Raw genomic sequence first — 72,089 nt, 5'->3', positions numbered from 1 at the left:
TTGAAAAAATAAGCAAAAAGTGATATATGTGGCATCTTTACTCACCAAGGATAGACAGAATCAAGAATTGTAACTCTATGTGTCTGTGTGTGTGTAAAATTTACAACTTCACTAATAATTTAGGTACACTTACATAGGCTAAAGCTAAAAGGAGGCTCCCTAACCCTTTCCCTGGTCAAATTATACAATGTGCTACCTTCCTTACTATTATCTCTCTCCTTGTGGTGACCAGCACTAATATGCAACATGAGTTAATTTTGTATTAAAATGCATTATGCAATGGGTGTTATGCAATGTGGATCACTTTGTTCTCTGTTTAGGCTAGCAAAATGAACAACACACATACAGAATGAGGTGAAATTTGATAAAAATATACACTCGTACTGAGGGACATACTTGAAAAATCTGACTGTGGTTGATCCCTTAGGAAGTATACACATTAAGCACTATAACCTAGCATGATTGGTCATCGAAACATCATAGCTGTGGCAGGCCTTGGTAGAGATATCTGAAAAATGCAGCAGTAAAGTTTGGTGTACCAGCACTAGGCAAGAAATAGTATTAGACACTAATGCATTTAATGTCATGTTACACATTTTTTAACCAATTTCACTACAAGACCGTAGGCTACAATTATGCAATAAACGTTTATAGCTGCCCCAACATGCAGCCCTTTAAAGAACAATAACACCCTATAAAGCATTAAAATGTTCAAAACATATAAACATCCAGTCATCATCCTCTTTTATTCGCTGCTCCTTGACAGATAAGTAGTTCTGTTATACCTTCTTTGTGATTATTTACAGATTAATTTTAATATATAGTTATTGGTGTGTAATGTTTTCTTCTGCCCTTCCAATTTATATTTGGGCTTGGTGAGTATTGAGCGTGTAGAATTAAAGACTTGTTTGCTTTGTTCTAATGCAATATTAGTAGTGGTTTACCTATTTTGATTTTGTCCACTTTCATCGACCGCTGGTCGAATTCATCTCCCGGAGGTCCAGAATTTCACATCTAACCTTTTATTCATCCCCTGCTTGCTCACTGTCACTGTGGTTGCTACTGCTGTTCCCAGTGCAATTGCACATTTGTTATACATTTGTCAGCAGGCCACCTTTAACTACCACTGTTGTTGTTGCACTCACGCACCTTTGTCATTTGCCCGGAGGATGTGGAAGCTGCTCCCCAACGGCTGCACCTACCAGAGGAGTTAAAAGAGGACTTCTGCCTCTGGGATTTGTTTTTTTGGAGGTTGTCTGGCAGCATCCCATCAATTGGAGCATGTTGCCAGGCAACCATGCCAATGCTGGCTTGAGTCTACAGTCCTCTCTTTCTTTCCTTTAAACTGGGCGACGCGCATGAGCAAGGCGCGTTGTTTGGCTACAGCTGATATTCAGTGAATATCTGGTAGCGGTTCTGGCAACAAAGTTTGGGCAACTTCACTTTTAACCCTCATGACATAATTGGGGAATCAGAGCCTCTTGTGGGCTCTTGCAGTACTTGAGCTTCCTCTACTGGTAGAAAGGCTTTTTAAAAAAAACTGCATATTTGGAGCTTTTCCTGCTCTATATTTATTCAATTATACCCATCCTCAAAGTGCAGTAGGAAAAGGTTCTCACTATCAAATTGAAGCATTTGCTGTTCTGATATTTATTTAAACCCATCCTTAAAGTGCAGTTTGTTTATCCTGCCTGATATATATATCTATATATATATATAGGTAGGAGCTGTAGAAAGGATTCTTGAACTGCACAAAGAAGTATTCAGACATAACTTAGATACAGTCAGAGGTTTTGAGCATCACAGTTGGTTAAAACCCAGTGCTCAACCTAGCATATATAAAGTTTGCCCCGGGCCTCTGAGGGTGAGGAAGAACTCAGAATGGTATTAAAAATTCATGTTCAGAATTTACCATACAATTAATCTCAATAGGTGTCACCAATAGTAGTAGCCAGAAAAAATCTGATGAGGTCAGGCTATGTGCTGACCTATGCTCTTTGAACAAGAATATAATTGTGAACTCTCACCCCTTCCCAAAATTCATAAACTACTAGCTAACTTGTAAAATGCAAAACATTTTTCCGTTCTAGATTTATGTTCTGCTTACCACCACATTCCTCTTACAAGAGATTCACAAAACGTACAACATTCATAACCACATTTGGAGCTTTCAAGTACTTAACGATGCCATTTGGTCTCGCTTCAGCAGCCAGCGTTTCTCAAAAACTGTTGGACAATTTTTTTCGGTGAAATGAGTGGTGTCCAATCATATCAAGATGAAATACTGAGTTTTTGCTGATAACATAGTTTATCTGCGATAATTAATATTATTATTATTATTATTATTATTATTAGTTTATTAGCTGGGTCAGGCACTTTCATTACTGCCGGCCGACAGGAGTGAACTCCACTCATAACAAAAGCAGGTTTCAACAATTGGCGGCAAGCTACTCTTAGGGCCGGACAGATGCAAATCAAGTGAACAATATCCTCTGTCACAGCATCGTACAGCCTGCATGACGTCTCACCACCATTATTCCTTGCTGGTTGGTCCACTAGAGATGGCAAGGACCCTAATCGTATGACAAGCAGCTGTCATTTCCAATACAATGAGTATGTTGCAGTCAAATACTGTGCTGGCACCAGTCTGCTGTAATTATGCATAACCATCCAGGCATGCGACCGGCCGCAAATTTACACTTATCATCCAACAAAGATTGCAACCTAGTTTCTCTGTTTAATGCACTGCAGAAGAGTGGGTATGACATGTTGGAATCCCATTAGTGTGTAGTATGTATCTCTTGCAGGGAACATAATGCAGGTATCCACTGTATGCTGACTTTGAATTTTTAGCCACGGAGTTCCATAGCGCAGCAACTAATGAGCTCGTGTTCTTTCCCCTGATTTTATACCAGGTCTTAATCAAATGAAATTTCCTTGTTAGGAGCTGCTGCTTAAGACCAAATTCTAGTCTAACTTGTGAGGGAGATGCACACTGAGGGAGACGAAAGACTCGCTTGTAAATTTTGATTTGTTGCTGGTGCAAAATAGCGGGTCTTTTCTGTATAATGCCCCGCTCCCATACATTATTGTTAGAAAAAGTTTTGCAGACATGACAGAGATTAAGGGTTTATAGGAAGACCTATTCAACTTCCTGTAAAGGGCACAGAAGGCAAATGTCAAAGCTTTGCATTTCTGTATAATATGTTGCTTGTGCACAGCAAAATTCAGTTTATTGTCTATGTTTAGGCCCAAGTATTTGTAATGACTGGCCTCTTCTAACACTGTATTACCTAATTTGAGATTGAGTGCAGGGCTGAAGGTATTCCACATAGACATGGTGTTTGACTTCCTAATATTAATTTTCAGTTTATTGGTTGTCGCAAAATTGGCCAAGGCGTTGACTAGCCGCTGTAGACCCATTCTTGTGTGGCTCAATAAAACAATTTTGTCTGCATAAGAGTGATGTGATACATGCAGAGTTCCCAGCTTTGGGGAGTGTGAATTTATCTCATCCAGCTTTGGGGAGAGGTCAGCCATGAAAAGATTGAACAAATGTGCAGCCAGGACGCACCCTGGTTTGAGACAAGTATTAGTTGGAATCTTCCTTGAAAGCTTTGTACCATCAGCTAGCTTGATCTGTACCCAGGTTTTGTCATGTAGCCTTTCTATACCTCGCAGGATTCTCTCATGCAGGCCCCAGCTTCGCAACTTTCCCCAACGGAGGGTTCTGTCCACACGATCAAAAGCGCTCTTAAAATCTATGAAGCATGAGTGCAGTTTTTTTTTTAGGCTCTTTGATTTATCACCTTTGTCGCTTAATGGTAATATATTGATCATGGTGCCGTATCCCTTCCGAAAGCCAGTTTGGTTCAAAGGGACAAGGTTGATTGAATTAGACCAATCGAACAGATCATCTAGAATCAAAGAGGCAAAGTATTTAGCTTTGGAGTCAATTAGAGCAATCAGTCAATAATTAGCCGGGTTTGATTGGTCCCCCCTTTAAATATCGGATTGATGATTGATCATCTCTAACTGTCTGGTATAGTTGAACTCTGTTCTACTTCGGTGAAGAGGATTGCAAGTGGCTTAGACCAGTATTCCGGATATACCTTAAATATATCCTGAGTGAGGGCATTTGGGCTGGGTGCACCATCACTGTACCCCTTTTTGATCACTTGGATTATTGCCTCAGTTGCACATCCTGTGGGGTTTGGGTAGTCCTGGTCATAGTTTATTTGCACCTTTGACTGGATGTTTATCTCTAGAGTCCATTGTTTGTTGGTGAACATGTTGGTCAGATGATTTACCCATTTTCCCTCAGGAATGGACAAATAGTTGATAGCTCTTGACATCCAGTCAATGCCATTAAACATTGCCCAAAAGGCCCTGGAATTTGCTAGTTTTGAATTAAAAAGAAATTTTGACCAGATGTTATCCTCTTTCTCCTTACGTTCTAACCATATCTGGGACTTGTAATTTTTCCTTAAACATTTTATTGTCTTGCACATGGTTATTGTAAATTTTTTTTAAAAAAAAATTCTGAGCTCATTTCGCAGCCTCATCCTCAGCTTTAATTTTTCTTCCGACATACTCAGAGATCCTTGTAACGTTCGTGTTGGCACAGGTCAAAGTGTAGAACTAAAGGAAGACAGTCTAGTTAAAAATATAGACCACACTTCCATTGCTGACTTGTGCAAAGATGATGTGGATTGATACACTGCTTTCGTCTTGGTGGTTACCTTCAGCAGTGAGCTAGATGACCAAGTCAAACGCTTTAAATTGATGTATCCAAGGCTACCAAAGTCTACTAGAACTGAGGTGTATCTTGCAGCATTCAGATTCAATTCTATATGCTGATATGAGTGATCACTTTGAAGGGTGGTTTTGATTTTGAACTTCCTCAACTGTGACCACAAGGAAAGAGTCGCACTGTATAGTCTATTGTTGAACCCACCTTCGCACTGTAATGAGTGTACCTTGGTGGCGTATCGTCTAGTGTCCTCCCATTAAGAACCCTAATAACCAGGTGCTCTCAAGCACAAACCAGTTCCCTGCCCATGACATCCAGTTGCTTCCGAGGTTGAGAGGCCTGTGGCAAAACTGACTATAAAGCATTTTCTGCAACCAACTGCTCATCATTGTCTGGAGTATAAATTAAATTTGTATTAAAGTCATCTGTCACTAAAATATCCCATGTTGGGTGGGCATATCTTATTTCCGAAATCTCATGCAATCATTTCTTAAAAAGTAGAACTGTCCACACCTTCAGTGGATGGGCGTAAACATTAAATATTACGAGAGGAGCTGCCTGGCAGTTGTCACCAAAATTGCGCTTGATGGCCTGCAGATCGTCGGTCGAAAACGGTAGTTGCTCTGTGGTTGCACGTAGCGCAGTCAAAACAAAAGTTGCTAGTCCTCCACTCGGTCTGCCAGATCTGTTTGGTTTTGTGGCACTAATGTGGTGTAACATGTAACCGCCTAGGTGATTTGGGTCAGTTAGCCATGTTTCTTGCAATATGATAAATTTGCAGCTGCCATTGATTGCTAATGAGAAGCCATCTGCGATAATGTTTTTAGCCCCAGCAACATTCCAGGACAGAATGTTTACAGCCTTCAGCTGTTCTACATTTTCTGCATTGTGATTTTGGAGTCCGATGTTCCTTGGTACATTTAGGGTAGATGCTGCCCACCTCCAATCGACATAAGGGGCATCCGAGGATTACAGGCCTGTAGTCACTGGGTTGCTGGCATGTTGGACCCCATAAACAGGCTTCAGCCTAATTTCCTTCTTCTCTTGCTGCTTTATCCAGGGTTCAATTGCTTGTGGTTCCTGGGAGGCTAAACGCCCCTGGAGAGCACAGCGTGGTTTGCTATCTTTGGAGCAGTAGTCATTAGGGGAAGCGGATATCGTGGTTTGGGTGGTTTTGAGAGAGCTATTCCCCATGATTCGAACTGTTGTTTAGCGTCCATGATCGATGCGGGAATCTCCAGTGATCTCCAAGTGGTAAGTGTTTGTTCCAGACCCGAATGGTCACAGCTTGGAAGAAATTTTACCAACACTAAATCTGTTGAGTCTATATTCTGAAGCAGTGGCGACTTAGCTAACAGCCTCAGGATGTTCTTTCTGTTTAAGATGTCTTTTTGGCATTGGGATGTATAGTGCGGGGTTAGTACAATTTGCTGAGATTACCCACTGTTTAGAAATTCATTATTTTGTTGAAGCTGGGAGGCCCAGGCTATACTTAAATGAACAATAGGTTTCGCCACGAATTTGGTTTCTTGCTGCTCCCCGTGAGAATCCGTAGTGGGACAGCAGACTAAACTGGTTTGTGGTGAGCAATGATGGGTAGCCACTGGAGTGATTTGTGAATTTTGAATCATCACCTTAGTTGATGCAAATCCCTGCTCATTGCTAATTGTAACTATCCTAGACTTTAAAGGTGGTTCATTTATTTTGGGCCTAGGTTGGATGATCTGATCAGTATGAGTACACTTTGGATAGGATGACAAAGCGTTGTCTTGTTGTACAGACTTTATTTGTGCTAGGCCGCGGTGTTCCTGTAATTGTGGTTTATTTTCCCACATTTCACCCAATTTAGCATCTACACATTCTGCTGTAATTAACAGAGGGTGTTTTTGTGAGGCCAGCATTGAATGTGCTAGGGCAGCCTGATCCCGTTGCCATAGCTTGCTTCCCAATGCCTCTGACTGTATGTCAACCACTAGTTCCATTGTATTAATGAAGTTAGGATCTCCTGCGCTGCTCCCTTAGTCTTCCAAACTGGCAGAGTAGGAGGCTGTGATTCCGCCATCCTATGTACTGCAATTTTTGAGTGGGAGGAGGGAATTGTCGATTGTATGTTGTTGATGTTCAACTGTATAGAGCGCTTTATTGCCCTTATCCATGAAGCTTCATGTGCCATGGACACTTGCATGTGCCCTGAAGGCGGGGAGCCCTGGGACGGAGGTTTTGATTGCACCCTGAATATAGGGTAGAAATTACTGCAACTGTCTTCACAGCAAAGTTTCTTCCTGGCCTTTCTAGCTCATTTTTTTCTGTCTTTTAGTTAATGGTTTAGGTGGAGATTTGCATAGTTCGGCTACCTGATTTATTCGAGGAAACACAGATTTAGGCCCAAATTAGAAGTTACAGGAGTATTTCAGATATCTGATGGTACTAGAGAACTACTTTGATCTTTTGAAATGCTTCTCCCCATTTGATGCTGCTGGGTCAGGATTTACTAAGAGTTGGACATTGGACAATTCACTTCCTGGTTTAGTTTGGTTGATATCTTGTTGAGTTATTATTTGATGGAGTGACTAGGTGGATGGAGTTTACTTCCATTTATTTTTAACTCAGCCACTATAATTGCTAAAATGGCAGGCAGAGTGCTCAATTTTTCTATAATTGGACCGCTTTTGCAGGCTTCTTGTTGGGGCTGATCTGTTGTAGCCTTCAGCACGAAGACCCAATTAGCTAGCTTGTCCAGTTTATGATTAATGTCGGCAATGTGCGTTGCCATAATGTTCATTAGATCAATCTGTAGATATAAGTTGTCCGATCGCATATTAAGTGCTGTGATTGAGGTGTGCAAGATCTCCAGAAAAGACCGCACCAACCAAGTAGGAGGAGGTGTCGCCATCATCTTCAAAGACTCCATCAGCGTCACCACCTCCACCGAAGACCCCCCCCTCGCCGCTGAACACCTGCATTTTCAGATTCGCACCGACCCAAGGACCACCCTCAGAGGATCCCTCGTCTACCGTCCTCCCGGACCTCGCGCCTCTTTCAGCGACGCCATCGCCGACTTCATCTCCCCGCACGCCCTCGCCTCACCGGACTACATCCTCCTAGGCGACCTCAACTTCCATCTGGAACAAAACAACGACCCCAACACCACCACCCTGCTCGACAACCTCGCCAACCTCGGCCTCAAACAACTGGTGAACACCGCCACCCACATCGCCGGACACACGCTCGACCCTATCTTCTCCGCCAGCAAACACGTCTTCTTCAGCCACACCTCTGCCCTACACTGGACCGACCACAGCTGCGTCCACTTCACATTCCGACGCGAGACCTCCCACCTCCGCACTCAACCCATCCCTCGTCGACAGTGGAACAAGATCCCTGAAGAGCAACTCTTCTCCGCTCTCGCCGCCAACCAACCCACCCTCACCACCGACCCCAACGACGCAGCTCTCAACCTCACAAACTGGATCTCCAACTGCGCTGACAACCTTGCTCCCCTCAAACGCACGCATCGACAGACCAACACCAAAAAACCTCTCTGGTTCTCTGACACCCTCAAAGAATCAAAGAAAACTTGTCGTGCCCTTGAGAAGGCCTGGCGCAAGGACCACACCGCTGACAACATGACCGCCCTCAAGAACGCTACACGCGAACACCACCACCTGATCCGCACTGCCAAAAGGAACTTTTTCACCGACAGACTAGACAAAAACAGCCACAACAGCAGAGAACTCTTCAGCATCGTCAAAGAGTTCTCCAACCCCAGCGCCAGCGCCAACGCCGTCACGCCCTCACAGGATTTGTGCGAATCCCTCGCCACTTTCTTCCATCGCAAGATCAGCGACCTCCACGACAGCTTCGGACACCAGACCCAACCATACACCACTGAACCCGCTTCCCCGGACATCACCCTCAACAACTGGACCCACATCAACACGGAAGAAACCAAATCCATCATGAACTCTATCCACTCCGGCGCCCCTTCGGACCCCTGCCCGCACTTCATCTTTAACAAAGCCGACGACATCATCGCCCCGCACCTCCAGACCGTCATCAACTCTTCTTTTTCTTCTGCTACCTTCCCCGAATGCTGGAAGCACGCTGAAGTCAACGCCCTACTAAAGAAACCTACGGCTGACCCAAGCGACCTGAAAAACTTCCGCCCCATCTCTCTTCTACCTTTCCCAGCCAAGGTAATAGAAAAGACCGTCAACAAACAGCTGACCACCTTCCTGGAAGACAACAACCTGCTCGACCCTTCACAAACCGGATTCCGAACCAACCACAGCACGGAAACCGCCCTCATCTCAGTCACAGACGACATCAGAACCCTGATGGACAACGGTGAAACAGTCGCCCTCATTCTCCTCGACCTCTCGGCTGCCTTTGACACCGTCTGTCACCGCACCCTAATCACCCGCCTACGCTCCACCGGGATCCAAGGCCAGGCCCTGGACTGGATCGCCTCCTTCCTCGCTAACCGCTCCCAAAGAGTTTACCTCCCTCCGTTTCGCTCAGAACCCACCAAGATCATCTGCGGCGTACCTCAAGGCTCATCGCTCAGCCCGACACTCTTCAATGTCTACATGAGCCCCCTCGCCGACATCGTACGCAAGCACGACATCATCATCACCTCCTACGCCGACGACACCCAACTTGTACTCTCCCTCACCAAGGACCCCGCCAGCGCCAAGACCAACCTACAAGAGGGTATGAAGGACGTCGCAGATTGGATGAGGCTCAGCCGCCTAAAGCTGAACTCTGAAAAAACGGAAGTCCTCATCCTCGGCAACACCCCGTCCGCCTGGGACGACTCCTGGTGGCCCACGGCCCTCGGCACCGCACCGACCCCCGCAGACCACGCCCGCAACCTCGGCTTCATCTTGGACCCTCTTCTCACCATGACCAAGCAAGTCAACGCCGTGTCCTCCGCCTGCTTCCTCACTCTCCGCATGCTCCGCAAGATCTTCCGCTGGATCCCCGCCGACACCAGAAAAACCGTGACCCACGCCCTTGTCACGAGTCGCCTGGACTACGGCAACACCCTCTACGCCGGGACCACCGCCAAACTCCAAAACCGCCTGCAACGCATCCAAAACGCCTCGGCCCGCCTCATCCTCGACGTACCCCGCAACAGCCACATCTCCGCACACCTGAGACACCTGCATTGGCTCCCAGTCAGCAAAAGGATCACCTTCCGTCTTCTCACCCACGCACACAAAGCCCTCCACAACAAGGGACCGGAATACCTCAACAGACGCCTCAGCTTCTACGTCCCCACCCGCCCCCTCCGCTCCGCTGGCCTCGCACTTGCTGCCGTCCCTCGCACCCGCCGCTCCACGGCGGGTGGGAGATCTTTCTCCTTCCTGGCGGCCAAGACCTGGAACTCCCTCCCCACCAGCCTCAGGACCACCCAGGACCACTCCGCTTTCCGGAGACTCCTAAAGACTTGGCTGTTCGAGCAGCGATAACCCCCCCTTTCCCCCCTAGCGCCTTGAGACCCGCACGGGTGAGTAGCGCGCTTTATAAATGTTAATGATTTGATTTGATTTGATTTAATAAAGAAGAATGCAGCCGTGAAAAATGCCCCATTTTAAGTTTGTTGAGGCAGTCTGTAGATTGTCTTTCTAAGGGGTTGTCCGGTTTCTAGTGTCTGAATGAGCCCATTTACTACTGCTATTACCTGAATGCATTGTGTTGCTATGCTCACTCACCCCCTTGATCAGCAAGACTGCGACGTATTGAAAATCGCTCAAGCCACTTGACATTTCAATTATAGGGGGTGGCACATTTAGTGGCTTTAGTGTGGTGATTGATTGTAACCATGACTGTTCTGTCTCGACAGTGATGGTTCTACTGTGGACTTTGTTACCCTCTTTAAAACCTAGGGGCATATTTATACTCTGTTTGCGCCGAATGTGGCTCAAAATGTTTGACGCACATTCGGCGCAAACCGTGCACCATATTTAAACTTTGACGCCCGAGCCCGTGGACGTCAAAATTCCTCTGTGTGCGGAATTCTTTGGATGCGGAAAACTGCCTTGCGTTAATGACATGCAAGGTAGGCGTTCCCGCCCAAAAAATGACTTTTAAGGCCTGTGCGCCTTATTTATACTCCAGCGTCATTTTGACGCACAGGAGGGGGCGGGCCTTGAAAAGCGGCACACAGCCTGATGTGCGCCATTTTTTAACGCCTGGGTCATGGCAGGCGTTAAGGGACCTGTGGGCTCACTTCCTTGGTCTCTGACCATGGAAGGAGTCCAGAGGTGCCCTTCCCTGCCCCCAGGGACACCCCCTGCCACCCTCGCCCACCCCTGGAGGACACCCATGGATGGGGGGACCCATCCCAGGTAGGTACAGGTAAGTTGAGTTAAGTATTTTTTTTTTTTAAAGTGGCATGGGGGTGCCTAATTTGGGCCCCGCTACATGCCACTGTGCCCAATGACCATGCAGGGGACAGAAGTCCATTGGGGAAGGGGGCATGACTCCTGTCTTTGCTAAGACAGGAGTCATTTCAATGGGGGTTGTGTGTCAAAAAATGGCTCAAGTCCAGTTTGAGGCATGATTTTTGCCTCAAACCTGACTTGCACCATTTTTTGACACACAACCCCCATTTTCCCCTACGCCGGCGCAGCCTGGTTTGAGTCTTTTTTTTTACTCTGACCAGTCCGCAGCGCCGGCTAATGTCATTCCTTAGATTAGGCACCCGCATGGCGCGTAGGAATGGCTTTAGCCGGCAGTAAACATTTTTACGCAAACCAGAGCTGGCTATCAAATTTTTAGAACGTGAATTTACATTAGAAGGTTCCCCAAAAATAATTGTCACTCATAATGGTACACATTTCATTTTACAACACATGCGTAAGTTCTAAAAAATCAGGTGATGTATAACATTTTAATTGGCTCTTTAATCTCCCTGTCGTCTAATGGATTGGTGGAAAGAACCAACAGATCGATAAAGGAGGGCATTCAAACAGCTACGTCTTTGGAATTGAAAGCTGAGGATTTTTTGAAAAATAAGATATGGAACTATAAGACCACACCTCAGTCAATAACAGGTGTAGCACTTTTCACATTGATAGGAGGGAGAGAAATACACACATGTGTTCCCTAATTGGTTACATCAGAAAAGCAAACTAAAGCAAGTCCTAACTGATAATAATGTGCAGTATAATGTGTTGCAAAAACAAATAACGATGAATCAATGGGTGGGTGGGAAAAAGAGGAAGGCATCAAATATAGATTCGAAAGTTGGTGAATGGTTGTTAATAAAAAATGCTAAGAGGATCCAGAAATGTTTTTCTAGATTTTCTTCACCAGTTCAGGTAATGAAAGTGAATAAAGGATCTGTACTTTTGGGAGGTAGAGGGTAGTGGATTAAAATAAATTTAGTTTGCATTAAAGTAGAACAAGAAAATATAATTAGGCATCATGATGATAGGCTTGTACAAAACTCAGATTGGATTAATTGGTTTCAACACCAATCATCAGAATTAAGTACGAGATCTGAAGCATCATCTAATGTTCACTCTAATATTTTGAGTGAAGAGTATACTCTATTCAGCGGCTCGCAATAGTGAAGAATCAGTATTATCTAAGCCATCTACTAACAGCTCAGAAAGACTTGGAAACAAATATAACTGACGTCAAAGAAAGATACTGAAAAGATTCAATGACTATGGAATATTTTAGTATCTGATTTATTGATATGTATTGTAACTGGTAACTTTTTCTTTGTTTCCATAAGGGGGAAGGTGTTGTAACATGATGTAGATTGAAACATTATGTTTTAGTTATCATTTAGTTATAGTGAGATGTTAAAATTTGGTTGTTATTTGATTTAGTTGTTTGGTTCCACGTTCTGGAATGGAATGTAAACATTGAAGCTTTCCAGCGTTGACTGAGTCAGTTGCTGTTCGCCTTTGACGCTGCCAGACCATTTCCTCTTCTGCCTGTATTTAAATAAATTTCTGCCTCAACTACAGCGCTATCATAAGGAGAATGTGCAAAACCAGGACTACAGTGTAGGTAGCCTATGTGCTACAATAGAAGATTGAGCTCCTAGCAGCACAAAAGGAAGGGGCCACCTTGATGGGTGTGCAGAGAAAGGCGGCCCATAGTGGCATGCTTGGAAAAAGTGACCTTCATGGCACAATAGATTTGCAGGACAGTTTAAATTCCTCTGTGGAAAATATAGATTATGATGGCATTGAATGGGACAAATATATGTTTGACCTGCAGGACAGTTTAGAACAGGCTTCTGCCTCTACTGAGGTAAGGGACCCCATTGGGGGAGTGACGTTTAATCCCACCTTCTTTGAACATCCACACAGTGCGAAGTGGTGGCCAATGGACCATGTTAGCAAGTATTTCAAGCTTTGAGTCAGGAAGTCCTTGGACAAAAGGATCCATAATCTACTTCGGACTGAGTGCCCATGACCCTATACTGATAAAATCTGCAGTACTCCTAACCTGAACCCAGAGTTCATAGCTTTTTTGTTTAAATTTGGGAAGGACCCTAGGAAGGTGCTTGAAAAGTGCCTGAAGCAATGACAGGACAAGGTACTTGATAATCTGGGTCCTCTCACCCGCATTCTTGACATGGCAGAGGAGGCCAGGAGCAAGAACAGCAAGGTGAATATAGATCTATTGAGGGGTTGGGCACAACGTGCCATTTGTATGCTGGGAAATACTAATGCAGAGCCTAATCACAGAAAGGCGGAAGGCAGTCCTTATGAAGATGAATCACAAGCTGGCCAATTTGTCCACTCCAGAGGACATGGGGGATTCAAAAGGGCTCCCTTTTTGGCAAGAGTTTTGTGAAGTTTTTAGAGAAGTATGTATCAACGTTTACTGCTTTCCGTAAGGCCCAGCCTAAAATACAAAGAGTCTGGGAGACACCAGTACAGGTCAGGCAGCCAAATGAATTGGCCCTGGATATAGAAAAGAAGGCTCTGATAGACACAGAGGTAGCCCAGATGCCAGAAAAAGGAGCTTAGATGTGTGTCCCAGAAGCAGAAAGGTCAGGGGGTTTTGTCAGTAAAGTTTTTCTAGTGAAGAAGAAGGACAAAGGTTGGCATCCTGCCATAAATTTAAGGGTGTTGAACAAATTTCTGGTTTATAGGCACTTCAAGATGGAAGGGATCCATCTTTTAAGACACATTGTGCATACAGATAATTGGTTAATGAAGTTAGATCTGAAGGGCTCATACTTCACTATTCCCATTGATAGGGACAGTCAGAGATATCAGCGCTTTAGATGTAGGGGTGTTCTCTACCAGTTCCTTTCAGGCTGTCCTCATCTCTGTAGTATTTCACCAAGGTGTTGCGTCCAGTGGTAGCCTTCCTCAGAGAGAGGGGCACCCAGATAATAATTTACTTGGGTGATATTTTGCCTCTGCCCCAGGACAGGCAAGAACATCTAGAACACTTGTCATTGACAATCAATCTTTTGGAGAGTTTGTGTTTCATAGTGAATGTAGAAAACTCTGCATGGTCCCAACTCATATTCTAGAATTCCTAGAATTATTGGGATTCCAGGTAGATACTCTATTGTCCCAATTGTTTCTCCCAGTGAAGAAAGTGACAAAGATCAAAAAGGAGATAATAGCAGTTTTGCCAAAGGAGGTGATCTTCTTAAGGGATCTTGCAAGAGTTTTGGGGCTTTCGTAATTGCCCACTGCCACACTGATTGGTTTAGACAATTCCACAGCAGTATCTTATATAAACCGCTTGGGTTGTTAGAAGTCAAAGACTCTGACAGACCTGGCAAAATTTTTTTGTATTTTTGTTGGACTCACAAGATTGGGTTGAGAGCAGAATTTATTCCAGGCCTACAGAATGGAAGGGCAGATTGGAATTCCAGATACCTCAGGGATTTCAGCAATTGGAAATTGAGTCCAGGGGTTTTTTGTTTGATTCAGGGGATATCGGGTCCGAGTCTCTTTGGGATGCCATTTTATTTTTCAAGTTATTTAGTTTTAGGCCAGGTAATAACCACCTTTCTCTTAAACTGATTGCCCTGAAGCTAGCTACTTTGCTTTGCTTCAATTTCATTCTGAAGGGTTTCTGGCGTTAAAGCAATAGAAATCCCAAATAGATTTTATTCTCCTGAAGGGGTATACTTTTACATTTGGAAAATAACAAAAACGATGTCTGATTCAATTCTCTACCCTTTTTTCATGAATGGGAAAAGCTATGTGTGGTGAATTGTATGAGACTGTCTGAGAACAAGATTTTAGAGTTTAGAACACATGGTGAAGATCAATTAATGATGTCTTATGTTAGACCTTATAAAGCAGTATTTACACTTATGTTAGCCAGATTAGTGTGGTCAGTTATGAGTGAAGCAGTTGTGGATTTTACCAAGTTTGATGCCCATTCTTCCAGAGGTGTAATTGCTAGTTAGATTCTCTGGGCAAGTAGTTCATTACCTGGGATTTTGAAAGCAGCAGGTTTGTCAAATGCAAACACTTTTGCAAAGTTCTACCAAGACTGATGGAGCAGGTAAGTTGTGTGGCACTAGACCGCTTTAAACATGCACAATGGTAGCTTCAGCTCTTGTAATGAAATGCATCTCCTAATAACATGCAAGGAGAATCTTGATTTCCTAAAGACAACGTCGGCTAACATTATCCAACCCTCCTCATCTTATATGGAGAGAATGGAGGAAGGAAACAAAAATAATAATAATAAAATAAATATGACAATGTTTAAGTGTTAAGGAATATAGGCCCTCATTACAACCCTGGCGGTCGGTGGAGAAGTGGCGGTAATACCGCAAACAGGCCAGTGGTAAAAAAAAAAATGAAATTACAAGCATAGCGGTGACCACCATGCCAAACCGCCACTTCTCCACTCCGACCGCCAGGGTGGTAACGACCGCTGGGCTGGAGACTTCGGTCTCCAGCCCGGCGGCCGTCACTACACCGCCGGCGGTATCACGACCCCGCATAACACCATGGATTTCGTAGGGTTCTGTACCGCCACGAAATCCATGGCGGTAGGCATTATGAGTGCCAGGGAATTCCTTCCCTGGCACTGATATGGGTCTCCCCCACCCCTCACCCCCTCCACAGAGTCCTCCCCCCAAGCCCATGACCCCTCTACCACCCCCCAAAGGTGGTAGGACCCCTCTTCCCACCCCCCCAAACATTGACACACACACACACCCCCTACAAGCACACTCACACAACTACTACACATACACGCACACATACACACAGACATACATGCACACATACACACACACATAAACGCACACATTTCCCATACACACAACACACCCCCTGCATGCATACACGCACTAACAAACCCCCTCTACACACTCACATGCACACCCCCATGCACACACACAACACAAAACACCCCCCGCCCACCCTACCCTAACGGACGATCACCTTACCTGGTCCGGTGATCCTCCGGGAGGGAACGGGATCCATGGGGGCTGCTCCGCCGCCAGCTCCCCGTCACCAGAACACCACCACACCGAATCCTGGGACGTGATTCAGTGGGCGGTGTTCTGATGATGTGGTGGTGGAGGTGGAGCAGCCTCCACTTCACCGCCGACCGCCAGTATGGCTGCTGGCGGCTCTCCGTCCGGAAAAGGGCGGAGCGCTGCCAGCAGTCATAATACGCTGTTCGGAAAACCACCTGCACTGGCGGTCTTCAGCACAGCGGTACCTCGGCGGTCTTGTGAAAAGACCGCCGAGGTCCAAATGAGGCCCATAATATTAAGATTAGACAATTTAATTATTGAAATCTATTAGAATATTTTGTTTGGTGTTTTTTACGCATCACATGTTTGAAGATTAATTTGGAGTCATTATAAGGCTTGGCAGAAGATGAAGATGTTATCCTGTTTCATCGCAGCCTAAAAGAGGATGATGATTGTGTGCACTGGATAATTATATGTTTTGAACATTCTAATGCTTTATGATGTGCTACTTTTCTTTAAAGGGCGGCAAGTTGAGGCAGCAATAAAAAGTTATTGCATAATGTTAGCCTCCATTGTCTTAAATTAAATCAATATTCTGTTTGCGTGGTATTAGGAGATTCACCATTCTCTCTTAAAGACAATCTGAAATTTAGAGCCACATCGAAAATTGCCACTTAAATATTTAACACTTTTATGAAAAACACCTCCAGGGATACTTTATTAAGACTATGAACCTACAGTGTACAACCTAGGCAAAGCTTTACATGGTTCAGATATTTGTCTGTAAGTGAATTCAGATTTCCGTAGAAAGCATTTAAGTGTCTCGAAACAAGAGCTAACCTCATCTAGATGGGGCTGGTAACAGGAATTACCAGCCTTATTGGGATTACAAGTAACGCATGGACATCACAAGTCTAGAATTTGTTTCAGGACATTTCACCTGCTCAGTGCAAGCAATGTATCTAGATGAAAATTTGGGCAAAAATAGAGAAGAAATGCAGGAATCTGTCAGGAACATTGATTTCTGAGTGTTATTCCCCACCTTTACTGGTAATGACGGTTAACCACTCCCCAGGAAGTTGAATGAAAGGCCAAGGGATCCCTGGGGCCCTCACTGTAGGAATTATTGCATAAGACATCTTGAGTAAAAGCATCATCCAAATAGAGGAAAATGGCTAGGGATTTGGTGAGGAATAGTGATGCCACAGGGTAATGGGGGTAGGAGAAGGTAAGGTAGGTGAGCAGGGGTGTCAGGGTTATACAACAGAAAGAACAATTGGGTTGTTTTACTGCACTCCTCAGAGTCAGAGTTTCCATCTTTATCCCAAGAAAAAAAGAGTATGATTAAATACTCACAAGTTTTCATTGGATTGGAAAGATAATTGAAATTCAAATGTTATTGCTAATTGCGTACAAGAAGAGACAAACGGTCTGATTACAACCTAGGCGGAGGGGATTACTCCATCACAAATGTGACGGATATCACACCCTCCGTATTAAAACTTCTATTATATCCTATGAAAGTTGTAAAACGGCAGACAGAGTATCCGTCACGTTTGGAACAGAGTAATCCCCTCGACCAAGGTCGTAATCGGGCCCAATGTTTTTAATGTATTGATTTAAAAAATAATAATATCGTACAAGCATTATACTTTAAAACAATGTAACAAAAGTATGTTTTAGATGTAGTTTGTATTTGGAAAAAGTGAGTCAAACCTTTGAAAGAACTTTTCATGCTGAAATGTTTTAATAATGTGACTGAACTAAACAACTTCAATTTAAATTTCTTTTTCATTTGTAGTATAATTAATCATTGCTTTAATCATAATTAGTAACTGAAGGCAGGGCTGTAACCCTACCACATAAATACTAAGCCTTTACAACTATTTATGTTGGTATGATAGTTAAAAACAGTGGAGGGATCAGTGTGTTCCTTAACGCTTGAAGAAATAAAAACGTTTAAGGGGTGTGCAGAATTCTAATTATGCAAATCCCTAAAGAAGATGACTAAACTAGGGGTTGGGTAGTGAGCTTCGATCTGCTTGCAGAGTTTGTGGAGTTTTTACCACTCCATGCTCTGCTTAGAGCGCAGAGTTGTGAAAAACTCTGCGCAGCGGAGCAGAGTTTTTTTCCTTATTTGCACTTGCCAATGTTAAGTTGGCGACTGCGAGCAAGGAAAATCTTACTCCAGACCACCTCCCGGTGATGCTTCTCAACGCGGGCAGTCGTGGATGGTCGCTACCACTTGCATTGAGAAACCTTCCGTTCATGATGAGGAAGCTGCCACTGGAATAGAAACTCTACTCGAGCAACAGAAAAGAAGAAGCACCCTTTTGCACTGCAGAGAATTCTCCTGCCAAAAAAGTTGGGCAGACTTTCTTTTCCACAATAACTACCATTTGGGGGATTTCTGCCACCCTTTTTAATGATGGTTAAATTTAAAAAAAAGATTGCCAACTTTTTACATATCCCTACACAAAATAGAATAGGAGGCTGTACGCATTTTTCATATTGCTCATGCATCTTCCTGCATGATTTATAATGATATTTTACACATTACAACATTTGATTAGTTTGCCTTTCTCCCAAACCTTAAGCTTAGTCTGCTAGGGTTGCCACCATGCAGCAATGAATTCTTTAAGCAAGGACATTGGGTTACCGTATCTGTACTAGAAACACCCGCCACCCCCCTTTGGAGTGATCCAGCCCAACTTGACCCATAGCACCTGACATTTCCAGTTAAATGTATTATTTCAGCACCCACATTTATAAACTGATTCTATCGCCACTCAATTTTATGTTGGCCCAAATACATAAAAGTATTCATTTTTCAGTTCAGGAAGGTGAAAAAGATTTGCTACCCACTTCATTTCTGTCCCTACCAGGTTGCTCACCATTCCTTTCAGTAAGTAAGCTTTATTTAAGTAAGTAACCATTCCTTTCAGGTCGAGCAACAAGCAAGACCAAATGTTGGTATATTTCCCAGACTTAGGGCAGGCCATGCTTTGTTAGGAATGCCCTAAAATCATTGGGAAAGACAGAGAAATCTAAATCTCGGTATTTGGACATTATGAAAAAAATCCCCAAATAAAGAACACGCTTGACATAACCCGGCTGAGGACACTACATTTTGGAGGAAAATCAAAATCATGAAATACCTTTTCCTCAAAAAAAATATACTGCTCCTGGGTTTCAAACACAGGTACAATGTTTGAATCCCAAGAACTGAGTATGAACCGCATGACCAGCATAAAACAATAAAACCTTACAATCCCTAGTAAAAGAATTGTTAGAATAAATATATTTTTGAAATACTTAAACAAAAATGAATGTGTTAGTCTCTTTTTTTTTTTAATGGTGGTGGGGGTTATTATTTTGTAGTCCCTACTAACATGGTGTGGGGACGCGGATGTAGACAGAAAGAGCAAATTGCAGTCAATGTTTTGAATGTGGTCCCATTATCCTAGGACAACCACAGGCAGAGTTATGACCAAAAATGTTTTGTAAAAGTAATGCCCTGCACATCATTATGGGTCATGGTTCCGGTCGACTAATATTTAAATATGTTGATATGACTGTAATGCTTAGACCAGCCCCTAGAAGACCCCACAATGAAAATAGCATCTGTAAGAAACACAGTCATGTAACTGTATAGTCAGCCCCCAGAGGACATAACCACACACAAAATGACAGAATGTAATGCAGTGCAACCATATATTTAGCAATTAGAGAACATAGTACATTCTACATATTCTGGGATAACAGGCCTATACTAATCAAATTACAAAAAAGCCCCTTAAAACACAACCTTGCCTCATCTATAATAAATAAATAAAAAAAAGTTCCAGTCACAAGAAAGGTTAAACAGACACTGTATGGTGGGAGATGTTATTATTTTGGGGACCCCACTAACCTAATGTGGGGACCCAAAGATGTAGACAGACATAGCACATTGTTGTGAATGTTTCAGTTATGGTCCCACTGTCCTAGGACCACCACGAGCTGAGTTGTGAGCAAAAATGTTTTGAAAAAGAATGCTTGCAAAGCATTATGGGACAAGTTTCCCAAGTGCAGTGAATATTGTAGTATTGGCTCTCCTGCTGTGCCAGGAGAGACCCTTTCACTTTGAGGATTTCTGTTTTAGTAAAGCATTCACCAATTTCAAGTGTTTTAAGGGGAGGGTCACAAGAAATTACTCTGATTAGGTAACTGTTAACAATATGATCAGCGCTCTAATACCGCCAATCAAGTTCACACTGTGGTGCCTGTTCAGGCTGTGAGCACCATGGCTGCCATGCAGCACGAAGGGGAGAGAAAAAAGAACTAGTTCTCCCATGCTGGAGTATATTGGCAATCGTGCAATAATACATGTAAGAGGGGAAGTCTGCAAGGCGTGACAAAAACAGCCTCCAGGCAGGACAAACGTAGAGCAATTACCAATGACATAAAGTGACTTTTGAAAGGCAAGCCCATGAACGAGTTAAAGTGATGGTTGTGAGGTGGATGTAGCTAAAAGCCCAAAATACTTATAACAGTCAAAGCATTTGCGCGCGACCTAAAAAAGAACGTCACAGTAAGTTGGTGGTAAAAAGAGGCTCACTTAAAGGCACCCACAGGACTTTCATAGGGGAAAAATGCTGTTATCCAGTAGAAGTTGCATGTCCAGCCCAAGCAGCCTTTCTTCCACAATTACCGCAAGGTCCAATTCATAATAATTTTCCATTCTATGTCCTAAATTCTTAAATCTACTTATCTACTAACCAGATAGGTTAAAACGCAACACATCCCCATACCCATTTATATATATTAAACAGAGCAAAAATAATGAAAACCTAAGACTACAGTTAAGGAATAAGGACATTGTACAATATGACCACTAGTGACAGACAACCATGACTAAAATGCCATAGTAACCATCCCAGTAAAACTTTCATGGAAATACGATTCAAATGTCATACATAATCCCTTAATCTCAAAGATGGATTCCTTTGAGGCACACTCTTTTGAGGCAACAACTGTTCATACCAATTGGTATGTTCACCAGTTGACATTATTTGCTGTTCTGTGCCTGTGGGTAGCTCTCCACTTGTTCACTTCTACTTCTCCTAACTGTGTTACATTTCTCACATTCCATCTCCTTACATCTTCCGCCACAATGGTATATTTTCCCATTTCCAAAACACCCACTTTGGCGATGATGATCTCAATAATCCCTTTCTCATCCCTGTGAACCAAGCTAACTCACAAAAACTTCTTCCTCTAATTCACATCTCCTTCTTGCAAATTTATCTGTTTCTCAAGCAACTTCCTTCTTAGCTTTGCCACACTTACTGGTGATACCATGTCATGTACAATCCATCCAGAAACAGCCTTTGTGGATGATTTCTGGCTCTTCAATAACACAAACGGTGATGTGTAGAAGGTGGAGTGGTTATATAGGTCCATGTTAGCTTCTAATTTCCTCTCTCCAGTCAATCCCACATTCTTTCCTGAAGCTCTCTTGAAGCGTTCCACAAGGCTGCCCTTGTGTGGTTGTTCTATTGCTGTTTTCTTGTATTCCACCTCACAATGCACCAGATATGCCTCAAATTAAATTCCTCTGATACAAACTGTGGACCATTGTCAGTGATTATTTGTTCCGAAAATCCATCCCTCCAGAATATTTCCACACAAATTTCACTCACCCCATGGGTTTACCATAATTAACTAAACGTACCCCTAGCCACTTGGAGCACCAATCCATGAGACTAATGGCATACTTTTTGCCTGTACCAGACAAGGTGAATGGGCCACACACATCCATTGCCATGTTTTGACATGCCTGTCAGGAATTGTATTGGCACTATAGAATTTTCCCTTGCCATATGAGTCTGATCAATACAAGCACAACACACACATTATCCCACAAATCTCTCTCTATATCACGATCCAACTCTGGCCATCAAATATCTTCCAGCACCCTCCTCTACATGGCAGATATTCCTCGGTGTCTTTCATGAGGTGTTGTCAATATGATTTTCTGCAATTCTAATGGTACTAACAACCTGTCACCCCACCTTAGAATTCCTCTATGTTAAGACAAATCATCTCATACCGACTTGTAATCAGTAACATCCAAAATGTCATCACACAATGACCATCATCAAGGCAACACAATGATTTTCTGCATAATTACATCATCCGATAAGACTCCATTTCCAATATCGCCTTCAAACAAACACACTCTATAATCACTACCATCCACTCATCCTCATCTACACAATCCTCCTCCTGAATGGGAAACTAAGAGAGAAAATCAGATTGACTTTATTGACAAAAGGAACATCTTTGACAGCAAAAGACAATTCTTGCAACGGTTACAACCACTTTACAATTCATGGCATCACTATGATTGCCCCTTTCGTGGGAAATAAATCTATTAGAGTTTTGTGATCTGTCCTTAACTCAAACTCTGCACCCCACACATAATTCCTGAAGTGTTGTACACCCCATCAACAGGCTAATGACTTCTTCTCTATTGTGGAGTAACTAGCTTTGGCACCTCTTAGTGTTCTAGAGTCGAAGGCAATCCACCCTTTCATGACCCCCTTTTGGCTGCATCAAAAGAGCCCTTATCATGTATACTAGAATCTGTGGCTATGATGGTGCGATCGCTTGTATCAAATAGTTTGAGTTCCCACAGTATTCACAATGCACTCTTTGATTCCATCAAATGTACTCTGGCAGTCCAATGTCCACTCATTTTTGGGACCCTTTTTCATCAATGCCCTCAAGGGTTGAACCTTATCGGCAAAATGATCTACGAACCAAGCATATTATTCTGCTAAGCTTAAGAACGTTCCAATTCATCCTTGTCTTTGGGGGTAGGGAGTTTTTTTCATAGGTTCTGTTAACTTAATCTTGGGTATTGCTCACTCTCTAGAAACAGTGTGCCACACCAAAGACGCCACAACTTCAACCATAATCTTGCATTTGTCAATTTCTGGAGTGAGTTATATGCCTTCCAAAATGTTAAGCACCTTTTCCACCAAACTGTCATGACTTTAGTCGTCCACACGCCACACCAATGTGTCATCTTGAAAAGATTTCACATTCATTAGACAATGCAATTGTCACTGTACAACTCTTCAGAAAACCGCTGCTGTGGATGTCAGCCCTTCTTGTGTAACAAATTAGATCAAATAATTGGAATCTGTGTGTAACAGCATTTGATAATATGCATTAGACAAATCACGCATAGCATAATATCATGAACCTTTTTTACTAGCCACCATCATATTAATGTTGTTTAGAGGATGTCGATCCACCCATATGTTGCTGTTAAGATCCCTAAGATCTATGCACATTCTGATTTTGCCATTTTGTTCCCAAGTTATAGCTGTAGGGCTTAATCATCCCAATGATTCTATCAGTGCAATAATGTTGCTGTTAGTCAATCCAAACATTCTTCACCTTGTCAGTTTTGTTCACTCTTTCAGGATTATCATATGAGCAAATCTTCTTAGACACTCAAGATATTGTCTAAATATCTATGCGAACTGTTGGATCCACTCCTAAATTTCATCTTGGTCCAACACAACTACCTACTTACTTCAATTGCGATTCAGCACAATACCCAGTGCCCTTTGTTTCCCCCAATCCAACAAGCTCTTCCCTTTCTTAACTAGATATATCTGGCCTAGTGCACTGCTCCCTTTAAACTGTTCCTTCATGAAATACTCTATTATGAATAGTTTAGCTCCAAAGTATCCTAGAGGTTCAACATCTGCTTCCAATAAATCCCCCAATCCTAAACTTCTCCACTTTTCCTCATCAATCAAAGTATGTGGCAAATAAGAGTCAGCCCACATTTCAGTTTTCACTCCGCATATTTCTACTATGCATTTTGAAAGAAGATGAGGCTTAACTTCTCCCTTGACATATCGCACACTACCAAAACATTCTTCTTTGACTTTTTCTACACTTTCACATTATATTCACACTACTTTCTGAATAAAACCTTCCTGCTTGCACCTTTAAACAATGTCTGAACTTCTTAAATTTAATGAATTTCATTTTTGTAACAGGACAATTACTAGAAATTGCAAATACTTTGTACTTCCACAACTACAACACATTCCTTTATTTCCTCCAGGTACATTCTTTAACTTTCCTATCCCTTTAACCTTAGGCTTTTCTTACACGTGTGAAGCAGATTGCTTTGATTCGGTTCTGGTGTTAACTACCCCCTCCTGCACTTCAGTTCCTCCACATAACATGTAGTGTTTTCAATACATTCAGCCATGGTTATAGATTTTATTTAGGATAGGCCCTTGATGCCCAGTCATTTCTCCTGCATTTTCATATTTGCAGTGTGATTAATCAATTGATCATGGATGATCTCTTTATGTAAATCCTGAAATTTGCAAGTTGGAGCCAGAGTTCGCAACACAGATGCTTACTGATCAATTGCCTCACCCTGTAATTGTGCCCATGAGAAAAATTTGTGTCTTTGTACAATTGCACTCACTTTTTTTTCCATAGTTTTCCTCTAGTGCCTACAAAGCTGACACATATTCATCATGTAACTCTTCTTCCATATCCATTTCATTGTCACCCTCTACACCATTACCTACCAATTCCAGCAACAGCTTTAAGAATGTTTTAGCATGTCCAATTTTCTTTGTACGATAAACAGGCTCTAAATATGTCTCAAAACGTCCTTACCATTCCTCCTATGGCATGATAGGTTCTCCTGGGGTGGCAAGGAATGCAGGTGGAGGACCTATGTGGAGGCACAATTGACTGCATGGTGAATACAGTTTTGATATTAATAAATAAGATGTGTACGATGGAAAGAAAATAAAACTAGTCACTGATCTTAATGATTCCAAAACACAAACTGTTGCACAGTGAGAAGCAATTGATTCCAGACCAATAAAATCTTGTTTCTCTTTGACCAATCACATTGTGGACACCTGAGCCAATGGAAATCCAACTGGCATGTCCCTTGACATATCCAGCTACCAGCCGAGTCAGCAATGTGACAGGAATCAAAGAACACGTTAAGCAGCTCACAATTCCCTCAGCTGCCTCAGTGTGGCTTTAATAGAATATTGCACTATTTTGAGCAATTGCACTCAAAAAACAAAAGTGGTCATTATGAGTTTGGCAGTCCTGCCCCGCCACGACGGCGGTGTCGGTCAGACCACCGACAGCCTGGCGGGGCAGGACCGCCCAATTATGATTGCGGCAGTGAACTAGCCAGTTTACCTCCTGTACTGCCAGGGCGGTGGGAACCGCCTGGCCGAAGGTTGACCACCTTTGACCCGGCGGTCCACCTAACACCGCCTGCTGTATTACGAGTATCCTTTCCACCAGGGATTCCGTGGCCGCAGACCCCTCACAAAATCCCTGACGGAAAGGATACTGGTGACAAGAAGTCAAATTCCTGTCACCACAACAGGACTCCCCAAACCGCCCCAATGTAGGTGGCCCCCCACGCCGACCCCATCACAAGCATCCCACCCTCAAGCAGTGAAGCCCCCCTCCTTCCTGGGCCCCGTACTGCCCACCCCACCCCCGATCCACGCACACAACATACTTACATACATACACACACATCCATGCTCACTCATTCATACACACATTCACACAGCCACGATACTACCCACTTCCACATACACACATTCACACAAGCAAACAAACACTTGCACACATGCACACAAACATACACAAGACCCTCCAACCCCCTCCATTCACACACACAAACATACCCATTCACGCACACAACACTCAACCCCTCCCCCTTGTCAGACGATCACCTTACCTGGTGGTTGCGGTGGTCGTCCGGGAGGGAACGGGTTGCATGGCGTTTGCTCCACCGCCAGCACCCATCAGCAAAACTAACACCATACCATTTACCATTTACAGTGTTGTAATAAATCAACCTCCACTATACTGCCAGTGTGGCTGCTGGTGGCTTTCAGCCCAAATTGTGGTGGAGAGCAGCCAGCAGTCATAATATGGCGGTCTTCAGACCGCCAACACTGGAGGTCATATGGAGGGTGTGACTTCGGCGGTCTACAGAATAGACCGCCGAAATCATAATGAGTGCCAAAGTCTTCTGCACCCTGATTACAATCAAGAGCAAGACCATTGCATCTCTCTAAAGGCCACTAGAGGGCGCAAGAGTCTCTCCACACATGAGCAGAGAGAAATTCTTCAACACTACACATGCAGCCTCCCTAGGCAACTGAAGGGCATTATGCACCGGTATCCATGGCAACACTCCACCACATAGTTAGTCGCTCACGTTTATGTTTATTTAATAGGTTAGAACAGGCTCACTCAAAATAGTGAAATTATGTCTGGTGCGAAAATATGCATATTTCCCTATACACAATCAGAAAGGCTGTCACACAGGAGGGAAAGAGTATAAGGCTTCTCTCTGCCCCAAAAGAACAGTAGGTTTGGGTTGGTCCTCATGTTGAGCCAGATCAGGTCCTCCATTGTCACTTAAAAGATGCTTGCTTAAAGGTATACATCTACACAATTTTGATAGTGGAAAATGCTTTATTCCAGCAAAAGCCACACAACCAGCCCAGGCATCACTCTTCCACAACTATCATGAGGTTCCCCTTCAAAATCATTCTCTATTCTATATCCTAATTGTGGGGAATTACCCCTTAAAAAATGTTTTAGAAAAAAAAAAAAAAGAGTGGGTTAAAGGACAGGAAGACAAATTAAAATGAAAAATAGCCTGACAGAAAAAGAAATTCACCAAGAAGGGTGGTGGAGTATTTAGGTATGCTCTAAATGAGGTTGACAAATCTTTTCACCCTAGCAGGTGGTAACAGTGGGTAACATCACAATCAATAGCCATTTAATTTACAGTATGACTAACTGGGATACATAATAAAAACCCAAATTGGAAATAAAGGTAAAGGTTTTTATTAAATATTTATATTCATGTGAAGGCAAACAATTCTGAAAAACAAACTATAAAGATATAATATCACCATTGGTGACCAAAACATTGGAAAAATTGAAGTCTGATTAGCATAAGACAAACTAAACACTCACTGAGTGCAATGCAAGACAATAAAAGCAAAATCTGGTGCTCCAAAAATAAATGCTTACCAATTCTTCTAAACATTTGAGCAATCTAGGGATCATCTAGATTAGCCAGCTAAATAATGGGAAACACTAAGTGATACATGCTGGACTACAACATATGGGGACAAAAAGTAAAATGGAAATAAAGGACAAAATGAAGATGGAAAAATGACATTTGGAGAAAAAAAAAGCTAACTAAGATTGGCAAGCAGTAAATAGAAAGAGAAGGTATCAGCATCTCAGAAACTCAAAAGCTCAATCAAGAGTCTTCTCATGGCTCAAGGAAAAATATGTCTTCTCATAAAGCATTTGGGAAAGTGTGGGACAAGGGTAAAGAGGTGTGTACCTCTAAAGTCCATTTGATCTCTGCTACTGTAGTTAACTGAAAATGATAAATGAATGTCCAAAGTGAATGATGATTTGTCCACTGGTAATGCCATATGGATCGAAAAATGTAAATTGTCCAATCATGGCACATCACATGACTGATATCTACAACATTTAAGTTCCCAGGACCATCATTGAACGGTATCAAGCTTTGCTCTCTTTACAGCAATTATGAATTGGGTTAGCCTTCACATTCTCTGTTTCTCCATGTGATGTCCTCAGGGATACTTTCTCAGGCTCTCTATGAATAAGACGATAGTGCATCTAGTTCCAAACTAACATTTAATGTGAACAAAATCTGAAAGAAATGGCACATTAGCAAAAGAGTTTAACTTTCCCACATTCTGGGAAGCTCAGGCCTAGCAGGCCGTAACATGACTAAACTAAAACAGAATTAGAAAGGCACTCTTTATTCATGTTAAACACATATAAACATTTGAATAATCAAATCATCATTAATCAATCTTGTCTAATTTCATGTTACAGTAACTGGCAAAAGTAAAATCACTTATTAATACGTGTATGTAAATATGATGGGGAACTACATGTTTCAACATTAGCATATAACACTTAAAGCATATATATCAAGGCATAGATTATTGTTTAAATTATAACTATTCTTTAACATCATAAGGAAACATATGAAATCAAAATAATTAATTATATCTTAGTTAATGTTTCCATTTCACACACATTAAAAAACTAGTCTACAGTGAATCACCTTAAAATAGACTTTAAGTGCACCACTTCACATTTAGCTTGTCATCAATCCACACAATATAATGCCAATTTGGTCACATATAGATTAACATTGTGACGTCCAAGGTAGCAATTAAATCTCCAATGTACCTAGGACATTCACCAAGTTAGTTTTAAACGCCTGGTGAAAGACAAGTGTGGAAAAACAAATTATCAAAACACATTCAATAAAAACATTGAACTGAACCTATTTTTTGTGGTTGGTATTACATCAAATATGCAAAAAGCCATAAATCTCATGAAGTAAACAGTTATAGTGCTCTTGTGACTGCGGTGGGGGTGAAGGGGTAATTATTTTATTGACAGCATTAGCAAGTTTTCTATGAAAATGGATGTAACCAGAGCAAGAGGAATTATGAACTTCTGTGGTAGTTTCCACAAAAGAAGGTATCCCATCTGTTAAAAAATCTGCAGATTTCAACAAACAAATTTGTAGCTCAAACGGATCAAAAGTTACTAAAGTAAGCGGCAGATATGATACTACAGAGTGAAAAGATTAAGTGATCACTACTTATTGGTTGCTGTATTCAGGTATTATTAACAAGGTGGTACTTTTGCCAGACAGTATAAACAAGTATCACAGTGACAAATAGTGAAACAATATGGATAACGGAATGTGCTGCATTATATTATGATTTCCCAGCTCTTGTTGCATAATTTTGTTAACTGTGCCACATAATTTGATTCTCCATTGCCACATAATTCCAGAGGTCCTGGGAATCACCCAGACTGTTTTTTTTATATTCATCAGGCTGTGACCACGTTCCCAGTGGCTCTTGATTCGATCACAGCGATTTATTCACCGCATGTGGCCAGACAACTTGAAATAAATAGGTTGTCAGGCTGCTTCAATTTTACTGGGCAGCACAACCGAAGCATTACACTTATCAGCAATCTAAAGCAACACTTAGTCAGAAGTCCTGAGCTTCATATGAAAACCATACCTAATTTAAAAAGCCCACAATGATAGGGAACATCCACTTGATGTTATCTACTGGATTCTGAAAATGATAATATCGACAGTGGGCCCTATCAAGGGCTTAATTTATAAATTAACCAGGATCGGTTCCCAAAACTCTTGTTAGAAGCCCGTGGCCAGTGCAATTAAATATTGGAGTGGTGAATATCAAGCCGCCTTCGTCTTTTAACCCAACTCAGGCCTCTTTAATCCACTAGCAGACACTCACAGCCCCTTTATCTGTGTTTTGCAGGTTCCTGCTTTCTTCCAGTGTGACGGTTTTTCTGCCTTTCCCCTCCTCCACCTTTCTGCTTTGTTTGTTTTTCCTGCTCCTGCTAATATTAAAAGTTTAATGCAGAAAAATAAGTGTTGGTCCGTCCCCAAAAATGAGTGTGCTGGTGGCCCCCACCGGCAACCACTAGCTTAAATTAAGGACTGGCACTGTCCTGAAATGTCTTGAGGGGAAACTCGCACTTTCTTCGGAAATTAGGTTGTATGATAGAAACTCACCTGTCGTTTGACCGAGCACCCCTAATCACCTTTCTAACCTCTTTCTTGTAATGTTTGATTGATTGTGAGCGAAAAGTCAACAGTGAAGAAAAGGGTGTTTGCTCCTATCATTGGTTCCAATTCATCTTACTCTGTTCCTTTTAGTTTGGACGGAGAAGTTTAGGAAGTGCAACAGGAATTGCTAAACCCACATGTTTTAATAATGCCAAAATTACTGCTTTCAAACCAAGAACTTTTGGAGCTCCGCGTGTCGGATTCAGGCCATAGCAACCAATTTAATGGTTGATCAATCTCTTATTAAACACTTTTGTGATCGCTAAAAAATCATTTCAGCAACACATTTGTCTTTTTGCTTAAGTCATATGTATTACAGTGATTCTTAACCTTTGGACCTGTGGAGGATAAAAAAGAAACTACAAAGATTAACGTACTAACACAAATTTAAACAAACAAGCAAACACTAACAGAACGGACTAATACACTTATGACTTTAATATTGTACGTCAGAAGTAAGCAACACATGTGATTATTCAGCCTAACCATGAACTATTGAGAATCAACGTGCATATGCACCGTAACATCACAAAGAGTGGGTCAAGGCCGTTATTCACCTAAGGCCCCCTGAAGGCCACTGAAGAAAGTAGAGCACAAATAAGGTGCATGAGCAGGTACCCACTGGTATATAATGCAGTTCTCTCACAAACCCGTGCAACAATGCATGTATGAGTGCATAACTTGTTGCAATGAATGGTGGAGTTTTTATGCTCTTCCCTCAATTCACCAAAAATTACTTCAGATGAGCACAGAGGACCAAGACATTCCTGGAAATGTAGGCCATTACATGTAGGGTTTAGGGAAAGGTGGCATAAATCACTGCTTATGTACTAATCTTCTGGTTTCTTGGTCTCTGTTCTGGATTTCCTTGTAATCTAACATGTCAGTACGGCTTTCGACCTACGGCTCCCTTGACCTATTGCCCATTGGCTGCAGCTCCCTATTATGTTACGTTCTTAATGGGTGATGGGGGGATGTAAGCCCAGCCTAGGGAGTGCTTCCATTTTTCTCCGTGAAACTAAATAAAGCTGATGAAGGTATTGTAATAATAGATATAACAAAATAAAAATTGAACAGTTGTTTAATGGAAACCTTTGATTGGCTGTGTCAGAAACAACACTCTTCAGCACTGGGGTCTGCATGCCATATGGAAGTTTTTTAAACTATTTTTTATTTAAAAATATGCTTTTAGTGCACTGCAGTGAATACAATTTGCATTAGGACTCCCGATTTTAAATACCTGCCATCCCCACCCTCTGTTACTACTGTTGTATCAAAACATATTCCATTGTGTTGTGTTTCTGTAGTATATACTGAAAAAATAATTGATTGGGAAAGCCAGTCTTTCTTCCACTTTAAAGAATTTTTAAGCCATATCCTGTCACTATTTTCTTTTCTGTTTTGCCACCACTATTATATAACTTACTCCATCAAATGTTTCACGCTACTAATGCACCATTCCCCAAAAACTCTGTTTCTTGTATTTTTTTACTCTTCTGACTCCATTTTACTTTCTTTCAAAGATCACCAAAGCCAGTTTTCCCTTTTCCCCAATAAATCACATTATGTTTCTATGAACATTTCAACACTGCAATTTGGTATATCAAAGAGCAGAGGTCAGATAAAAACAATTCTAAATCAATTTCCCCTATAAGCCATTTTGAATCACTTGTTTTTTCCCCAGTATGACTTTACCATAAAAAAGTTTAGTTTTTCATTTCCTTCTCAGCTGACATCCCTGGTCACCTCATGTTAGCTCAAATTCTGCATTTCGTCTTCTTCCGCTCTTCTCTAATTTTCCAACTCTCCCTCCTCCCTCTCTTTTTTCAACTATTGCAGTTTACTGTAATTTCCTCCCACAACAACCCCTTCTATGCCTCACCTTTCCTTTTCCAGCATTACAGCATATTGCAAACCTCTTGCCCTCCAACTTACAATCACCTTACCCCATCAAATGCCTGTTTTCCCTGTCATTGTTGTCCTTCAGTGAGCCCTCGCTTTTCACCACCTATAGCTTTTGTTTCTCCGTCTTACTTCCCTTGTCACACTCCCACTTCCTATGCCATGGAAGTCATCCTAATATTGCATGTAGAAAAGACCAACATTCTGTTTCTAAAACATCAAGTTTATGTAGCTATATAATTGCAGAAGGTTGTCATATCCTCATCACCGATATGCAGGAACAGGAAAAAACTAGGAAATTCAAGGACAGATTACAGTCCTAGAATAAATAAAAGTGAAGCTTCACAAGAGAGAGCGCCAACCTGCTAATGCTGAGATGAGTGAAAGTAATCTGAAACCACATCATGTGACATTTCCTGCAAAATGCTCATTGCCCAGTGTGCAGGCCTCATCTAAAGCACCTCACACTACACGTGTTTAGTTTGGGGAAACCCAGTGAAAGCTCGTCATACTGTTTTCAGCTCGGGGAAACGGGGAGATGGGTTAAGGAAGGCAGGGAAGGAAAACACAGGCAAAAATGCAAGGAGGTAAAGCAGTGGTTCCCAAACGGTGTGCGGTGCCCCTGGCTAGTTTTCGAGCCGCGGCGCACAGATTGGGAACCACACCGTGATGCTGTGTTTTCATAAGGTGTTCCCCTTTAATATCATAGCCAGAATATTGTGGTATGGGAATCTCGAGGACAAATTATTGAAACCAAAATAACAAAAGGTAGGTATAGATTTCTATACCTGTCTCCACATCTACATATCTGCACAATACATACATCTTTCGAGGAGGGAAATGGGGAGTTAGGAATTGTAAATCTATTCTTCCTCTCTATCCACTTACCTTTTAATATTTTGGCCCTCTATATTTTGTTCATAATATTATTATTATAGCACAATACTTCTATGTTAGATTTGCAGTAGTACATTCCTTCATAGCTTATGACATACCCCACTGAGCTTCCTGTTTGAGATCCCATTTTCTCTTCCCCCAAGGGAGTGCATGAGGAGCATAGTTTGCGTTAACTTTGGCCACAGCTCTTTATGGGTGCGGGAGTCTCCTCTGAGTTGAAAAACTAAAGTTAGTGAAAGTTAGGGAACTCTCTTGACCTGGAGATCACTTTAAATCTCATTGCAATAGTACAGATGGAAATTTGTCACGGATGCCCCCAGGAATGTTTATAGCTGGTTAGCAAGCAGTGGAAGGGTTCTACACACAATCCTTCATTGCCGATGACATGTCTGCCATTGCATTGATTTGTGGAATAAGGGTCAGGTCCTTGGTGATGAGCCCTGCTGGATTTTTAACAGCTGATAACGGGAAAGGCAGCGGATCAATGCAGCCTGCGGCAGATCGAGAGATCATTCCTGAGTGGCTTTCCCAGCATCCGAATGTCTGTTTTTCTCCAAATATAACTTCGACTAATTGGATAGCAACTACTTATGTACTCCAAGCAGGCATTGTTTAAAGCAATAGCTATTAACACGCTCATCATTATCCAGGTAAAACAGAGTTTGAGTATCATTGTAGGACGTGCAAAATTGAAGGCTCTAGCACTCAATTATATTAATAGTAGGTTTGAAATAAAGTATAAACAAGCAAGGGCTCAAAATGTAACCCTGAGGTACTCTACAAGTCAGCAGGAGGGCATTAACATAGTATTGCTGGGTCACTTGTCAATTTTCTGCCACAGGTTATAGCATTTAGGAGTGGGGATAAGTAAAATGTCACTTTGTGCTGGGTGCACCTTTAATTGGATGCGCCGAGCGCGGACAGGGACGGTGTGCCACATATAATGACAAATGCCCTGTCCCATAGAAGCTATGAATTCACACTTATGCATGGGACAGCACAGCAAACAAAGGCAGACATGCAATTTGAAACTGTCATTCTGTCTTTCAATGCACAGGGGCATTAGCATGGTGAGAAAGGCATCTTCACAGGGCAGGGGGAGTGGTGCAGTGCCCAATTGTACCCATCTGTGGGGTGACATATGTTGGGACATCTGAGGCCCTAAATCCACCCCCGACCCCACAAGGTGCTCTAGCGTTGTGCACTAACGGGGCGCTGCTTCATATGTGGCACACAGTATCAGTGCACCACATCACATCTTGTTGTCTCTTCTTCTGTAATACACACAGGTGCTGTTTGTTCCCCATACACATGAGAGAATACTCCTTTAGGATCATGCAGGCACAAAATATGCATCAGCACTATCCATATTCATATTACGGAAGAGGCTGCACAAGCTTCTGTGGCACTTTCTGTCTCCAGTAATTCCTAAGTGCTCATGGAGTGCAAAAGAAAGTCTGCAAGCACCCATTACACTGTAAGGCACATTCTATAATATAGCCCCAGATTGACCTGACTCTCTGGAGGCTTAGCAAGGATGAATGAAAGAACCAGCAGCTCAGTGCATCAGTGGCAGCATGGAGTTTCCCAGAGTGTGACCATTCTTCATATAGTGCACACAGCAAGTGGAGCAGAAGAATGCCAAAGTGAACTCAGCGTCAGGAACTCTAGCAACCTCGCAGCACCGATTGTCTCCTGAAATCTTGGAATGGAGGCTCAGAAACCAAATTGAAGGCTGGGATGTTGAACCTAGCATCCCAGAAGTCTAGAAGGTCAGCACTGCCAACTATCACCACTGAGGAGCAGACCAGTGGTCCAGAGGCCAGAAATGCGGTATCTAGCATGTCGGTAAGGCACATGGATGATGTACTGGAGAGAGGTAGATGTGAAGCTGATCATTGCTAGTAAGTTGGGATAGCAGAATTGTGAGACAACTGGACTGCTTTCTCCTCTGAGGCTACCTAAGAGAGCTCCATCAAGATGTGGCAGAGGCACAAGGTACATTTGAATAAACTTCAATAAGCCAAAAGTGTCATATCGGTTGTGCCAACTAGGTTGATAATCTCCTTTTCAGCCAAGCAATGCTGGGGCATCCTGAAGTGGTTTATGCAGAAAATGCAGGAGAAATGAGTAAGAAAGGCTAGGAGGAAGGACGTATGAAAGAAGAGCTGTCTTTTTCATTGGCCTGCTTTAAAGTCTTGCAATCTACCACATTGAACACCCAAAGGGGACAATGTACGTACTCGAGTGGAGGTGGAAGGATACACTCAAACAGCCAACAAGCATTAGGTGACAGAAGAGGTCTCATGCTAGTGGCATAAAGAGGCTTGCAATAGATCACTCTAAATATGTATTCAAAAATATATTTTTGATAGCCTTGCTGACAAAACTCAAACTTAAAAATGAAGGTTCGACGGAAAGTCAGTGTAAGCCTCAGAATCAGTTTACAGAAGTAAAAGCCCTTTCAATCTTCTAACTGAATTGTCCTGTCCCCGAGCCAATCAAAGAGTTGGATTATTGTTGCCATTTCGTGTTTTATTTCATCATTATCACTCCTTTTCCTACTAGAGCCCTACCAAATTGTTAAAACATGGACGTTTTCTCTCACCTTCAGAAATTTTTGAAATCTCTCTCATCCTGTTCTTGTAAAGCCACAAATGGCCAAATGCTTATTAAAACCTTTAAGGCTAGCTCTAGGTTAGCTGTGGTTGGTCTGGCCGTTGTAGTCTGCCTCAGAGGGGTTTCCACAACATGGGTTTGTTCATGGAGCACACTGGGCTATAGATTGCCGAGGTTTATTTTCGAATCTCAGTATTGTTTTCATATCGAGAGCATAGAAAATAATTCCCCAATTTACTTTGTCACGTACGTTCTCACATTTTGTTGATGTTTATTATTACTTGTCTTTGATAAATTCTGTAAATAGACACCTCCGAGGTGGCTGGACGTGATGTTGCAAATAGTGCGTAGGCATTTAACTTAGGGCTTCAGGTAGTACTAGGGAAATCACAAAATGTAGCTGCAAATTGCACAGAAATTTTGGAAACCATCCATGATTTTGTGATGCAACTGATTTACTTTTTGGGTCTCATTGCAAAATGAATATTTGCATGAGGCTTTAAAACCGCTGCATCATTAATATTAATAAGGCAAACTATAATTGTGACCCCCATATAAATGGCTAAGAACAAAGAACAGAGGGATGGAGGCCTGAGGGAGTGTACAAAAGTTTCAAATTGCAAGGTCCTAATTGCGATTCCCTGCAAATCGCAATTAGGAAATCACAATTTCAAATGTATGCAAGTCGTTTGAGTTTCATTTGGGATTCCCAGTGGGTCACAAATAGACCTTCCTACCTCATGAATATAAATGAGGTAGGTCTTGCTTTGCAACCCATTGGGAATCGCAAAAATCACAGGAATGGGGGCCTTCTGGGGCCACTATGTCTGTGACTGCATTTAAATAAAGGAATATGTTTGGCACTCCTGTTTGTGGGGTGCAACATTTTTGTTACTTGTTGGATTTGTCCTCAGGGAGGCTATTACATTAGCTGAGGGCCGTTTATTCTACTTCTTGACAGCACTGGGCCGGCTGTGTTTATACTAGAGGGCTGAGGTAAACATAAAAACTTCATTTTAAAATACAGTATTTGCTGACAGTTGTTACTCTCATTTTTCAAATGATGTTATTATTTGTATTATATAGGTTGCTTTTGAGATATGACATAATCCCTTACTCCTAATTAGGTTTTGATACTGAATGTATTGGATGCTCTGTTCGCAATATGAATAAGAATATGACTGACTAATACGCATTGAATTTATGGGTATGTCCTACTTTGTATTTATTGTTGGATTACCTGGGTGTGCACAATTTTGAGTAATTGTGTGAGTTCACATTTTTCACCATTGGGTGTGGATGATTGGAATTTTTTTGAAGTTGTGTTTTATTTTAGTATGTTTGTGCCTATATTGAAGATTGGTTTTGTATATATTGTTTTCATGTAGATTTACACGTGGGTTTTTGTTTTTCGTCTTTGTCCTCTTTTTTGTTTTTAATGAATCCTTCATAGGGATTATTGTACATATATCCCTGTGTGTCTTGTTTTAAGTGTTTTATGTACATATATTTATGTTGTCATATATATTTATATGTATGTTTGTAAGTAATTTGTATGTATTGTATTACAGCCCTGAAGAAGTCCTCTGTGTGGACGAAACGTGTTGACTGTGGCTGTCTTTTATTGTGATGTCTGGCTTATTTTAAAAAACATTAAAAAAGAATAAAGAGAGGATTTAAAATGGACTGATATTAATGAACTGGACTTTTTGAATACTGTTCAGGGTGGTGCACCGTCAGCAATTGATTTGTTTAGACTCCCTCTACAGGATTGCACCTTGGCAGCAGGTGTTGGAATGTGTGCACATATCTTTCCTATTGATTTTTTCAATATGAGTTAGGGGATAGTGGTCAGGTTCACGGAGCTATAGCCCGCTGCCTTCAGTTAGATAAAGGAATATTTTATTTTTAAAAGCAGCATTAAAAAAATTAAAAAAATTAAATGAAACAATTTCTTTTCATTTTTTAGGAGCATTCAGTGGTCTGTGGGGTCACTGCCTGCTCTTAAAAAAAGCTTTTAGGAACAATCACAAAGAGGAAGGGGTCTCCCGGGGACCCCTTACCGTTTGCGAACAGTTTCCCACCAATTTGAAACTGGTGGTAAAATGTGAATTCTTTGCGCCCGCATTTCAAACATTCATGCATACCACTACGATTCAGTATTAGAAAGGATGCCCTCAACATGCCCTTTTCTAATACTGAATTGCAAATCCAAATTGTGATTCGGTAACATTACTGAATCGCAATTGGACCTTTTGTACATTAAAACATGCTTTTCGCATTCACAAATGGGCCAATTCTGGGAATCGGCCTGTTTGCTCCTCGAAAAGGTTCTTACATCTGGCTCTAAATCTACATCCCTGTATTTGCATTCCTTGCGTGTCAATTCGGTTTTTAAAAAAGCAGCTTGTGCCTTAGTCATACCATCCTGCATATGGACTACTAACTGGGTAGGATTGGGATCATAATTCAGCCCCCCTAAAAAAGTGGCCCACATTTCCGAGTCACACTTGTTCATGAAACACCATTTGGCTAGTCTCACTGGGCTCAGTTTTAGAGAAGTGTTTGATAATTCATGTATTTTAAAGCTCATAGACCCAGCAACACTAATGACATCTAGAAGAACTGCATTGTAGTGGATCCTATTTAGTTTTATTGGGAATCAGGAGATATCTTAGCCTTTTGGCCTGCAGGCCTGTTCTCCTGTCACCTAGTGACTTCTAACCTACTTAGCCTGCTCTGTTTTAGTGCATTTATTTAATTATTTCTTCCAAGATGGCTGCTATGTTTATAGTTAGGAAGATGTTTTGATTTTACACTATCAGTGCCACTCTGTGAAGGCATCACTATCAGCATCAAAGACCAGTGATATACGTAGGTATTCACATGATGTTCTTTCCCACTTATGTACTTTTGGAGGTAATTGTTTATGTAACTGACACCCCAAGAATGCCTTCTTATCTATTGTTTGGGAACATACCTGCATCAGGTGTCCTACAAGATCTGTATAAATACATCTCGTGCAGACAAGGTTATCGGAGGGATTCCTGCCAGATACCATCAACTCTATCTATGCTACACTTCGTCTTGATGCAGACCCTGCCTTAGTGTCCCCACAGAGTCTGATTTAGAGACCTCATTCCAAGGTAACGAGGGTTGTGGAGCTCTTCTCATGGACATGGAACTGGAAGATTAGGTTTCACACACTTAGCTCTCTTTAGGTTTGAGATTAGATTCATCATGCAAGGGTATTAGGGTCTATTTCACATTTCATGCTGTTGCAAGATGGTGGGGGTCTTTATATTCATGACTCTCGTTTTTACAATTCTGTTTTTTGAATTGTTCATTGTTTAATCTTTGCAGCCCATGCATATGCATTTTACAGTAGATCGCAGTCTTGTTAATAAAACCTATTGAAAACTTTACTGCATCTCCTTCATTGTCTGTGTGTAACTGAGACTTTTTGCTCCTGTGAGAAAAGGGTAATCTCCATTTAACCACGACTCCCCTGAGATGTCACACTCTTGAGTCCATGTGTAAAGGCTGCCACAAATCACCTTTTACTATTTGGGTTTTTGGTGAGGTACTGCTTTTGAGCCGTGAGGGCTGGGCCGACATTTGTGATGTGTTGTAGGATTGGACTAGTTGCCTACAAACAAAAGTGCTGTCATCCCTAAACCAGCGGTCTTGCCTACAGCAAGAGTCCAGCTATGAGACTATTTTGGCCGGTTGGGTGAGGGGAAATAAAATGGCCTAAGGGCTGTAACTCCTGATCTGGCTATGTTTGCAAATTGGCCATTTTTGTAAACTGCATTACCTTTATTTTAATTTCCTGGCCAGTAGGAAAATAAAGAAAAACACCTAAAGTTGGTATTTTGTCCTCTGATGGATGTGTACTTTAAACAGTTAGTGTAAGGTGAAAGCATTTTAAAATGTAGTCTAAAGCTGCTTTCATGATTCATGGCTGACAAATAAACTAAACAAAGGCAGAAAAGCTATTTTAAAAAGCAATACAGACATTTTTATTATTATATAAATAATCCTCTTTCATTATTATGCTCAAACCTTTGCAGATCTTAAAACATGACCAAACAGAAGGATATTTTTTTAATGTAGTTCTTCATAGCGTAAAATCATCTCAAGGGGAGTGAAGCAATTATATGAGCACCAGTTATACTACAGAAGATCAGAATTCATTTTTGTTGTAGACCTTAGGCAATTAAGTAATTTGCCCCAAATCACAGGATGTTGTGCTGAGCCTGGGACTCAAACCTATTTCCATAGTTCCAAAATTTGGCAGCTCTGACCCTAACATTACATCCTCTCAAATGTCATCTCTGTGAAAGGTGCCTCACAGTGAGGCCTGTGCGAACATACATCCTCCTCAACCACGGCCTGAAAGGCACTAGACCCTAGGTCCCAAGAACAGGCCCTCAATGAGGCAAGACTACTTCACTTGCTCTCCCCCTCTCCCAGCCAACTATAGCCTCAGAACATTGCCTGGCAAGGGAGAGATGAGGAAACGAACAGACTTGCTGCTGCTCCAGGGTGGTTGAGTTGATGATGGCTCAAGCCCCCATCATCTGCCCCCAGCCAGACTGCTCCACTGTCAACATGCTGCCTCAGTTTAATAGCACAACATTGGTGTGGGACACTGCTTCTGGGCGTCTGCACCAGCCCCACGGGGTAGACAAGCTGAAGTCTGCAGCGGCTAGAACAATACTGGCCTAGCAACACTATTGCAAGCTATTTACTCAGAGCCTGCCTTCTATGGTGCTGAACGCACATTACAGTGGCATGATGGGGAAGACAGTAAGGCCCTCATTATGAGTTTGGCGGTCCAAGGACCGCCGCGGTGGAGGTGACAGTCACACTGCTGCAGATTTGGCGGAGTAGACTGCCATATTACGACCATGGTGGTGATCCAACTGCAACACAGGCAAGACACCGCCAGTCCCGCCTGTTCAGTCGGTACGCCGCCGCCAACGGCAGCCATCGCCAGGCCATCGGGGACCAATTCACTGCCCACCATATTACAAGTCAGCAGACCACCAGGATTTCTGGGGCGGTGCCACCACCACTAAAAGCCTAGCATTAACTGGCAGTATTAAAGAATACACTCACCTCCAGGTACACAGAAACGTCTGCGGCCACCACGGCAAACGGACTGCAAGTCTTCCCTGCACTGTACCTTGCCATACACCTTCAGGACCAGCGACGACGACAAAGACGACAACCGTGAATACCCCGGCCTAGCACACACTGGAGGGAAAGGCAGCAATACACACCCACACACAACACACTCACCCGGCATGGACGGCGAAGGCCACACACATGCAACCTTACCAGCACACGCATTTACACACACACACACACACACCCACACAAAACACACACCACGTCCAACATACACGTGTCATTCACACACCACACCACACACACACACCCCTGCCACTGTCAGACACATCCACACACAACACTACTGAGTCACACAACCACAACACCAAAATAACCACACAAACGCATTGGCAGAGAGGCACAACACACCTCCACAGAAAAACACATACTGCCAGCAACACGTAACAACAGTACACAACCAATACAAACAATCACACTGTCAAACAACGTGTCACATCACATACCACATCCACCCAACTCACAAAGTACACCACAGATGCATCACAACACACAAACCACCACCACCCAATGCCACACAACACATCACAACAAGTCCATAGCACAACTCACCCACACAACTCATGCTACTACACAAACACATCACAAACACTCAAGACAGACACCAAATCGCACATATACAACACATAAAGCGTGAAGGAAAGGAAGGATAAGTATGTAAACCATGACACACAATGGGTAACTGGTGCAGATATATTAAGATAATATAAACAAAAATAACAAAACTATATTCAACAGAGGCCTAATGGCCAGTCCAAATTTTCCAATTGCCCCAGACACACTGGGCAGGGTTCCTGGCCCCATCTTGACTCCCGACAGCAAAGTGGCCTCAACATTAAAGGGGCATCAATGGGGCAGGCAGGCACCTCAGGGGTGGGAGGAGCTTGGGTTTGGAAGGGGGGTCCTTGGGAGGGGGAGGGGCTTTGGGCTTCTGCCTGGAAGGACAGGTAGGGTTTTGGCAGGAGGAGGGGCATGGACACTAGTAGAGGGGCCATGGGAGGACTGGGAGGTGGAAGGGCTGGGTATGGGCAGGTGGACATGGCATCTAGGGGCAACACGGGGTGGGACAGGAGTAGGGAACAGGTCAAGGGAGCCAAGAAATACTTTCTTATGGACACAGGGCAGTCAACTGAAAAAGGTTTAGGAGTGGAGGTAGAGGGAGTGCTTGTTTGATGTGTTGGTGTGCCGGACATGGATGCAGTGTGTGCACTGTGTTCTTGTGTGAGGTGGGTGCATGTTGGGTCAGTGAGCAAGTGTGTATGTGTTTCTTTGGAGGAGGGGGGAAGAGATGCAGGGAGAAGGAATGGAAAAAGTGTTAGTGTATGTTGGGGAGCTGTCTCTCCCGTGGTGCTCCCCTCGCACTCCGTCCCACTGGTCCCATCGGCGTCAGTGGACTCTGCCTCCTGGGTCCTGTGGGATGCAGCTTCCCCACTCACCAATGTCCCTTCTCCTTTGCCAGATGATGCTAATGCACACATAGACAGAGTAGGAGAGAGAAGGAATTTCGGAGAGAAAGAAAGGGAAGAAACAGTCAACACCTACCCATCTTATACACATACCGACCATATATCTACTTATCACACCAGTGACTATTAGTGGGTATGATACAATTACTATAAACATAGCTCAGGTGACCATGAGGAACTATATAACCTATTACCTCACTTCTTCACCAAACTGAAAATATTGAACCTCCTACATGCCTTTCATCTGTCATACTCACATGTTTATTCATAAACTTCATGAACATACTTACCTACATGTCTATCATAACACAAAGGAAAATAAATACATTTCAGAAGGTACTGTATACACAGACGATATGACAGGTATGTGTGGAATACATCTTGTACAGATGTCCTTTCATATTGCAATGCCTTCTCTTTCAATGTACACTACACACACCTGTCATATCCCAAATACAGAGCTAACAAGATAACTTTGACTGTGTAAAGTAGAATCAGGGTAGAGAATGAAAGTTGTAGAATGCCTCAACATTGAAGTATTTCTCAGTTGAAGTTGACAATTTGGTGTAGCACCACCACATCAATGCTTGCATGGCTTCACAAAGCTAACACACATCACTGCAACACAGTTGGAGACACAACCAGGATTGTATACTCCTCTAATTCCATTAGACCTCGTCAATACCTATTTCCAGTAAGGGACACAGTGGTAAACCTTTTAAATGTCACCTAACAGTCTGCACTTACCCCCTTATGGCTGCTGTGCTGCCCTCAAGCGCCCTTCCAAATCAGGGTAGGCCACTGCCAGTATGCAGGCCATTAGGAGCATCAGGGTCCAACGGGCACCCCTTCCTCTTTGGGAGGCCATCCCCAACTGGGCCCCTGCTGTCTTTTGGGCCCAGGGTCTCAGGTCCTCCCACCGCATCCTGCAGTGGGTGCTCCCCTGGCTATGGAACCCTAGGGTCTGCACTTGTTTGGCAATGGCTTTCCATAATCCTTTCTTTTGAAGGGTGCTGAACTGCATGTGAGACAGAGAAAAAAGGAGAACATCATGTAGATGGTACATGACATCATCAGCATTTACTGACATACAGCCTACTCAGCACATGAACATACCCAGTACACTGTACAACATACCATTCCACCTTTCAGACATCCCATTTCAATGTGCACACACTTTTGCTGTCAAACACCACCAGAAATGCAAGTAATTAAAGGTTGTACTGACCTGTTTATCTGGAGCCCCATAAAACTGTTCATACAGGGTTAGGACATATTCCACAAGTTTTTCCAGTTCGTCTGAAGTGAAGGTTTGGGCCTGCAGTACGGGCCATTGTGGCTCCCAGATACAGAACACAGCAGCTCACACAGTGGAGGTCTTGCTTGCTCGATTGTCAGGAGTCAAGTGAGTTGGGTCATACAAAATGGCAGTCACAGCCGCCACGGTCATGACCGTCACCACCGGCGGTGATCATCATTGGCCCCAGTTTCCCATAGACACCAATGTTAACCAATGAGGAGTTACACAGCGGTTCCGACCGCCCTCCGCCATGATGGCTCACTTCCATCTGTCCTCTGCATGCAGGAGAGGCAGCTGCCATTATACATATTTAAATGTATATTTAAATGTATTTTATGTAATCCCACTGCGTTATTACTTGAATATTTTCACAATATGCCTAATGTAAAGTGTCAACTCATTGACACTCCCATATGAAGTGGCTGTAACCTGGCAATACTTCAGGTGTATGTGCATGTCCATGTAAGAACATTTGTACAGTGAAATATAAAGGAAGCTTTTGTTTGTTCATGACTTCATTTCCTGTACACGTCCCTCTGTCATAAGTATGGCAACATGGGGTACTGCCATAATGTCTGGGCAGGAGTGGTGTGTGGATAAATGTTTCCATCTGCAACATGCCTGACTACTTACAGGACCAATCCTTTCTGATTGTCCTATGATATTTAACAGGCACAACACTGTAAGAAATGTACTGAGTAACATTTGTCCCCCTGCCTAGATACCGCCAAATCGAAGTGATGAGGAATGCAGCAGTCTACCTGCCCCTAGTAGAACTGGAAACCATGGAAGAGAGGCACATCATGATGACCTATCGACTGAACCGCCTGACCATCAGGGAACTGGTTGCCCAGTTGCAGCCAGACCTCCTGCCAGGCTGAAGGAATCCCCATGCCATCCCTCCAACAGTACAGGTTTTTTCTGTCCTGCTTTGTCTGACTAGTGGCTTGTTTCAGGTGGCTGGCTGGAGGGATGTCATAGCTGATGTTCAGTGTAGTGTTACAAGATGTGCTGGATGCCCTACTAAATCATATGGACAGGTACCTAAGGTTCCCATAACGACCAGAATTGAACACTGTTAAAGCCATTGATGGTACTCACATCGCCTTGGTACCTCAAGGACGAATGAACAGGTTTACAGAAACCGGAAGAGTACATATTTGATCAATGTTCAAATAATGTGTTTTGCAGACCAGTATGTATCATGTGACCGCAAAGTTCCCTGGTTCGGTACATGATTCTTACGTCCTGAGGAACAGCAGTGTCTCTGCATTGATGTTACATCTACAGCGAGACAGGGCCTGGCTCACTGGTAAGTGTACTGGTATCCATGTCAGACATTTGAACTACCTCTCTACACAGTCAGGTCTATGCCTATCACAGTTCCCTAATGTACTGTACCTATGTATACACAGGTGACTCCGGATACCCCAACCTGCCCTAGCTCCTGACTCCAGTCAGATAACCAACTACAGATGGGGAGGACAGGTACAATGAGGCACACGGCTGGATGAGGCGTGTGATAGGGAAGACATTCGGCCTACTGAAGGCAAGATTTTGTTGCCTCCATGTTTCGGGTGGTGCCCTACAGTACCGACCAGGGCAAGTCTGCAAGAACGCTGTTGCATGCTGCATGCTGTATAATCTTGCTCTCAGAAGGCACATCCCACTGTTGGAGGAGGGGGACATTGCTGCGGGAGCTGTGGCTGTGGCTCAGGCTGGTGGACCTGATACTGACGAGGAGGCAGACAAGTAGGAGGCAGCTGACAACAGGACTGACCTAACCTGCAATACTTTCAATGATTCTCAGGTATTTGTGGTCTAAAGCTTAATGAACAGTTGAACCCTGTATGCAAGATGTGTCCTTTGTGTTTAAGTGTTGTATGCATCAAGGTGTATGTGGAGACTACTTCCTTCCATTTTTGTTTTCAAGCCAGAAGGGATGCTGAGTTGACATGACGGGAAGTGTTAATGTTATGCTGGCATTCACATGTGATAAATGCTGGTACCATTACATCTCATCCTCACAGATGTACTCAAGTTGTATGGTCCTAACTCTGAATTGATAAGACAATGGAATGTACACATCTATGATTCGTTATGTTCAGCAGCCCTATCATTTTGTACTCTGAGCTTCTGCCTGGCATCTACTTGTTATTGAGTATGCAAGGTGGTGTCCTGTAGGGGGTGTCAGCTATGTGGAATAATACCATTACTTTGCATGTGCCTTACTGACAGTCCTAGCCTGTAGATGTGCGGTGTCCTACCTACTGCAGCATGTATCCTGTGTATGTGTAATACTGCTTTATGTGTATTATGATGGGCTACATGTGTTACTTCATTTAACCTTTTCCCTATATTGGTTTCTGATCAGGTCACATGTGTGTTTACAATCTGCATTGTGACATGAATGTTGGCACACTTGCCACTGGATGTTACTGCCATATGGATGTACTGACACACCTGCTGGGAATTCCTGCTACATCTGTTACTTGGACAAGCTTGTTGTACAGATATGTGTATTTGACTACTGTTTGTTATCAAAGACATCACTTTGAACAATGAAGGCACAAACACCATTACTTGTGCTCATTGGTGTTTATTTTGTGGTTAACATCACAGTTCTGAGGAGTGGGGTCATGGGTTCTGAAATCATCAGAGTGGGTGGTCCAGCTGTTGGTTCCACAGGCCCTGTATCCATGAGCCAGGGGAAAATGGTGTTTTACATTGGACAGTCAACAGGGTGTATCAGTGGCCCACCAGGGAGAATGTTCAGGAGAGGGAACACTTCCTGGCGGTGTGTTTGGTCTTGGCCTCAGGTCCTGCAGGATGTCTGGAGGAACAACCTCTTTTGTGGGGAGTTCCATAGCTGCAGGGGTGCTAGTGGCGTGCGGGTCCTCTTGCTGGCCCTCAATTCCAGTAGCTGGGGCAGATGTTGAGGGCACAGGTATTGTCAGACTACTGGGTGGGGCATGCTGTTGGGTGGAGGATGTGCGCTAGTTTCTGGTGATTTCTGTGAGCACCCCTACAATGGAGACTATGGTGGCATTCTGTGCCTGCCACTGCTGCATGGCCTCCTGATGATAGTCCCTGTGCAGCCTCCGCTTCTCCTGCAAGGTGGTGAGTATCTGGCCCATCGTGTCCTGGGATTGCTGGTAGGCTCCCAGGACTCTGGATGTGGCCTCCTGGCCAGTCCGGTCAGGTTGCTGCCTCATCCATTGGCCCACAGTTGCACTCCCACTGGCCCTTGCCCCTGTCACAGTGTGCTCCCTCCCACTGACTCCAGGACCTTTGTTGTCTTCGGTTTGGGGTGTCGACTCAGGTCCCTGTACTGTGGGGCACAATGATGATTGATCTGCCCTCGGGACACTGGTTTGGGGAGGTGGACTCAGCTATGTTGTAGGTGTCACAATGGAGGGGGATTCAGTTGTGGGCAGGGTGAGGCTGCTGGTGGTGGATTGACCAGTAATGCCTGATGGGCGAGGTAAGTCATCCCTTTCAAGACATCCAGGGTATTCTTCCACTATAGGACCTACTTCCAGGAGCTGACTTTCTGTCTTTGGCATCCTCTGCTGTGTGGTAGTACGAGGGATACCTGTGGAGTGAGAGGAAGTGTGTTACATGATGGTATAGTTGTGGTACACATGGTTGTTTACTATAATTTCTTGCAATTGCTGACCAGTAATGGCATTGACAGTGTCTTGACAACGGCACATTTTTGGCTCTGTTGGAAGTTGCTATTGTATTATTTTGCTATATGGTTGACTGTGGTATTGACTGCTGTCATTGCCACGTACTGATGTGCATTCAGATTTCTTTGATGGTGGAGGGGAGTGATATGGTTATACGTGCAGGTGTCCAAATGTGGAGTGGTATTAGCAGTTCTACAATGGTTGGGAGTGTTGCATTGTGGTAGTTGTAGTATTTGCTGCAGTGTGAGAAATCCACACACTAGGTGGGGAAGTATGGGAATGGAGTTAGTGGGGAGGTGTGACATGCACAGGAGGGTGTTGGGTTCAGGGTGGTGGGGGTACATGCTGTGCACGAGTACATAGTGCCCGGGGAGTGCTGTTTACTTACCAGAGTCCAGTCCTCCTGGTATTCCTGTCAGGCCCTCTGGGTGTAGAATGGCCAAGACCTTCTTCTCCCACAATGTTAATTCAGAGAGAGGAGGTGGGGGACCACTGCCAGTCTTGTTGATGTCAATCTGGTGTCTGTATGCCATGGAACACACCTTCCCCCGTAGGTCGTTCTACCTCTTCCTGATGTCCTCATTTGTGCATGGATGGTTTCCCACTGCGTTCACCCTGTCGACTAACTTCTGGCATAACTCCGTTTTCCGAGCTATGGATGTCTGCTGAACCTGTGCTCCACACAATGGTGGCTCCACTCAGATGATTTCATCAACCATGACCCTCAACTCCTTGTCTGTGAATCGTGGGTGTTTTTGTGGTGCCATGGTGGTTATGTTGTGGGTGGTGGGTGGTGGGGTGTGTGATGTGCAGGGATGCTGGATGTGCTGTTTGTTGGGGTGAGGTTGAGTGCTAGGGTGTGCGTGTGGTTTGTGGTGTTTGTGTGCAGTGGTGATGTGTGTGTTGTGTTTCTGATGCTGTTGTGTGTTGTACGATACGTGTTTAATGTGATGGTGCCTATGAAATCCTGGTGAAGTGTCTTCTATTGGTGCGGTCTTCCCTCTCTCTGTCAAACATTTCTGTATGCAAAGAATTTTGGAGGTGTGTAGGGGTACGTTATATAGTGCTGTGATTAGGTGCGTGTGGTGTGTGTATGTGTATCAGGTGTGGGGTATTTGTATTGTCCAATGTGGTGTTGTCTTCTGTTGAAGGTGCGTTTGTTACCATGGAGGTTCGGACCACCAATGGATTACCACCGTGCAAAAACTGCGGTGCTGATTTGTGAGTCGTAATATGGAGGGCGGGATGTTGTCGGTGTGGCGGTGCTGACAGTGGAAGTGCATCTCTCCTGCTATCAGTCAGGCTGACGATTGCAGATTTTTGGCTGTTTTTGAATGGTGTTCTGTTGGTGACTCGTAATACGGCAATCTTCAGTCCGCCATCACTTGCGGTCTTTCGGCACCCACTTACATGGCGGTCTTCGGGAAATACCGCCAAAGTCGGAATGAGCACCTAAGTTTCTGTAGGCCGGTTGACAGCTCATAACAAAAAATAGCCCACAGGCATGGGTGTCATTTTGCCAAAATGCCTGGGGTAGCGGAAGTGACATCACGCACCCTTTGACCTTCACTTTCACTCAAGGACACATACTTATGTATACACTCAAATTCACACTTACACACACACACTCTCACCGACAAGCACGCCCACAGAATACATTTTAAAGCATTTTTACTTACCTCAGCTGCCTTGGGAGGGCAAATTCTATATGTATTATACTAATAGTGAATAATAATTCATTTTTCACTATTAGTGTATTAACATTTTTACAGAAAACAGAGAGCAGAGCCCCAAATGATGTCCAAAAGGACGAGCTGTCACTGTGTTCTAGGCACTGAATTTGCAACTTCTGAAGCCAGTGGTCGCAAAGGCAGTGCCAGGGATCGCAAGGCGACCCCTAAATTGCATCTATGCCCACAGGTGACCCTTATAGACACTGGCGCTTCACACAAAGCCTGACTGCCCGCCTTTGTAATCCGACGCTGACTACTAACAATGAAAAGTTGCCTGCTAGTGAAGACATCAGTGGAGCATGCAGTGGTCCCCACAGCCCCTGTCTACTTTCCCCTGGAGCCCATCCGGAATGAGTCCCAAAGGAAAAGGTGTTCCTGGGGCAGCTTCACCTTTGCAGTTACCACCCCAGCTCAAGCATCAGTAACTCATCAATTGTTTACTGGCCGCTCTTGCTGTCTCACATTATCGATATATAACTTTGTGACACGCCTATTTTATGTCCTCTCGTATTTGCAACTTGAAAAGAGTCACAAAAGCACTTTTACAAGTCAGAGGTCTTTTCGACTCGTAAAAAGCCGTTAAAGATATTTTGTGATTGCAGACCCTTTGATTTTGGGAATCACAGGCTTTGTGACCTCAAAATACCTTTTCACATGAGGCTCTTTGCATCAAATTTAATTTTGCGAATACGGTGTAATAAGCTCCTAATTGAGGTTTGTATTGCGGGATTTTTACCCACAAATCGGGGATTTAGGTCATGTTTTCATGATTTTGACACCCCACCAGAATATTCCTTTATTAACGGGTATAAGAGTCCGTGAATAAGTGTGCATTCGAAATACATTTGCACCAAAATGCATACTTGAACGTTGACTGAAATTTTCTGAGTAAATGATAATTAAAATGTAATAATCAATAATGAAATGTATCAACTAAATAAAGATGGAATGCTCCTTACATACCAAAAATATGTTGGATCATAATTGCCGTTATGCTGATTTGAATTATCCACATTTTGGCTTGAAGAAATATTTGACACAATACATTTTTGACACTTCTTATGAATACCTTATCAGGCATAGAAAAAAGGCATCGGAGAGCATACGAAAAAGAATGAAATAAATGAACAATTACCTCGCTGTATTAAGCAATGGATGCAAATAAACAGAAAATGTACCACATGTTATTATACATTCTAAATATGAATACATAATGCGTTTTGTGATTCAAACATTACATTTCTATTAAGATTGTATCTCAAGTTGCTATGCTGTCTTCATCATGGGAATGGCAAGCTGGAATACTACACCATTTTAAGGTTCAGCGCATGGTATAATTCAAGACTGATATGTGAGCCATATGGGGGGGCAGCTCTAAAACACAGACACGTCGCTCACAATGCCCTCCCGTTTCACTTGTCAATCATCTGCTAGACAGGAAACCGCCATTATTACATCAAAACAGCTGCACAATGGGTGAAAGAAACTATTGTTTGGAGGCGTCTAGTTGAAATGTCTCTAATGAAAGACAAGCTGCAGTGAAAATAAGCAGAACTACAACAGACAAGGAGTGTCGGGAGCTCCAACCGGAGATCAGCAGAATCAGGCAATTTTGGAAAACCGATACAATACTTGTTTCATGATTTAATGCCAGATCTCCAATGACAACAGCAAAGCATACAGCCATTGTTCCCTTAAGCTGTAATTTTGTTCTCTTTAGCTGTAATTTTATTGGTAACCTTTAAGCCTCATTCCTACCCCCTCAGGAATCCCACTTTGGGTGGAAACAGGAAGTTGCCCCATATCAAATGTTCTGCCTTTAGTAGTAATTACCGCAAGCAAGAGTTTTCGTGTGTACCAACTCCTCGAGGTAAAACCTTTCAAAATTTGTGAAGGGAAAAATGCAAATATTCTCAATTTAAAACATCAGAGCAAGGGAAGCATGCAGCATTGCTACAGTATTCTCCCTTCTGAGGTGCGGAACTCCGATGGAATTGTAATGCAGGACTCGGTAAAAAACGAATGCTGCTGTATCGGGAATTCCGACTGCATTAATATCGCATCAGTTTACTGCAGGAGCGAGGATGGTACTTTAATCGTTTAATCGTTGAGGTTTTTTCCGTCTCGAAAGAATCAGACTTTCTGCTACTCTGTGCTTAATGTGTACTAAATAAGTGCCAGGGACCTCAGCAGGAGGCCACTGAAGCTTGCATAACCCATTGCCCCTGCCAGTGCTCCCAATGACAATACCATTACAACTACTATTATACTGCAAGGGTGAGAATTCCAGCTATTCCAGTTCCCCAAAGCTATAAGAATGTCTTGGGCGGCAGGTATTAGTAACCTTTAATGTGTATTCAACTTTTAAAAAACGTTATCAACTCTAAATTAGACAAACAGTGCCACCATGTGTCGTAAGTGCTGGTGTGACAATTAAATGCAGATACTGAGTCCCGGAAACCACCAGCTCAAATTAAACACTGGCTTCCTAACCATTCCTGAGTAACAGAACATCTCTGTGTGGGAGGTGCCTATGCTAGGTGCACATATTTTACTTTGACATAAAACTTAGTTTACAAATTGTTTCCAATGCTTCCAATCAGAGCTATGTGTTTTTTGCATTGGCATATATTATTGGCAAAAATACATATATGTAAGTAATACAAAGAAAATATTACCATGTATGTGCGGATTTAGTCCAGTTTCAGAATGCACATCACATCTGTATAAAATGTAGTTCAGATTAACTTCATTTTTAAAAGTAAATGTCCTACTCGGAAATCAAAACAGCATGTAAAATACTGAGCGGTAGGATACAGTCCACTGATTAGAGCTAATGACAACAATGGCGCCCAGGAGATTCCGGGGTGAGAAGATGCAATATATAACCCAAATCTGTGTGGCTAATTTTAGTTGGAAGGCCTGGCACCTTTCCAAAGAAACCTACTGGTGTTGCAAGCAATATTGTGATCTACAAGTGTTCCTGCATGGAAGCAGTATTCTATGAACTTACTCCACTATCTTCCTTTTGGAATTTTTAATGTAATGGTGGTATTATATCATTTTGAAGATATAGTGTGTGAATTATAATTGATTAGTTTTTATTGTGCTTTATTTAATTGGACTGATTACTATAATGAGTGGCTCAGATGGTAAAGCATATAATTTCCAAGTTTAATCCCATGTTTGCACTTCCGTTTCACTTTAAGACTTTTGGGGCCTTTGTCTCAGAGTCAAAATGTATCTAATTTATAAGGCTGTGAAGAGGAAGTGTAGAGATTGGAGTAAGGGGTTTCACTTGTAAAATATCTCATGGGCAAACAGAAATTTTGTGTCAGTGTGGTAACAGCTTCACAGTGGTAAACATTGGGCAGGGTATGGATGCTGAGGGGTCAGCTGAGCCTCTGACTTACATGCAGTGTCAGTAGCGCATACCCACTGTTAACAAAGGCTGTCATCTTGTTGGCACAGCCTGCAGGACCTTCAATTTCTTCTGGTCACTCCATTGAAAAGTGCTATGTTCACTTGGTCAGTACAGTGGAAAATCACAATTTAATTCTTTAGGCAGCCATTTTATAAGTCTCCAGAAAATGAACTTGACATGAATTCATGCAACTAGGCCCAAGACCTTGCTAAAGTAAGGCCTACGATTAATAAATACCTAGTTGTTGCTAAGGGTAGAGGTTGCTCAGCATTCCATTGTATGTGTACGTAGTGTTAGCACGTCAGACCTTGTTAAGTAAACTTATAAGGGGACGCGCATAGACCGATGAACCTTTTGACTGCACTTTGAGTAGTTCCCACAGCATAACCCCGTACCAATACAAATCAATATCAATAACAATCAATGACATCAATAATCAATAGGAGTCAGTAATTTCCACACACCGTGACCTCGTGGCCACAAATAACCACACCTTTATGTAAAAGTTAGAATATTTATTTCCCAATATTAACAATGCAAATGTCACATAACTTAGGCCGTCATTCTAACTCTGGCGGGCGGCGGTTGCTGCCCGCCAGGCGGGAAGCGCCATTTGGCCGCCACACGGCCAAAATACCGCTTCCCGCATTCTGACATTCCCGCTGGGCCGGCGGGCGCTAAGCAAGTTAGCGCCCGCCGGCCCAGCGGGAATGAGGGCCGCAACTCAGGAGCCGGCTCCGAATGGAGCCGGCGGTGTTGCGGCAGTGCGACGGGTGCAGTTGCACCCGTCGCGCTTTGAAAAGCCGCCCTGGGCCCTGTTAGGGGACCCCTGCACTGCCCATGTCAGTGGCATGGGCAGTGCAGGGGCCCCCAGGGGCCCCAGGACACCCGTTCCCGCCAGCCTCTTCCTGGCGGTGAAAACCGCCAGAAACAGGCTGGCGGGAAGGGGGTCAGAATCCCCAAGGCAGCACTGCTTGCAGCGCTGCCCTGGCGGATTCGCCCAGCCGGGGGTAAACTGGCGGGAAACCGCCGGCCCCGGTTTTCTGACCGCAGCTTTACCGCCGCGGTCAGAATGGGCTAGGAAGCACCGCCAGCCTGTTGGCGGTGCTTCCGTCATTCACGGCCCTGGCGGAATGACCCCCTTAGTCTCTATATCAAATGATACACATACAAAAACAATACTGGCTGCCCGAAAAGCCAAAAGAATCACAATCTAATCAAAGCTTGAGCCACTACACATTCTAAGGTTACAGTACAAATTAATAGCAAGAACAACTGCGCAACGATATGAAATACATTTAGATTCAGCAAAGAAAAGACATCAGCCGTTATTAAATGTAGCAAACCTCATCAGTGAGAACCCTAACTAACATCAACAATTTAGTCACGCAGATTTGGAAAACAACTAACTATGCCTCTATCAAAATAGCAGTTGGTACCCAGGAACAAAAGCAAATAGACATAACAATCAGTAACGTCGTCTTATACCTTGCCTCAGAGCTAATTTGAACTCTTTCAGTCTCTCCTATATATATCTCTATATATCTTTTCACCGTCAGTATTTGTCTCAGACCTAATTGAAATTTGGCAAACAATCTTCGGTACAGTACCATCCCTATTTTAGGGGTGGCCCGCCAGACATTACAGTACCGGTCTGACGAGGAGATTACCAAGTGATGAAGCATGGCATCCTATAAGGGTGTTTGAGGGCTCTCTTGATAATACTGACTTAGTTCGACCCTGCATTCTCTTTTTTGGAACAGTGTACCTTTTTTACTTCACATCCAGCATATAGAATAGAATTCTTTATTCTTAGGTCACATTTCCAGCAGTTGATGGGAACACAAATACATTTCATCATTATACCCCTACAAACGTACCTGTACAATACAGAGCATATGCATATCTAGAACTACCTCTATCTTATCAAGAACATAATATTTGGCTTGATGGTGCCCTACCCCACACAATTTTACACTTTAGGTTAGGTCCTCTAAGTGATGATGGTCCTACCTGGCCTTTATTGGCCACTTATACACCACATCCTGCTGCAGCGAACCTAACGGTAGCTGATGTCTGTTGCTTATATGCTGATCTGACGGCAATATACAGACGACTAGTACAGTTTGTAATGCAAACATTAAATACAAACTCAGCACATGCTGCACCAGCACAACCACATGCAGTAACGCCAGGTATTAACCCTGCAACTGTACATTCGATCATGGGTAAAGTAACCGACAAACAAGAAGAAATTCCGTTTTGGCTAGCTCAAAAAATAAATGCGCTGGAAGCAGTATTCCCCACACGGGACCTCAGGATAAACATAGAATACTAACTATGTGCTTGTCATTTGGGATGGTTCCCACTGTAGATAACTGTAATACATGGGGCACAGTATTTGCCACGCTCTATACTACAGCGCACGGGACACCGACACTTGCCAATTTACTGGAAGTGTTGAAACAAATTCAAGACGAATATGGGGCTGACCCGGCCCTGGACTTGTGGATGCAACTAGTGGGCAATTTTGCCACAGTATCCTCAATAATGTTAAGTAACCTTATAGGGGAAGCGGTCGCACTAGCAGTGCACATGTGGCTCCGGGACGTTCCTCCACAGGATCAAGAACGTGAGCTGCCAAAGATTATCGTGGAGACCTATTCTAGTATTGGTTGAGATAGTCTGCGGGCCAGACCAACAAAACCACAATTGCAGGGTAAATCGAATAAAGATTCTACCAAGCAAGCTCCTGAGGGTACTAAGAAATGCTGGGATAAAAAGCAACAAACACCCCAAAAAGAAAGGGGAGGATCTCCGCATCCGGAGACCCCACAGAATAGATATAATCTCAGAATTAGAGATAATAAAAAAACGCCTGACAGATATCAATATACTGGTACACGCCAATCTAGTTCCTTTCAGGACTCATCGGAAAAATTCAGTGAGAGAGGTGGGCAGTCAGAGCAAAAAATTGAGTACGTGAAACCGACACAGGAATCACAACGCTCAACAGAAGTTTCTGTTAAAAAAGAAGAGAAACTTCCCCAACAAAAAACACAATTCAAAAAGAAAAAGGTGGCAGCAGTTGCAGTTCGACATGCCACTCAAGGGCTCTCTTGTAGAACAAGAAGTGGGCACTAGCGCTATTAGACAGCGTGGCAGAGGTCACAATAGTAAGCCAGAATCTTCTAGAGCATCCGGAGGTGAAAGCAACTGATGACTTCCTACAAGTAGAAACTGCAGACATGCGTGTCTCCACACCTGATAGGGAGTTCCAAGTAACGTTACAGTTAGAAGGAGACATTGAGCGCACAATAGACGCAATCTTTTGGAATCGCGTTGTAAACATATATGATATTTTGCTGGCCGAAAAGGATTGGCCACCTGAATTTGTCCATACTTGCCCATACAGGGAAGATGTTATTAAACCTTCTTTCTCGCCCCTTGTCCCGAAGAGCTCGCAGAATCCAACACCATTGATTGGGCATTGGCACAGGCACCCACGTTATATCGCAACCCCATAGGATGGGATAAAGATTCCCCCTACCATGTAATCCCTATTGAAAATCAACCCCAGCCTCAATCCCAATATCCAATAAAACATGATGCTAAAGCACCCGTGAGGGAAATCCTCACACAACTACAGTACCAGGGCGTAATCCAACCCTGCGCCTCACCAATGAATAATCTATTATTCCCAGTGGCTACACCGTAACATTCGTACAGTATGGTCTTAGACTACAGTCATTTAAACAGTCATCCACGCACATATGCTATACAAAACTCACATAGCACAGCACTCATGAACAACATAGTGCGCAAAAAATACAAAGCAACACTGGACATTTCCATTGGTTTCTTCTGCCAAAATATAGCACCTGAGAGTAGAGACTTAACTGGTTTCAGCGCACTAGGCTCCCAGAAAAAAGTCTGTTGTTTACCCCAGGGGTACAAGAACAGTCCAGGACTGTTTGCAGCTCGTGTGACTTCAATATTGCACGACATTGACCCTGAAGCATTGTCTTATTATAGATGATATCTATCTCCTGGACGATTAATTGCTGCATCATTTAAGACGGGTATCCTGCATTGTTGTGGGATTTGCCGAGTTCGGCTACAAAATCAATTTAAAAAAAACAAAAATAGCCTTCATTAGCGTCCTGTTTCTGGGATATGAGCTATTGAGTGAAGGAAAGTGCCTATCGCCACAATTCTTGGAAAAATGCGCACAGTTATAACCTCCAAATACAATTAAAAAACTCCAATCCCTATTGGGTTTTCTAAATTTTAGCAGAACTTACATTCCTGATTATGCATCACGCATAAAACCTTTATATGACTTAACACATCCTGACTTTTCAAGTAAATTTTGGACAGTCGAACACACACGCATTCTCAGAGCTTTACAAACTGACATGCTTGCAGCACAACACTTACACACAAGGGACAACAAAACACATCTGGTCATCAGAGTAATTGCTGGTGCCATTGGTTTCACCTATGTAATGTTCAATGAGGGCGAGACATTCCTGATTGCATACAAATCACATTTGTACTCAGCAGCAGAACAACACTTTGCTCCCTCTGAGAAAATTCTCACTGCTGTTCAGATGGCTGCAATTAAAGAAAGACCTCTAGCCCAAGGCAAACGCATTATTGTCGTCTCTCCAATTCCACCCCTTGAGGCTGTTACCAAAGCCAGCGTTCAAAACTCTAAAGCATTACCTCCACGTTGGATTCAATGGGCAATGTCTTTGACAGCCACTGATGTTGACTACATTTTTTACCCAAAATTACAAACTCAAGAATTTTTGCAATGTGAACTAGAATACCCAGTTCCAGCAAATACACTGCCTATTGGTCAATATCAAAGAGTCATGTACACTGATGGCTCAGGGCAACCTGCAATTGGCACAAAACAACAGTACTCGGTTGCTTGCGCAGTCGTAAATGGCTACATGGAGGATAATACATTTTGTCCCCAGCATACATTCACACAAACCCTAGAGGATTGCACAGCACAGTTAGCAGAGCTAATGGCTCTGGTGATGGCACTGTAATACATGGATCCTGCACAGCTAAAACTGATTGTCTGTGATTCGTACTACTGTGTCCAGTCCTTCAATGAATACCTGCATTACTGGCACCAGAATGGGTTCAGAGATTCTAAAGGCAACACCATTAAACACAGACTCCTGTGGGGGAAAGTAGTGGACCTGAAGGAAATGCTACCAAATGTCCATGTTGTACATACACGTGGACACCAGCGCGTTGGAATACATGTTGCTGGAAATACACTGGCTGATGAAGCCACAAAATCAGCTGTAGCTACACTACTGTTGCTGCAGTAACCCGCTCAGGAGCGAATCCGGACGATGACATATGGGCTGCCGTGAAAGCTACGACTGAAGGCACGCCTTATCCAAAAGCATTTCCTGCTAAATATTCCTACCAACTGGGAGGCTTCCTAGATGCTGAAGTCGAAATACCAGGCGTGGGGGTTCGAGTAAGTCCCAACAAAGACATAAGATCAGAGTTGATTAAAGCAGCGCATGAGGGGGTAGCATCTGCCCATGCTGGTGTGGCAGCTACAATATCATTGTTGCAAGCATGTTGTTGGTGGCCAGGTCCATACAAACAGGCCAAGAAATATGTCCTTGTTGTGACATCTGCCAACAGATTAAGGGTTCCACCGCCAAACGCCACTGCAAACACCCCTCCTAATTTCCAACAAACCATTGCAATGTGTGTACTTGGACCATTGTGGTCCCCTAACACCGGATAGTGCATACAAATACATTTTAGTCACTGTTGACTCCTGCTCCAGATTTCTACGGGTGTGGTCACAATGCTCGACTGACGCTCAGACTGTTATTAAAGATTTGTGAGTCTTTATCGGTACACATGCATTTGCGGCTTTCCACTTGGACCAGGGCCCTGCTTTCTCCTCAAGGGCGTTCAGGGACGCCATCACTTTGTTGGGGGTCCAACTCCATTACTCGTCTCCATTTCATCCCAAGGGAAATAGTGTAGTAGAACGACGAAACCGTGATTTGAAGCAGTCCTTAACAGCCGGAGTCTTAGGTACGGGTCGTAGTTGGCTTAACCACCTGTTTGGAGTCCAGAGAGCACTTAACAATCTGCCTAGAAGGTCCCTGGGGGGTTGTACTTCATACGAGTGCCTGTTTGGAACTCAAATGTATGTTCCAGATCTTGATGGCCCTGGCGTGGAGGTGGCAGAAACACCATTTGCCCTAAATTAATGTGTCACTGTCTTGCAGGAATTACAACAGTTCCGTGATGACAACGCTTCTGCCAGTGCTGCCTCCACAGGAATTAAGGATGTACTAATAACACCCACCGGCTGGATTCCTAAGGTTGGGGATCTAATATGTGAAAAAGTTGCTGTGAAAAAGGAGTTCGGTCCTTCTTATCATGCACTGGTCCCAGTCTTGGGAATACACGGTAGCAGATCTGTCATTCTACCACCGTTGGCTGGTGCTAAAGAAAACCGCTTTGTATCCATCGACAATGTCAAGTTACACCATGTGGCTGATCCTGCACAGGAGACCAAGAGGAACAGCCATTAGTTCCAGAATCCCTCTCACTACTGGTCAAGAAGTTCCGTTACAAGTTGTGAGCAGGAACACTGACACCTCTCTGAGCTTCGGGAGGGTGGAAAATGGTCTTGCTTGAGTTCCACTAACATCCGTTACAACAAACAATACTGAAAGTACTGATCAATTTCACACAACTTCAACACAGACAGATGGCGTCATTGATTCTGAACCACCACGGGAGACCCCCACCGGTTCTCCACCTCCAAATACGGCTCTAGCTTTTGCACAAACTGCTTCTGGATAGTTTGCCGATGTCAACGACACCTTCTCGGACTCATTTGCCTCTTCTACATCTGAACTGTCAAAAACACGTAAGCTGATAAACTGGCTTAAAAAAATACTTTATTCTCCCATGGAACTATCTGTGGCTTTCTTTGACTGTACTAGCTTTCCTCCTTTGGATTGGTTTTGTCATAACATTTTTTTTATTAATACATGGTCATTTTCTTCCTGAAAAATCAACAGTTGAACTGGTGGATGAGGTCCTAAACCCCATTTTTCTTCTCACAAGGTCCGCAGAGACTTGTCTTTTGTGAACATTTCAGCTATACCAATTCCTGATAGGATGATTTTTTGGGATAAAGTAGCATTTGATATATACGTCCGGACAGAGGTCATTCAAATACCATATGTGTTTAAACTATCAATGAATGATGTAATAATGCCCAGAGTTGTTTCTGATGACTGGAATGTGAAAACAGTTAATTCTATGATGACTGAATTGCAGTATTATACTGTATTTGAAAGTGAAGATGTTTATCAATCTAAAGAAAATTATGGTGATATGTTTTGCTATAATTATTATGGGCATCATTTCGTTCACAGAGCAAGCACCCCAAATACTTTTTTTTAATTACACAGAATGGGAACATTGTCCAACTCCACCACAAGGGAGTTCTAAAACATATTCTGAAAAGTATGAATTTTTTTCTGGGCACAACGTTAAAAATGCTGAGTCATATTATTTTAAATTACCATCAATGGAAAATGTAGATATATTATTGACAGACCCGAAATTCATTTATTCGGATTCCTTTGTTTACTGGTTGGCTATAGAAGGCTATGAATATTGGCTGAAGTCGATTGACTTGAAAAGTTGTGGGGAACTAGAAATTGGCAAATAAAGGAGAAGAAAGCTTTGTTTAGAGCATGCCTGATACCTGTTCAAATGATATTTTTAAATAAAACTGTACAACAAACAACTTGTTTAGGCTTAGCAAAAAGTAAGGAATTTAATGCACCCAGTATTCCTGCCCCTGCAAGATTTCATTAATGGCAAAAATAATAAATGCAACTGAAGATCAGCTCAATGAATGGGTCCAGATTGGCACGTTTAATGCTTCACTGTCACGTCCTGGTGGGTGGTTATTGTGGTCGATAGATACCAATGGGTGTCATAAACGTTTTACAAACTCCACAGGGGTTTTAGAACTAATAGGCCGGATTCTCGCTATGTATCATCTGAACATGCGGGTATAGTCACAACATACAGTGTAGGGAAACTATGCCAGCAATGGTTGAAGAGTTCCCCACTGGATGCTGTTAGAGAACACCTCAGTCTCCTGTCTAATAACACTGACTTACAGGACTTCCTGTTAGGCCCCAGAAAACAACGCAGAAAGTGTTTCTTATATGCAGTATGTAATGAAGTTTGGAAGCTTTCCCAACAAGAATCTCCTGCCCGGTTGAGGCAAATAGACCAGAAAAATTTACAGAAGGCATTAGCTGTTGTAGATAATGGGATTAATACCCTATCCGACCGGATGTACCCCTTAAATAATATTTTTTTCTTCTGCAATATACATAATACAAAGTGATATGTCTTTTTTACACCATGGACAAAGTCAACTAAGGTCCATAATGCAGTTGAGTTGGACACTTCAAACACTGAAGGCAGGTCGCGTTCCCTGGCAACACGTTAGGGCAAGGGACATATTTTCTACGTTTAACTTAAAGCAACAACAACAGCTAATGGCTAAGAAAGAAGCGACATGTCATGTTAAACATCGAAAAGTTAGAAAAGTTGCCTTTTCCTGGGGCTGAAATACCATCTGCTGAATGGTTAATACACTGGGTCATTAATCTGCCTATTTTAACACTTCAATTCACGTCCTGTTTAAAATACATTCCGGTAGGCAGATATGAAAGGGTGGGAGATAGTTACATCCATGAGGTGTGGGAGCTGTCCTTCTCATACAAATGTCTCAGTGGCATGAAAGAAGTCTTTTTTTAGTGGCAGTGAATGCAAGACTTCTGTCAGCCATTCAATGGTTTGTAAACAGCTGTCCTTGCACGGGGCATGTAACGTTTCGGCAGAAAACTTGGCTAGTTATCTGAATGGAGTTCCAGTCCCCTTGATTAGACCTGCGTTCCAGGTACTTTCAAATGTCAACTATGTTCTCCTCAATAGTGAAGACTGTTATGGGATGCAAGCCGGAATAGTTTATGTTGTTTCGGTCTCTAAGATTGTTACATGCTGCGGGAATGTCCTCTTTCCTCCCACTAGACAAAGAGAGGTAGCTGACATTTGGCCCCATATTGCTACTTCTAATGTGAATTTTGACAAGTTGAGCAGGCTGAAGGCTTTATTGTTCTAAAAACATGTGGCGCTCAAAGCTGCACGCAAGACCAACGCACTTCAGGTGGCAAGGTCATCAGCAGAGATACAGTCCCTTTTAAGTTCCAACTTTCCGAGACACTTTGGTGAGCTTGTACGATAAATATTTAATGTATCCAGTACTACTGGAATCACAAATTTCTTTAAGGCTGTTGGTTCTGGTTTCGTTCACACCTTCTCCTCTATATTCGGTTTAATACCTTCAGCCATTCACCCAATATTCTCCAGTATTTTCGGGGGATTTCCAATAACCTTGGCTATAGTAGGTGGCATTTTACTATTGCTACTTTTTCTGCGCAATGGCTGTCCCGCCGCAACAAGGAGGAATGGAAGTGCTCCCACCAGCACAGCTGTGTCATGAATGCAGTACTTCGGAGCAACACTCCCGGAGCAATTGGAGTGTGACTGGTATCTGTCATTCAGACGGGTTTTGCACTGTGTGCAGCCTGTGTTTCGGTGCCTCTGGTGCTCGTTCGAACATGCACTGAAGCTTTGTCTTTCTATGCAGCACTTGCTTTCATTGGACGCCGATCTTTTGATGTTCTCGCTGAGCGCTCATTACCAGACATGTGTGTTGAGGGTGCGTTTGCTACGGGAAGCTGCTTATGAGTTGCCCTTCCTGCAGGATGTGTCTCTGAACTCATTATTGGGCACACCATGGAATGCTGCTGCCTTGGCTGAAGCTCAGGCTATGGAACACGATTGCTCCTTGGTTCTTCTTGGCGATGCATTTCCTACTTTACCACCTGCCGAAGTGGAAGATTTCCTGTCTTCAATTGACCCGGATTCGATTGGCAACTCCCAAAATGACTATGGCTCTTGAAATTCTGCTTTTTTTACACCACAAGTTAACATTTTAAATTGTCCTTTTATATATGGTCAAGTGTCTTTTAACTTATCATTATTGGCATTTATTTTGTATATTTCAGGTTGATTTTCAGTAGCTTTTCTACATAATTAGGCTTTGAACCACCTTTGAAATGGCAAGGGGAGGGTGTTGTGTAGCCATTTTAGTTATAGCTCCATGCATGTTATTTTAGCACACTAGGCCTGCCGCTGTGCACTTTAACCTAGATATATTTTATTCAGCTTTGTTTACTATTTTAGCAATAGCCACATTTGCGGTCTTGTTTTATTTTTCTCTATCCAGCTGTTCTTTGCCTAGGCCAGCACTGTGTTCAAGACATTTCTTTCACTATGTGCTTCTCCCAAGACTACAGTAAGATAGGTTGCCGGTAAACGTGGTAATATTTTGTCTCTGGTGTTCATAGAAACATACACATCCTTACGTAGGGACATTTTCTCAGAACATCAGCTGGCACTGCTAGTTAGCCGGAGCAAAACACGGATTTGGGCGACAGGTGTCACCTGTAGTGGGTTAAGACTCAGTCTCCAACATTGCAGGCAATTCTGCCGCTCAAATCCAGTAGTGTCACTAGAATAATGAGAGCCTACGCGACACTCTGACTAGACTCTCCTGCTGCCTCAATCGAGATTGGTTCATGGTCACTCTCCTGGAGGTCTTCTCCTTCTTCTCTCACAGGAATGACTGAACCGTTCTCAACATGCTCAGATCCTGTTTCAGTTCCTCTTTCTTCTCTTTCCGGCTCTGAGATTGGTATGATCATTGTTGGTACTCTCAGCAACTCCTCTTCATTGTCCAGAGGACATGCCACTTTCCTTGTATGGCTGGTGTGGATCCAGTTTGGGACTCCAGCGCACTTCACAGCTGTAGTAGTGATCAAAACTACCAGAAAAGGGCCTTTCTACTGAGGTTCCAAACACTTCTTTCTCACATGTTTTCGGATCACAACCCAATCACCAGCTCTCAGGTTGTGTCCTTGATCTTGGGATGGTCGCAGTGTGGTGGCTTCCACCTGCTGAGAGAAAGAGCAAACCACATCAGCCAGACCTTTGCATTAGTCCAACACCATATCATCTGTTTTGTTCACAAGAGCATTTGCAGGAACCGCTGGCAGCCTCATTGCTCTGCCCATGAGGATCTCATGCGGTGACAGTCCTATCTTCCTTTCGGGTGTGTTTCTGATTGACATCATAACTAACAGCACTGCGTCTGGCCATTTTAGATTTGTGGATGCTCACATTTTCGCCATTCTTGATGTTAAGGTACCATTCATCTGTTCCACTAGTCCTGATGCTGCAGGGCGGTAACTACAATGCAACTTCTGCTCAATGTTTAAGGCTGAACATAGTAATTTCACTACTTCATTGTTAAAGTGACTTCCTCCGTCTGATTCTAAAGAGATCAGAAACCGGAAACGTGGCAGCAGTTCCCTAAGCAGCAGTTTCGCTACTGTGAGCCTGTCATTTCTTCATGTAGGGTATGCTTCGATCCAATGACTAAAGATTCAGACAATCACCAACACATATCTCAAACATCCATACACAGGCATTTCAATAAAATCCAATTGCATTCTTCTGAATGGACCTCCTGCTTTCCAATGTGGCTCAAATTACCCATGGTCCCTTTTCCCACATTCATTTGTTGACAAATAACGCAACGATTGCAAACTGCTTCAGCAACTTCTCTAAACCTCAGATTGAACCAATTTTTTTTAAAGAGGTGAATCATGGCATCTCTCCCAACATGTGCTTGACCATGATAATACCTAGCCATTTGAGTCAACAAACTGTTCAGCAAAACCAATTGACCCTCTTCTGAAACCCACAACTCATCCTGTCACTGTACACATTTCATTTTGCTCCATTATCATTTTTATTCCCTGTCAACATCATTCTGCAGTGTTCTCTATTCTTCCAATGTATCTATCACATGTAATGCATAACTTGGACATGTTTCATCTTCTTCTGGTAACAATTCCCACTTATCCTTGAGTGATATACAGTTCAATGCGCAAAACCTTGCGACTTGATCCGCATATGCATTTCCCATTGACACAAAATCCTGTGCTTTCATATGTGCACTGCATCTCACCACAGCAATCTTTTCAGGCATTTGGATGGCTTGCAACAACTCCTGAATTCTCTCACCATTTCTCACTGGTGAACCAGATTAGGTCATAAAACCCCTCTGTGACCACAACTGGCCAAAATCAAGGACTATTCCAAATCCATACTGGCTATCCGTATAGATGGTAGCTTTAAGCTGGGCAGAAACATGGCACGCTCTAGTAAGGGCTACCAATTCCGCTACTTGTGCAGAGTATACTCCTCGAAGCCAATATGCTTCCAGTATACCAGAAATTGTGCACACAGCATGTCCTGCTCTCAGGACAATCTTGCTCAATGGCTTCCAATTTTTCAATTTCAACATTTTCATTTGGAAGTGAGGTTGCCGGATTAAGTACTGTTTATCTTTTCAATGACACATTTGGTGACCCTAAAATGCCCGTCTCATAGCCAGTCAATCTGGCATCTGTCAAGTACTGCGTTTTTGTAAAAGTAAAACCTCAATGGAGTGAGGGACCATAATAGTCAAAGGGTGTCCCATCACAATGCCTTCACACTGTGTGAGGCTCTGTCCAACCGCTGCAACTGCATGCAAACAGCCTGGTAAAGGTGCTGCGACCAGGTACAAAGTAGCTGAAAAATATGCTATGGGCAGTTTACACCTCCATGGACCTGCGTCAGACAGACAAAGAACATGCATCACGCTCATGACAAAACAACGTGAAGGACCTAGTGTAGTCAGGTATTCCTAAAGCCGGAGTTTTACATAAACCCTCTCTCAATTCAGAAAATGCTTTCATGCAAGCCTGATCTAACACTAGGGGATCACTGACTTCTTTATGAGTCAGCTTCTGCAATGGTTTGGAAATGACTGAAAAATTGGAAATCCATTGGTGACAGTAGCCTACCATCCCTAAAAACATCCTAAAATATCTCTAGGTGGCGGGGGGATTCATGTGCAATATGGCTGTGACCCTTTCTCTGGATATATTTCTTGTTCCCTTCTTAATCTGGTGACCCAAGTATTTCACTTCTTTCTAACAGTATTGTAATTTAATGGGGACACTTTATGGCCATTCTTTCCCAAATGGTTCACTAAAGCAATCGTGTCATACTTGTACTCTTCCTTCATTTTGGACGCAATCAACAAATCATCAATGTACTGTACCAATGTGGATTGGAAAGGCAATTCCCATGACAACAGATTCTTTTTCAAGATCTGATTGAATATGGGAGGTGATTCTTAAAAACCCTTGAGTAAGAGATATTGACTGTCCTCATAAAGAGGCACAGAAAAGAAGACATGTGATAAGTCTATGACAGTGAACCATTCAGCATCACATGGAATCTGAAACAGTATCACAGCTAGATTTGGCACCATGGGGCAACATTTGATCACAATGTCGGTTATTTTTCTCAGGTCCTGGACAATTCAAACTTTCCCACAGGGCTTTTTCAATCCCTTTACAGGAACTTTAACTGGCTCAACTCCCATTATCAGGCCAATCTCTTTCCCTGTCATATCCCACACTCTTTCCTTAACTGTTCCCTGTAACTCAGGAGGAAGCTCCTTCACTGTGAATACTGGAAAGAAATTAATCAGAGGATACTGCTCATTTATAGTCTCAATCTTGGTCTCCGGAGCTGGGTCATCCTCATCATCACTGTTTCTCTGTATCTCGATTCTGTCATTTGAACAAGTAATCGAGGACCTGGTTTTACACAGCAAGTCTCTCCCCAGAAGGGATAACGGGCTTAAGTCACAGACTACGAAGTTGACAATTTTAACCTGGACTGGTTCTGTGATTGGATTGGTCAAATACTGATTCGCGACTTCTAGAATCTGGACAGTTTTTCCTGAAATTGGCAAGTTCGGAACTTCTGCAATTCTCACTGTTGAGCGTGTAGCTCCTGTGTCAACCAACAATGAAACATTATGACCCATTACCTTTCCCTTCACATATAGGCCTTTCTGATCTACTTCTAATGAAGGTGCAAGCACACGTTCCTCTTCATCTGAACTCTCGCTCACCCAATTATCATTTATTCCATTCTCGCTGTGTAACGAGAATTGGCGTACTGTGTTATTACTTTGGTTAAACTTCGGACCTATAACCTGCTGAGGAAGCATCACCTGATGCTGTTCCATTGGGGCATGAGGTATTTGAATTTGCTGTCTAGGTACCATTTGAACCTGCTGTTGCATTGCCTGCAACAGTGTCATTTGTACATGTGGCATTTGCACCTGCTGCATGGATTAAAAACTTTGCATTTGATTCGCATTATTATGAAAATTTGGATTATGACCTCTAATTCTCGGTCCTCTCATGTTCTGGAAAAAGTTGATGTCACCTGTTTGCTGAACACCTTCCTGTACCATCATCGGACACTCCCGCTTCCGATGTCCGACCGCTCAGCAAGCGTGACAAGGCAACAATCTCTTCATTCCCTGCACATCATTCTGAACCACTACAGTACCCAAGTTGGGACTATGGTTTCCATTACTAATTGCTCCACGACCTCTACCTCTCTTCTGATTTTGAAATACCACAACTCCCTGCTGCTGCTGTTGCTGCTGCTGTGGAAAATTTCCCTGCATCCCTGTTTGTGCCACTTTAATCTGCATCACCATCGCCTTTTCTTTCAACTTTCTCTGCTTCAACTCAATCTTACCTCATAAATCGGTTTTGCTTGCCAGCAAATCAAATGACTCTCAATTATCTGGCTAATTTCAGGTCTCAATCCTTCCACAAATCTAAACACAAAATCAATCATGTCTTTTGGCTCAATTGTCTCTGTACCACTGTAATGCTGAAATGCCAGCAACAATCTTTCGTAATACGCATGTATTGACTCTTTTGCTTCCTGAGCTGTCCTGTCTATTCTCTGCCAGTTTTTTTATGGAAGTAATTCTCGTTTTCAAAAATTTGATCATTTTGTGATAATATTTCATTACCTCAGGAGATGGTGCACCCATATTCGGATCTCTCTCTGGTTCTTTTGTCAGCCAATCTATACTCCTCTTACACTCCATCCATAAATCAGCTGGAACTACTATTTCTAACAGAGTGTTCCAGTCCTCCCACAGGCATTTTGCAAGTTTCATGAACCCGTCTGTCTGCTGGTACCATTCTACTGGTTTCTCTCTCCAGCTGGGATAGTCATTTGTAAAAGACAGAATAGTACTTCTGCTCCAAGGGACAAGAACAAAATTCCCTCCTGGAATCTCTCTCATTGGTAAGATTTTCACAGGATCCTTGACCTGCTGCACATTTGCAGTCAGATCCACAGAATCACTTTTCCTTTTATCGCTTTTCTTTACCCATCTGCCTTCCCATTTGTCCAATGCTCTTCATTTCGGACACTTTGGAGTAACTCCCTGAGGTGTCCTTTCAGTCCTGCTGATCTCATGTGTTCAAAGGCTTTTGTGTCAAAATCTAACCTGTGACTTATTTTCAAATGTTTTGTTTTCTCAATGTCTATACTGTACTTCTCTGCCAAGACTGCTAGTCTTTGTGGTACATTGCTCACTTCCCTCGTAATTTTCGGGCACAGATGCGTTTGTGTAGGATTCTAGTCTGTCCATGTCCATAGTTCCTTCAACGAGCTCACCCGCATCCATACCTAATCTTTTATAGTTCAAGTTCAAGTCCCTTAGGAGCACTCTGCAGTGTATTCAGCTTGTTTAACCATTCAGTCATTTGCTGGGCAGTCACACCTTGCAGAGAAATGTTGTTGGCCTGGGCATGTGGCATCGGTTGCACAACGACATTTGGAGACTGTGGTGTCAGTATTTTCAGGCTATGACCAACATTCAACCCTATTACAATATCTGGAGGAACTCCGAATGGACTAAGATCTAGCAACGATCTTGTTCCATCGAAGCTCTGTCCATTAGGAGAGACTACTCGGATATTCTCATTAGGTCCTTCCCTCATTGAATTCTGACTCAGAACTCCCTGTCCCCTTGCACTGATATTCTCTTGAGCAAACAAAGGTACAACTGGGCCAATGGTGACAGGTACAGATACAGCATCTGGGCTTGGTCTGACACTCAAGTTCTGTGGGTGCATTATTCCCATATTCTGGCTCATCAGTACAGACATCTCTGACCGTGTCCCTGTTATCGGAGTGTATATTGGCATTGCTTATGACTGCACTTGAGGCAGTAAAAGTGGAGTTGGGTCTCTCCGAACCAATGTCAGTTTTGGGAAAACCTGTCCTGTAGGCACTATTAAGTTTGTGGCAGTTTCTACTATAGGTACATCAGGATAAATTCTCGGGACATTTGGCTGTGGCACCTGGTGTTGTGCTACCGGAGTTATAGGTGCATTAAGACTGCTCTGCATTGGGCTCGGGTCATGCTAGGATTAATCTACACTGGAGTTGTTGTCACATTAACCTGTGTCAGAGCTGAAGTGTTTACACTAGTGCTCGGACCACTCTCTTATGCTGCATATGGGACGATTTCTCAATAACTACAAAATAAACTTATCATCGTCTGACTCTTCCTCAAGTGTGACGGATCCTCTAGACTCTTTTGATCTCTGCTCCCTACTCTCAGAAGGGCTTCCATTTGTCTTGCTAGTGGCTTTCCTCCCTTCTCTCTCTCTGTCCTGTGTAATTGCTGGAAACAACTTAGGGGGTCAAAGTTCCGCCGCCAGAAGACCGCACCGTGGTCAAAAGACCGCAGCGGTCATTCTGGCTTTCCCGCTGGGCTGGCGGGCGACCGCCAAAAGTCTGCCCGCCCGCCCAGCGGGAAAGCACCAGCAACGAGGATGCTGGCTTCGAATGGAGCCGGCGGAGTTGCTGGTGTGCGATGGGTGCAGTTGCACCCGTCGCGATTTTCAGTGTCTGCCAAGCAGACACTGAAAATCAATGTGGGGCCCTGTTAGGGGGCCCCTGCAGTGCCCATGCCAGTGGCATGGTCACTGCAGGGGCCCCCAGGGGCCCCACGACACCCGTTCCCGCCATCCTGTTTCTGGTGGTGAAAACCGCCAGAAACAGGATGGCAGGAAGGGGGTCGGAATACCCATGGCGGCGCTGCTTGCAGCGCCGCCGTGGAGGATTCCCTGGGGCCGCGGGAAACCGGCGGGAAACCGCCGGTTTCCCTTTTCTGACCGCGGCTGTACCGCCGCGCTCAGAATGGCCCCAGAAGCACCGCCAGCCTGTTGGCGGTGCTTCCGCGGTCGTTGGCCCTGGCGGTCCATGACCGCCAGGGTCAGAATGACCCCCTTAATCCCTTGTAAAGTCTCGGTTCTCCAAAATCTCTGATCACTGTCCCATCTAGCCTCCGCTAGTGTCTTCTCTGCTTTTCTTATCCTCCTTTCAAATTTCTGTTGCTGTCGCTGTCTAGCTACTAATTCCCAGATTGCTAATGCCTCAAACTGTGCTGGTCTCGGAGGTGTTTTCAGATCAGACAGCCCTCTTGTCAGATTCTCTAAGCTCCTCAATTTAAATGCTCCGTAGGCAGGTAATGCTTAACTCCCATCTTTCTCTGTCTCTTTGCACCATTGCTTCAGCCAAAGACAGGGCACAACTCCCTTTTCTTCGATTACAACATAAGTTGGTGTACCTTCTGGCGGTGCAATATCCCCTATAATCATTGTAATATACGTATCTCCCCTTAAAGCACTCTTTAAAGCTTTTAAACATTTCATTTTTTTGACCTTTATGTTATTCTGAATCAAATCAGGAAGTGACTGTTAATCCCAGAATTCTCTTCGCCCACTTTCTCAACCATTTGCACTTCACAGTTGTCCGCCAATCCGCATGCGACCCTTCTCCCTAACCAACCTATCACAGCGTGGCTCCACTGACGTCACACTCACACGTACTGCGGCTGACAAAGTCTTGCGGCTTGTCCTCCCAAACGCAAATTCACATGAAGCTAATGCAATTTAATGCGAGCACTAAACAAAATCAAAACCCAATTTGTCCATTTACTACAGGGAAGGTAACACAATCACTTAGGAAGCTTTACGGATTTTTCACTGACGGCGTTTCATTCTAGCAGCTACTCCTTCTTTCTCAGCTTCCCTGATTCGCAAGCAAAATTCGACCTGCAAATTTCATTCTCAACTGATCAGTAGGTCTGTCCAGGTGCACATAGGACTCGCCAGATCTCAGTCGAAAAATTATTTCTCTCACTTTGACTCACACTCTGACTCATCGACCACGCCCAATCGACCTATCAAACCAGACAGATTAAGACAAAAAGCAAGTGTCTCATACACTTTTTCAATATACTCTGGAGTCTTAGACCATGCAGGGTCCGTGTACCAACAGTTTTGAGCACAAAGCGGCACACACATGTGAAGTTGGACAACTTCCCTACTCTCAGACTTCGGAGTACACACACTCCTTCTCCAACTTCATTTGGAGTACGCAAGCTCCCTAAACCTTCACAAACATCACAATTCACCTGCGATTTGCATAAACTGTGCAAGCGTGAAATCTACTTCATTCACACTGTCACTAGAATGCTGAGAACATCCTCAAACATCCTCAAACATTGGCGTGCTCCAAGGTACTGGGAAAGTGATTTAAGTACTTTAGGGCACATTTTCTCTCCACTTTGTATTATCGAATCTAAAAAAATCCAAAATGTCACCAAATCTGCGAATTACTTTGCTCTTTGGAGGATATTAATATTCACCCCACTACCATCTCTGGGAACACCTGTTTTTCCTCTCTTACTATCTCTGGGACCAAATACTCTACTACCTATTTCTGGACTTTATGATGGGCTCTTAAGGAGACAACCCATATACTGGGCCTTTCTGATGGGCTCTTAAGGAGACAAACCATCAATCTCTGCTATCATTTCTGTTAGCACGTCAGACCTTGTTAAGTAAACTTATAAGGGAACGTGTATAGGCCGATGCGCTTTGAGTAGTTCCCACCATATAACCCTGTACAATACAAATCAATATCAATAACAATCAATGACCAATAATCAATAGGAGTCAGTAAACCACATCTTTATGTAAAAGTTAGAATGTTTATTTCCCTATATTAACAATGCTAATGTCACGTAACTTAGGCCCTCATTATGAACTTGGAGGTAATCACCGCTGACCGCTGTGCCGACAGTGAACAGAAGACCGCCAGTGGCAGTGGACTGCACTCCGCTGAATAATGATGCCAAAAAGACAAACCTCCAAAAATCCTCCAACCTCCACCCACTGCCAAGGTCAACAATGGCAGAAAGGCAGTACACCCCACCCCGCCACCGCCATGCAGACAAATTCTCCGCCCACCAAATAATGATGCACAAATCAGCTTGGCGGACAGTGAATGCTGAACGACCACCGGCGGTACGGACAGCCACGGCCAGAAATGGGACCCACAAACAAAAAATGCACACATTGGCAAGTTTGAAACCCACACACCTGACACACATCCACCACACTATAAAACACACATACACACCCTGCCAATCCTTTGCAACGCCAATAACACAACAGATATTGACAACACAATACGCATACACTGAACTCAACATCACACAAGTCACACACCCAACCACACAACAGCACCCTCACCAATACACCCACAACACACACCATGGCACCCCCTAAGCACCCCCGCTTTGCCGACAGGGAATTAAGGACTATGGTGGACGAAATACTCAGGGTCGAGCCACAACTATTCGGGGCACAGGTGCAGCAGACACCCGTGGCCAGGAAGATCGAGCTATGGCAGCGGATAGTCAACAAGGTCAACACA

The sequence above is a fragment of the Pleurodeles waltl genome, chromosome 9 (assembly GCF_031143425.1).
Source record: "Pleurodeles waltl isolate 20211129_DDA chromosome 9, aPleWal1.hap1.20221129, whole genome shotgun sequence".
Classification (NCBI taxonomy): domain Eukaryota; kingdom Metazoa; phylum Chordata; class Amphibia; order Caudata; family Salamandridae; genus Pleurodeles; species Pleurodeles waltl.
Note: the sequence above shows the minus strand (reverse complement) of the source record.